The sequence below is a fragment of the Euphorbia lathyris genome, chromosome 6 (genome assembly GCF_963576675.1).
Source record: "Euphorbia lathyris chromosome 6, ddEupLath1.1, whole genome shotgun sequence".
Lineage (NCBI taxonomy): Eukaryota > Viridiplantae > Streptophyta > Magnoliopsida > Malpighiales > Euphorbiaceae > Euphorbia > Euphorbia lathyris.
The window spans coordinates 39,724,276-39,796,364 of NC_088915.1; the positions used below are offsets into that span (position 1 = coordinate 39,724,276).

At 35.5% G+C, this 72,089-nt stretch overlaps 1 protein-coding gene, 1 long non-coding RNA gene and 1 other non-coding gene across 11 annotated transcripts; 2 read left to right on the forward strand and 1 right to left on the reverse strand.

The window, feature by feature from the left end:
* Positions 1-9,536: 9,536 nt before the first annotated feature.
* On the reverse strand, positions 9,537-13,385 carry LOC136232044 (uncharacterized). Of its 8 annotated transcripts, none has more exons than XR_010690259.1 (6): positions 12,954-13,385; positions 12,425-12,506; positions 11,476-11,646; positions 11,255-11,346; positions 11,045-11,141; positions 9,537-9,959 (listed from the first exon to the last, which is right to left on the reverse strand). It is a non-coding gene; the product is annotated as an uncharacterized lncRNA (long non-coding RNA). The 8 variants fall into 8 exon arrangements; XR_010690258.1 differs by having other exon boundaries at positions 11,476-11,667; XR_010690257.1 differs by having other exon boundaries at positions 12,425-12,606.
* Positions 13,386-40,803: 27,418 nt separating this feature from the next.
* On the forward strand, positions 40,804-40,910 carry LOC136234283 (small nucleolar RNA R71). Its single transcript, XR_010691174.1, has one exon. It is a non-coding gene; the product is annotated as a small nucleolar RNA R71 (small nucleolar RNA).
* Positions 40,911-59,008: 18,098 nt separating this feature from the next.
* Positions 59,009-66,271, forward strand: LOC136233953 (heat shock factor protein HSF8). 2 transcript variants are annotated; one of them, XM_066023692.1, is made up of 3 exons: positions 59,009-59,625; positions 64,117-64,176; positions 65,023-66,271. In XM_066023692.1, the coding sequence occupies exons 1-3, from the start codon at positions 59,323-59,325 to the stop codon at positions 66,139-66,141; spliced, it is 1,482 nt and encodes a 493-aa protein (XP_065879764.1). In that variant the 5' UTR covers positions 59,009-59,322; the 3' UTR covers positions 66,142-66,271. The 2 variants fall into 2 exon arrangements, with proteins under 2 accessions (XP_065879764.1, XP_065879765.1); XM_066023693.1 differs by lacking the exon at positions 64,117-64,176 and having other exon boundaries at positions 59,011-59,625.
* Positions 66,272-72,089: the final 5,818 nt, after the last annotated feature.

Below are 72,089 nucleotides of genomic sequence, written 5' to 3' on the forward strand. Positions count from 1 at the left end.
TTATAAATTTAATATCTCATTGTTGTGATTTTATTAAAACATCTAATCATTTTCTCTTATTTCTTTTTTCACTTTCGGACAAATGCTTTTAAAAAACATCTTATGATTTAAGAACAAGAACAATTCAAATAAAATATAAAAAGAAAGATAACACTTTGATAATCAGACGACCACGCCTCAGACTCTTCTAAAACTTGATAATCAGGAATGACCTCACCTCAGCTCTTCAAAGTTTTTAATAAATAGAAACACTATCAGTAACATATAAAATTATCAAAAGATAAAATCAAATCAAATTACTATATCATTCCTCAAACTAGAAACAAAAACATAATTAAGCAAAGCATTCATTGCTACATTAGAAAATACATACATCTTTCCAACTATATATCAGCAAAACATCCCAAAAAATATGAGAAAATAATCAATTCATATTATGTAACAAAATACGAAGTAATCTGTATACATAATATTGGGTATACAAAAAAGAAAAAAAAAATCAATTTTTATTTTTTGATCTACGAATTAGGTATATAAAAAAGGGAAAAGTACGAAAAAAGTGTTTGTGGTTTGCCCATTTTGCAAAAGGTCTGTGATATGTTTTATTTACAAAACAAAATATTACAATTACACAGTTAAGTTTTGATTACAACTAAAGACATTTTTATCTTAAAAAAATTATTCTTACATATCAGCAAAACATAACAAAAAAAAACTTCTTAAATCGAAACAATAAATAATATGGTGAAATTTTACATTTTTTACTAATTTGTCAGTTTATGAACTAAATTGATATTTAAATTCATTTTACACCGTTTCAATTTGATTTTGGAATCTGTGTTTTGTCAATATATAAATATAATTGAAAAAAAATTAAAAATGCTCTTATTGTCATCAATTACTTAAAAGTTTAATTTTAAATACTTTGTTTTGTAAAAAAAAAGCATACCACATACCTCTATTTGTAAACTTTTAAATCACGGACCTCTATTTACAAATAAGGTAAACCACGAACATTTTTTCGTACTTTACCCTATAAAAAAAGGAACAAAAAAAATCAATATTCATCAAGATCATATCATAAAAGCATCAAAATCATATCATATAAAAATAAGGCCTCAAAATCAACAATCCTAATAATTATGAATTCACCACAACTCACCATAGAGACGCAAAGAAATGCAGTAAACTGAAGAGACGGCGGAACGCAGCGGCAAAATGGAACGGAAAGCAGACGCAGAAAGTAGGAGCAACAGCAAACCAGAAGGAAGAAAACGCAAACAGCAAACTGAAGAAAAATGATTAAAGGAAGAAAGAAGCATAAAACGAAAGAAGAGGCTTGATAAATCGCAACAGCAGCGGCGCAACACAGGTAGGTTATAAGTTTATTTTTTTTAAATATATATTGTATTAAAAAAAAATTTAGGGCCCATTAAATATATGGGCCCTGGGCCTACGCCCCAAAAATCAAGGCCCAGGGCCGGCCCTGCACATCGCGTCGTGTGAAGCCCACCTACACAAACTGTTAGCTAGAGCGTAACATAAGCTCATCATTACGCCGGAAAAAGTTTGTGCTCCCAATGATGCAGAGGACTTCTTAATCGAGAATACCTCCATGTGGGTGATAGGCTTCAGGAACGTGCCTTTGGGGTCTTAGTGGATTCCCAGCTAGATTATGCTACTTGAACATGCTTATTTTGGGGATTCGCTTTTGCCTTTTGTAATTGTTCTTTGAGAGCGACCATCTCCTGCTCGTGGGTCGCCTTAGCATCGTCCATCTCTTTCTGCATGGCCACCAAATTATAGTTAAACCTCTGGTATACCTCTTCCGCCAAAAGCTGACATTGGGGATCCAGTTGGGGTTGCGGATCCGCCTGTTGATTAACCTCCTACTCATTATTTCGATGAATCTTTGATTGAACTTCACTAGACGTAGCCATCATCGAATGATCCGAATTATCATGGAGAATTTTGATCCATGTTCACCGCACCAATGATAACTCGTTACTGATAGCTCCCATTTATATAGTGTTTTTAGGATCGTTTTAGTTCATTTTTGCTTTATTTCCATTCAATTTCAGTATCGTTTTGTTATCTTTTAGTTAAAATTAGTAATTTCCGTTATTTATGGCATTTTCTGTGTTTTTAGGTGTTTTAGGACTATTTTAGCATTTCCAAACCAGACCCGAGCCTTTTGGAGCATTTCCGGACAATTCAGGGACCGTTGGAGTACTTTTGGGATTCATCAGGGACCATTAGAGAAAATTTCGGAAGCCCAGGGACCAAAATGAAGAAAAATCGGACTTTCTGCCCCAATTAGGTGCCTATTGAAGGAAAATAGGCTAACGTTTGGCAGCGGAAATATAAAAATTTTAACCTTTTTCCATTAACCAAGATCCGTTAATCGTTATTTCATAAAGAGGGATAGAAGGAAATACCTTTTGAAGATCTATCTACCGTTGCAATCGTAGTGCCCACAACTCTTACTCCGAGTTCCCGAGCACAAGACAAAAACACAATTCAAAATATGATTAGAACTCAACCGTATAAAAGCAACCAAATTAGATTGCCTCTAATAAATCAACACAAGATCAAGGATAAGAGAAAGAGATTAATAATCAATTGAAACGGGAGGAAGCGGTGGATTATTTCGTCCTCAACCGGGGGTGTCGAAATTCTCTCTCTTCGGTTAGCTACGGTTGGCCGAAATTCTCATGTAAGTATATATACTCTCTTGTATCTAAGCTCTAGTTAGATAGAATTAGGTTACTGAATAAGAATTTAATTCGGAATAAAATTCTTATTAGTTATTATCTATAATTATATCTAAATATAAAGATAATAATAATAACTTGACAGGATAATAATAGAAGCAATTTAATCTCATTAAACCTCCTAACTTATTTATCCTTTAATTAATTTAATTCACAATCATAATCTAATTAGAATTGTTAAAAATCAAATTAATTATTTATGTATTTTATATACATAAAATCGCCCCCCCCCCCCCTATGTACTGGGCCTTAGTGGACTCAGTTGGGCTTCCATCAATTAATTAACATTTGTTTCTCTTTTGGGCTCCAAGACTTATGTGTGACCCATTAGGTTCTTATTGCTTCTAGCCGTATGCAACCATTAAATTAATTTTCTCAGAATTATATTTAATCTTTGCATAACGGAATGAGTACGCGAAATGTGATTGGCAGATCCGAAACATTCCCCCAGAGCTATAAGAAGACAGGTTGATTCTGTCGTTGACCTTTCCATATTAGTTACAGTATAATTCGATCATTTATCAACTACATCCTTGAACAGAATCTTATGACTATGGATAATGTCAAGTCACATATAGCGAGACGTTCGTTTTACTTGTACAGGCCGAGTTAACTCCAATTAGATAGGTTAAGTGAAATCTGCATTTCAAGTCTTAAGCTATGACCTTGCAAGGATTTAGAGTCAAGTCTTCCACAAGCGATCCTTGGACGTATCTCCCATTTATCAAGAGTGACAAATGCTCAATCCAATGTATAACTATCCTGCAATTACTTCTTGTGATACCCAACGTCTGCCGTTCACACCCCAGAGTCATCTCTGTTATGGATCGTGTTACAATAGGATCAAAGCATCACATTCCATAATCCAGAATCACTAATTAACATTCCTTTGAGTCTTAGGATTACTTATACCTATTAATACCAATGACATGAACAGGTGACAAGGATAAATCTACCCATCCTGTTATCTCAAGTCGGGTCCCCAATCCTAATGAACTCCCTTTCATCGGATCCATATAACTGTCCAGATATCTGCATATCTAAAGCTTGTGAGATCAGCTCTCTGTCTCGACAGAAGACATTGTTACATGCAAGTCTCAGCAGTGATATGTCAATCCTATTTCTAAACATATTACTTGACTTGGGGTGGTTTTAAATTTATTAGTTTATTATAAAGTTTCATCTCACTTCATGCTTGTATGAACACTTTATAATCACTTTAAACAAACTTAGGAATTTCCTTTTATTAGACTTATTTAGTTCTTAAAATAGGTTGCCTTTATATAGTTATGAAACCATATCTTATTAAAACAAATGATATAAAGAACATTTCATTTACATTAGGTTTATATCCTAGAACAATTGTCTATAGGACACTAAACTGCAACATACTCCCACTTGGACTAAAGCCAATTGTTTCTACAACTTATCCCAGTAGAACTTAGATGACGATCATGTACTTTCTGGGCTAAGGGCTTTGTCAACGGATCTGCAACGTTGTCCTCAGTAGGTACTCTTTCTATTCTCACATCTCCTCTTGCAACAATCTCTCTTACAAGGTGGTATCGCTTTAGGTAATGCTTGGATACATTATGAGACCGTGGTTCCTTTGCTTGTGCAATGGCTCTATTGTTATCACAGTACAGAGTAATGGGATTTACAATGTCAGGCACCACACCAAGTTCTGTAATGAACTTCTTAATCCAAACCGCTTCCTTTGCTGCTTCCGCAGCAGCGATGTACTCTGACTCAGTCGTAGAGAAAGCTACACTTCCCTACTTGGAACTCTTCCAACTGACCACGCCCCCATTCAAGATAAACAGGTATCCTAATTGGGATCTAAAATCGTTCTCATCTGTGAGATGACTAACATTTGAAAATCCTTCTATTTTCAGATCCCTTTCTCCGTACACTAGGAACATGTCTTTAGTCCTTCTCAAGTACTTAAGAATGTTCTTGACGACATTCCAATGCTCGTCTCCCGGATTACCTTGATAACGACTCGTTATGCTTAACGCGAATGCTACGTCAGGTCTAGTGCAAAGCATATCATACATAATCGAATCGATTGCGCTGGCGTACGGGATTACAACCATGCGTTTCTTATCATCTTCGGTTTTAGGACATTGATGATTGCTTAACTTTACTCCATGTACCATGGGTAAGTTACCTCGTTTCGATTCAAGCATGCTAAACCGCTTTAGCACCTTTTCAATGTATGTAGCCTGTGAAAGACCAAATAGTCTTCTTGATCTATCTCTGTATATCTTTGTATCAAGTATATAAGCTGCTTCACCAAGGTCTTTCATGGAGAAGTTACATGATAACCATACTTTCACTAACTGTAGTAGAGCTATATCATTTCCCATTAGTAATATATCGTCCACATATAATATGAGAAATGCAACTGAGCTCCCACTTGCTTTCTTGTAAATGCAAGCTTCTTCGCAATTTTGTTCGAAATCAAACTGTTTTATGGTTTCGTCAAAACGCTTATTCCAGCTTCTCAATGCTTGCTTGAGTCCATAAATGGATCTTTATAGTTTGCAAACCTTGTTTGCATCCTTTGATGTGAAACCTTCAGGCTGCATCATATATACATCCTCAAGCAGGTTTCCGTTTAGGAAAGCTGTTTTCACATCCATTTGCCAAATCTCGTAATCGTAGTGAGCGGCAATAGCGAGCATTATTCTGATTGATTTGGACATAGCCACAAGAGAGAAAGTTTCGTCATAATCAATTCCTTGTTTTTGACGATATTCTTTCGCTACTAACCTAGCTTTGTAGGTGTTAACCTTTCCATCCATGTCAGTCTTCTTCTTGAAGATCCACCTGCACCCAATGGGTTTTATCCCTTCGGGTGGATCAACCAAAGTCCACACTTGGTTGGTGTACATGGAATCCATGGCCTCGAGCCATGCTTTAGAATCTGGACTTGTTAGAGCCTCTTCGTAGTTTTCGGGTTCTTCGTCTAACACGGGAACCTCATCATCATCTCCCACTAGAAAACCATATCTAACTGGGAGTTCACGAACTCTTTGTGATCTACGGGTAGGTGGCACTTGAGTCTCATCCAATGGGACTGCTTCGGGTTCCTCAGTCGCCTCTGTTGTTTCAGTCGGTGTTTCTTCTTCTTGAACTTCATCAAGTTCAATCATGCTTCCCTTTTCTGTTTCTTCGAGAAACTCTTTCTCCAAGAAGGTTGCGTGCTTGGATACTATTACTTTCTGATCATTTGAATGATAGAAGTAATACCCCATAGTTTCCTTAGGGTATCCAATGAAGAAACATTTATCAGATTTAGAATCTAGTTTGTCTGACGCTACGCGTTTGACAAATGCTGAACAACCCCATACTCTCATGAATGAAAATGTGGGTTTCCTACCAACGAACAATTCATATGGTGTGGAACTGGCGTATTTAGTTGGTACTCGATTTAGGGTGAAGAGGGCAGTTTCTAAGGCATAGCCCTAGAATGTCTTTGGAAGTAATGTTATGCTCATCATATATCGTACCATATCTAGTAACGTACGGTTCCTCCTCTCAGATACACCATTGTGTTGTGGTGTATAAGGAGGTGTCCATTATGAGCATATCCCACATTCAGTTAGATAATTCAGGAAATCATCTGAAAGATATTCACCACCTCGATCGGATCGAAGTATCTTTATTTTCTTTCCTAATTGATTTTCTACGTCATTCTTGGAGCATTTGAATTTCTCAAAAGCTTTGGACTTGTGCTTCATCAAGTAAACATAACCATATCTGGTATGGTCGTCTATGAAGCTTATAAAGTATCTGAATCCTCCTCTTGCTTGGACTAATATAGGACCGCATACATCTGAATGTATTAATCCTAGAGTGTCTGATACACGCTCACCTTTATTGCTAAAGGGTGTCTTTGTCATTTTACCTTTTAAACAGGCTTTACATGTTTCCAATGATTCAGAATCAATTGAATCTATAAGCCCATCTTGATGTAGCTTAAGCATGCGTCTTTTGTTTATATGGCCTAAACGACAATGCCACAAGTAAGTCGAATTATCTAGCTTATGTCTTTTGGTATCAATCGCGAATACAGAAATTTTGTCATCTAGCACATAAATCCCATTTTGTGATATTCCTGAAAAATAGAAAATTCCATCTCTATAAAACTCGCAATGTTTGTTCTTTATTGAAATATGAAAGCCGTCATCAACAAGACAGCTAATAGAAATAATGTTTCTAGACATTTCTGGAACATACAAACAGTTCTTTAATTCTATTACAAGCCCAGAAGGCAAACTCAAAGCATAATCTCCAACAGCGAGGGCGACAACTCTTGCTCCATTTCCTACTCACAAGTTTATGCTTCCTTTCTTCAATTCCTTAGTCCGTCTGAGTCCCTGAATATTCATACAAATATGAGATCCACATCCGGTATCTAATACCCAAGATTCAGATTGTGAAATTGTATTTATTTCAATATAGAACATACCTGATGTTGAAGTCCCGGCTTTTCCCTTCTTGAGGGTAGCTAGGTACACCAAACAGTTTCTTTTCCAATGCCCGTCTTCACCACAAAAGTGGCACTCTCCTTTGGGCTTCTTCAATTCCATCCCCTTTGTTTCGGTGAGCATGGCCCCCTTGCCCTTCTTAGGATAGTTAGGATTGGGAGGGTTCCCTTTCCTCTTCTTTGATCCTTCAATATCAAGGGTCGGTATTCCCTCGTTTTCTTTCATATTGGGCTCGACTGTCTCGAGCATATTTGCAAGCTCTTCAAGAGAGGTTTGCAAGCCATTCACCTGGTAGTTCATGATGAACTATGAATAACTCTCGGGGAGGGATTGAAGAAGTAAGTCTACACTTAGTTCATGATCCATCGCATCTCCAATACTAGAAAACTTGGTAATAAGGCCAATCATCTTGACACAATGTGTCATGACAGATGTGCCCTCCTACATCTTGCATCTATATAACTGCTTCGTTATCTCGTAGCGTTCGCACCGAGTTTGATTCCCAAACAACTCTTTCAGGTGCGCGACCATGGAATAGGCATCCATCTGCTCATGTTGCCTTTTCAATTCCGGTGTCATCGATGCAGGTATGATGCATCTCGCGTGATCGTCATCAGCCTTATGCTTCCGGTAAGCATTGATCTCTTCGATGGGAGCATCACAAGCCGGGGTAGGGGGTATCGATGTATCAAGTACATACCCTATCTTATCGAACTTCAAAACGATTTTGAGGTTACGATACCAGTCGATGAAGTTTGAACCGTTCAACTTGTTATCGGTAAGTATATTTTGCAGATTGGTTTTAGTCATGATTTTAGGAGTGTTTTAATTTTAACCTGAGAGTGAGAAAGAGTAAACGTATGTTATTCATTTGCTTTAAAGTACATCAATCTAAAATTATAGGTCTTTTAATTTATTTTAAATTGCTCCCACTATTTTGCCAAATTAATAGCCCTCCATATTAATTCGAAGAATTTCACAAATCCTTTAGTGAGCTAGGATCCTAACTCCTGAGATTTCACCTTGAGTTTACTCAACAAGCTAGTCTCATTTGTTAGGTAGATTCATGCAATCAATCACATCAATAATGTGATTCCTAGGTTATTGGGTTACTAACCACATTAGTAACTAATATTTTATTCATATTAATCCCAACCATATTGCCCATTAGTTTACAATAACATGAGTTTACCCATCCAATTATCATAATCTAATTTAAGTATTACCCCATATTCATGAAAAACGATTTTTTTTCGATAACTCAGGTGTTACCATAAGACCCCGAGCTTGAGTTTACTCAACAACCCAAAGGCCCCCAGTACTGCCGGCTGAATTATAATATTAGGGAGGGGCAACCGATTTTGATAACTTGCTTATTTACTTAACTTTTAATTAGTGAGGGATTTTTATTTTAAGTCTCATAATCTAACCTAGTCTTGATTTGCTTTAGCATACATCAGACACATACATTGGTTTATCTAAATTATTCCGTTGAGCCAGAAACGGAATAAAAGGCCAAACCTAGGGAAATACTAACTATTACATATTTCTCTTTAGGTCCTCCGTCTTCTCCATGGCGCCTTGAAATTACATATTAATTTCTATACTACTAAAGAAAACTTCAATTATCTTGAAGGGAATTAGATGCACTACACCATAGAATGCCTATCGCAACGATACGGATTCGTTATGTTTGGCACCCAAAACTGTTGCATTATGGCCAAAAATGAGCAAAGGCAATGATTTCTATCAATATATTTTCATTGGTTAATTCACGGTTGCCTTTCCTCTGAAAGGCAACGAAAATGTTCTCTAATGCAATGACGAAGATATCGTTGCTTATGTTTTCAGCTAACGCAACAGTTGAAGGATACAATATAAGGCAACAGCCCAAAGCAACGATTTTACATTTATTAATCGTTGCCTTCGTAAGTGATGGCAACACTATTTTAAGCGGAAGGCAACGGTTTTATCTCTTAAGCAACAATATTTCGGATCAATAAGAAACAATATTTGTAGTAAATTCAACGATTTTTAACTTTTAGCAACAATTTTTGTTAGACAAATGCAACAACTTGTAACATAAAGACAACGATTTTAGTTTACAAATGCAACGATGTTTAGAGTAGAAAACAACAGTATTTTAGTTTACAAATGCAACAATGTTTAAAATAGAAGCCAAAGATAGGCAATGATATTTATAGGCCAACACAACGATGATATTATAATCCAAACAACGATGCTTGTTTAAGTAAACATCCAAAAGTAGCAAAACCCAAAAGTATCTAAAAATTAACATCCAAAATCCAAAAGTACCATCACAAGCATAAAGAAATAAATAAGTCTTCACGTGCATCTGAATAGACTGAATTGATATCAATAGCAACACCATCCAAATTTAGATTGAGCGATGGATTCATAAGTCTCAACTTTTGTATAAAAAATCAAAGATGAGATGATAGTTCTCCTCTAAGCCCATTCTTCACTTGCTCTCTGATTTCCATTTTGAATTGCTCTATTGCATCTTTAAAGATGGGATTCTCACACGTAACATCTGAACTCCTATCAACTTTTGTTTTCTTAATGTGGCCTATCATAGCAACTAGCCATCCACGACCATGCGTTGATGTTTCTTCAATTATTTCATCAATCCACTCAATGTTTTCCTCCATATGACAACTCTTCAATCCTTGCTTGTAGAATAAAACATGAAAACATAAGATCATTAATCGCAAAAAATAAAGATGCAAAATGCAAACTGACTCCATAGAATTTTTGCTTTTTGGGATCCCATAAAAGTTTAACTAGTTGGTTCAGAATTTGAAATCTTACCTCACATTCTCTCAAATTGAAGAGAAATTTTCTAATAAGAGATGTATTCAAGTGGTTAACATAATTTAAAAGAGCATCTAATTGAAAATGCACAATCACTCTGTAAAAAAACAAAGGAAGCTGAAAAATGACCTAAGATGAATCACTAAAGTAGAAAAACTAAGAAAATCATCAGTTCTTCTAGAATCATAACAACTGAATAAATTAATGAGTTTATGTCTCAGTAGAGAAACACTCATATTAAAATTCATATGAATGGTTATGTCCATTAAGTGGTCGAAGAAGGATTCACAAGGCATATTTATCATCAAACCATTAACAAAAAAAAAAAAAAAAAACCCATTAAAAGTTACTGCTTAAGTTTAAGGAATATGTGTTCCTTGACATATTAGAAGTAGGATTAGGAGTATTTGACATAAACTAAATAATTTCACCAATTTGAGACGTGTATTTTTTTTAAGGGATAAAGTGCAAAAATACTCCTAATATCTAAAATGGTGCAATGTTACCTAACGTTGACAGCTTAGCAATTTTACCCTTAACATTCACAAGTTAGGTCAATTTGAAAAATAATTCATCAAACTATTTTCTCGGTCATAAATCTTGTCATCTACACTTCTCACGTGCGTCATTTTATCACTCATTAGTAACGGATCACAAACATATGATTAAACATGATTTTTTTTAAATGATTAAAAAAATATACTGAATTTTGTACAAGTTGGATAAAAAAAATTCAAAAATTTCACCGGATTTAAAAATATGAAAATCTTTTTTTTAGAATCAAGGGAGATGCAATTGGTGTAGAATAAGGAACAAAATATTTACATTTTATAATGTCTTGAATTGATCTAACTTGCAAACATTATGGGTAAAATTGTACCATTTTAGATGTTAAAGCTAAAATTGCTCCTAATGTAAACGTTAGGGGTATTTTTGTACCTTATCCCTTTTTGCACCATGAGCTTTCTGTGTGGGTCGAACATGTCGCCAAGCAACTAATTGATGGCATGCCTCAAATGGCCACTCCTGAAGAAAGCTTCCAACCATAGCCAACAATGGCGATTATCTCTCACAATCAACAACAATATTATTATCTCTCACAATCACAACAATATTATTAATAGATGAGAATGGGTTGAACTTGATTACCTTACTTTTAGAATGTGCAGAGTCAAGAATTCCACAGCCTAGTTCAGCAACAACCCCTGCTTCTATTAATTTCTTATCATATTCCACCTGACCTATTACAACAAGAAATTAGAATAAACCATAACCATAGCATACATTTGATTACATGAAGCCAAACAAAAAAAATTTGAAAGGAACTCTTCAAAAGCAACTGCAAACTCTTGATTCTAAGATGCACTTACATCAGAAAGCGAGGAATTTTTAGGAAGCTCCGCAAATAAGAAGAATGCACCTTGAGGCTCAATGGTGGTCAATCCAATGCAATTTCAGTAACATTTACCTAGCCGGTGATAGCATCGGCGGTAATATAGCATACAACATCCTCAAAATGCTCGGATCTAACAACCAATTAGCTGCAAGATTATATCCTTTAACTGTAAACAGTGGCGTATTGATCCAGCCATTTTTTGGAGGAGGAGAAAGAAGCAATTCAGAGAAGTATTTAGTACAGTCGTAGAAGTCAGCACTTAGCTTAGAAACATCAGATATTGGAGGCTAAGTTTGCCATATTGGAGGCAATTATTAAAATAAGAAAGGAAGCAAAAGAAAAGGTTGCAGCTCAGAGAAAAGCTGAAAAATAGAATTGTTCAAGAGGACAAGACGTGTCAGTCTGTTACAAAGTTATGAGTATCTTGTCCTTCGAGCATATGAAGAAGATATTGGTGCTCGTGAGTTGTACACAAAAGCTGGTTACAAGGTTGTCTCAAGTGATCCTTGGATCGGAAGAAAACGGCGTGCTCTTATGACCAAACAATCTAATTTTCATAGTTTAAAACTTTAAACTTCTAGTTCTTCAATTATATTTGTAATTCTAGCATGCAAATGCAGTGCTGCATTATACTAGTGCTCTCATTAGCAGAGAATGTAAAGTAATTTAGCACAAATATACTAATTAATATTGTAATCCGAAGTGAGTGCATATCTTAATGATATAATGGTATTAAAACTGCAATTTCAAATAAAAATGCATGACCATGAGTAATCATTTGTTTGTTTTAGGTAACCAGGAAACAAAGATCCATCTATATTAACAAACAAGATGTTTCGAACTAGATCAAGCAAGAGGATATGAAGTTGTCAAATATGAAAAATGGACAAGAGTTAAATCATATCAAAGAGATTTGTGATTACCTGGGCAGTTATCAGATGGAGATAAATAGCTTGATTATGTGCTTCAATAATAGAATTTGCACCTCACTCTAACCATGTTATGCTATAATTCCACAAATAGAAGTTCATAAGCTGACGCATTGTCTTATCTCATCTAATCTAAATATGACGCATCATATGATTTTGGGCTCCAACAAATGAAACTGTTCATACACATATTTAAAAAGAAAAATCAAAATGCTAGTTTCAGCTTGCACAGACAGCTCCACTAAAAAAAATCACATCTGAACTTTCACCCATATGCCAAAAGCTTAGAGATGCTAATGACATCAACCATTTCAAATTAGAGATAATGGCATCAACCATTTCAAATCTGAACAATATATAAGCATCTCAAGATAGAAGAATCAGCCCTCAAACAAAATTTTCAAAGTAAGTTTAAACTACATTACAACCTCTGAACTTTGACAGAAACAGCAATCAAAATACACACATATGGTTACCCATTCATAAATTAAAAACAAATAAGTTACAGAAGAACAGATGTTACCTAAAGGAAAGAGCCTTGTCGATTCAGGTGAGCCTGTTAGGTTAGAAGACCTAAAAACCTTTGACCCAGCGAATAAAAATCATTCTCTAATCCCGTGAGCTTGATGAGAAACCTAGAAGTTCCTAATTGGTTTGATGTGAAGAGGGTTACGGTGCAAAAACACAGATAGTGAAATAAAGGGGAAAGCGCAAGAGAAATGGGTTACAGTCCGTGAGAGTAAAATTGAGATCGCGAGTGAAAGAAGGACGGGTGAAACTGAAAGTGAGAAAGGGAGAAAGAGCGAACCAGTGAGAAAGGGAGAAACCTTTAGGTTACCATTAAAATGAAAAAGAGCAGACCATGAGAAATTCCCCAAGGAAAAGCGAATGAGCGGAAATGGAAAAGATAAGTGAATGAGTGGGAAATGAAAATTGGTTCAAATTACTTGGGGAAGTGGAAATAGTGTGTTAGTGAAAATTGGAGGGAAATGAAAATTGAGGGTAAAAATTGATGGTGGGGAATTGAAATATTAATTTGGAATGATATTTTTTCGTGGGATAAGGTGTAAAAATACCCTAATGTTTGTAGGCAAAAGAAATTTTACCCATAACGTCTAAAATTGTGTAATTTTATCTTTAATGTTGGCAGTCAAGAGCAATTTTACCCCTAACGTTGTCAAGTTGGGTCAATTATAGAAATAATTCATCAAATCGCGTTCTCGGTAATGAATCTTGTCATCTACACTTGATATGTGAGTAATTTTATCACTCATTAGTAACAGATCATAAACATATGACTAAAAGTGAAAAAAAATAAAAAAATATATTGTCTTTTGTACGAGTTGGACAAAAAAATTCAAAATTTTTAACCGAATTTATAAATATTAATCTACAATTCTATTATTAAATTATAAAAAATATGAAATCTTTCTTTTTAACAAACTGGTATTCAATTGGTGCATAATAAGAAATAAAATATTTGTGTTTTTTAATAATGTCTGAAATTGACCCAATTTGCTATTGGTTGTCGATTTTAGGGGTAAAATTGCACCGTTTTAAACGTAAGGGGTAAAATTGATCCGGACTGTAAACGTTTAGGGTATTTTTGCACCTTCTTCCTTTTTTATATATAGAAAATTTGGTAGGATTTTTTAGTGGGTATTATTTCTCAACTAATTCTTAATTAATGAGAACAAATTATTAATAAAAAAATTATTATACTATTTTTAGTTAATAAATTCAATTATTTACAAACTATATATATATATATATATTCCTTAATTAACAAGTGTTGACGTATAATGATTGTATTTTTATTAAAGGCAACATTGGAATGATACTTTTTCATAGCACACCGTTGCTTTATCTCATTATCAAGTTAAGAAAGGCAACGACATATCGTAAATGTCATATTATTGTTGCCTTAGTCCAAATAGAGCAATTAAAAATCAATCAAAGGCAACAATTTATATATAGTCGTTACATTTGACTTACATAAACATGAGCAAAACAAAATAGTTAGATAATGCAAGAAAATGCAACGATTAACTGCAATGATTTTTTAAAATTGGTTGTTATAGGCAATCTATGGTGCAGTGATGAGAGGAGAAATTACAATAGATAGTAGATAGGCAGGACACGCAGACCTATTTCAAAAATACCAAAAGACTAAATAGAGGATCCAAATATGTCCATAACTCCAAACATACATAGACTCAATTAAATAAATTTAATTGGTTGATTACATAAAATATTTAGGTTAATCACATTAACTTATCAAATTAACTTTCATCCAATTTTAATTCTATCAGTTTCGTATCTTCTATATTTAATCTAATTAAATGTAGCAATTACATATTAGATTAATACAACTATACAAAACCTTATATATGCATATCCCGATTATTTTGATTTTAATTCATTTAATACTTTTGATTTACAAATAGGTAAAACAAACTTTTAAATAAATTCTTTTATCTGATAATCAAAAACAGAAAACTATTAATTTCTGAAACATATATGTATATAAATATATATTTAAAAACTATTTTAAAACGATTTAAAAATATGTAGGTTTCGGGCCGGGCCCGAACACGTGGCTGCTGCCGTTTGGCAGCAGCCATTGCGTCTGGTCCGCCGCTGCCTTGCGGCAGTGGCGGCCAGCCGCTGTGCGGTTGCTGCCGCGAGGCAGCAACCGCATGACAGCAGTCGGGTTGCGCCGTGAGGCGCAACCCGAGCTGCTGTCCAAATTTTTTTTTTAATAATAAATATATATATATCAGTTTTAAAACGATTTTCAGAAAATAAGAAAAAACATATTAAAGATTTTCCGTTTTATCTTTAGAATAATAAAACTAACTTTTATAAATCTAACTATAAAACTAATAGATTTTGTTATAATGATTATCAACCAAAATAATTAGGAATATATGCATAATCTATTTTAATTAACAATTAATTAAAACCTATTTATCTTTAGAATTAATTAATCAAAACAGTTTCGTTAATTAACCTAACTATAAATATTCATTCAATCTGATTGAAAAACTTCTTAATTTTCATATATGAAATAACGGATTTAACGCAGGTTCTGATACCATTGAAGGAAAATAGGCTAACGTTTAGCAGCGGAAATATAAAAATTTTAACCTTTTTTCATTAACCAAGATCCGTTAATCGTTATTTCATATAAAGAGGGATAGAAGGAAATACCTTTTGAAGATCTATCTACCGTTGCAATTGTAGTGCCCACAACTCTTACTCCGAGTTCCCGAGCACAAGATAAAAACACAATTCAAAATATGATTAGAACTCAACCATATAAAAGCAACCAAAGTAGATTGCCTCTAATAAATCAACACAAGATCAAGGATAAGAGAAAGAGATTAATAATCAATTGAAACGGGAGGAAGCAGTGGATTATTTCATCCTCAACTGGAGGTGTCGAAATTCTCTCTCTTCGGTTAGCTAGGGTTGGCCGAAATTCTCATGTAAGGGGGTATATATACTCTCTTGTATCTAAGCCCTAGTTAGATAGAATTAGGTTACTGAATAAGAATTTAATTCAGAATAAAATTCTTATTAGTTATTATCTATAATTATATCTAAATATAAAGATAATAATAATAACTTGACAGGATAATAATAGAAGCAATTTAATCTCATTAAACCTCCTAACTTATTTATCCTTTAATTAATTTAATTCACAATCATAATCTAATTAGAATTGTTAAAAATCAAATTAATTATTTATGTATTTTATATACATAAAATCGCCCCCCTATGTACTGGGCCTTAGTGGACTCAGTTGGGCTTCCATCAATTAATTAACATCTGTTTCTCTTTTGGGCTCCAAGTCTTATGTGTGACCCATTAGGTTCTTATTGTTTCTAGTCGTATGCAACCATTAAATTAATTTTCTCAGAATTATATTTAATCTTTGCATGACGGAATGAGTACGCGAAATGTGATTGGCAGATCCGAAACATTCCCCTAGAGCTATAAGAAGATAGGTTGATTCTGTCGTTGACCTTTCCGTATTAGTTACAGTATAATTCGATCCTTTATCAACTACATCCTTGAACAGAATCTTATAACTATGGATAATGTCAAGTCACATATAGCGAGACGTTCATTTTACTTGTACAGGCCGAGTTAACTCCAATTCGATAGGTTAAGTGAAATCTGCATTTCAAGTCTTAAGCTATCACCTTGCAAGGATTTAGAGTCCAGTCTTCCACAAGCGATCCTTGGACGTATCTCCCATTTATCAGGAGTGACAAATGCTCAATCCAATGTATAAATATACTGCAATTACTTCCTGTGATACCCAATGTCTGCCGTTCACACCCTAGAGTCATCTCTGTTATGGATCGTGTTACAACAGGATCAAAGCATCACATTCCATAATCCAGAATCACTAATTAACATTCCTTTGAGTCTTAGGATTACTTATACCTATTAATACCAATGAGATGAACAGGTGACAAGGATAAATCTACCCATCCTGTTATCTCAAGTCGGGTCCCCAATCCTAATGAACTCCCTTTCATTGGATCCATGTAACTGTCCAGATATCTGCATATCTGAAGCTTGTGAGATCAGCTCTCTGTCTTGACAGAAGACATTGTTACATGCAAGTCTCAGCAGTGATATGTCAATCCTATTTCTAAACATATTACTTGACTTGGGGTGGTTTTAAGTTTATTAGTTTATTATAAAGTTTCGTCTCACTTCATGCTTGTATGAACACTTTATAATCACTTTAAACAAACATAGGGATTTCCTTTTATTAGACTTATTTAGTTCTTAAAAGAGGTTGCCTTTATATAATTATGAAACCATATCTTATTAAAACAAATGATATAAAGAACATTTCATTTACATTAAGTTTATATCCTAGAACAATTGTCTATAGGACACTAAACCCCAACACCTATCTCATCGAGAGAGGCACTGTCTCGTCGAGACACAAAGCTGTCTCGACGAGACAAGGCGGGAGAGGCACAAAAACGCCTTTCCCCTGCTGGAATCTCGAATTACTAATCCCAAAACCCTGTTTAAACGTGGAAAATGACCTATGTACCCCCAAAGACCTAGGTTTTCTCGCTACGTCTATAAATATCGAGCTAAACTCAGTTCTTTGGGAGATTAGACAGCTTTTATTCCTAGCTACTTTAAATACATTTCAACTTTTAGTTTTCAATTCAGTTCTTGTAGTGTAGCTTTTATTCTTTGAAGAACAGCTCAAAGGGTGGAGGATCGACCTACATTGCTTATATTGTAATCAGACAACGGGTTTTAGAATTTCTTTCTCCTTCCCTTTATCTTTATTTACAATTAATCAATTATGCCTTTGTTTATTCCCAATTGCATGATTATTATGATTAGTTTGTCTATGAGCTAATCCCCATCCAATCTAGGATGGGGATGAAATTGGTTGAATGATTATGTATGTTTAGGGTTTAGGGTTTATTGAATTCGCTTTTGATTTGATCAGATTATACATGCTTAATGCCTAGCTAATGTCAGGAATAGGATTAATGCTAGAATGAGAATCGATGATGACCAACTAGCCTGTTTAATGTAAATAATGTGCTTAATGCCTATGAACCTGACTTAGATAAGATTATAGATAGATGAGAACCTGACCACATAATCGTCTATATGGAATCTGTGTAAATCTGACTTCGCTAGAGACCACTAGGAATGAGGCTTTGTGACTAGGCTACGGCTTTAGTCTTAATTGTCAAAAGGCCTAATGCTTTGCATGACCTAGGGTATATGCCTAATCAAGCCGTCACCCGAATGCATGTGAATAGGATAGACGAATATTGATCACATTTGTCTTTCACATTAGGACAATTACCTTCAATTATTAGTAGAACTTAAACCTGAAGCCCTTTAAACCCATACTTAGGAATTAACCAATGAATTTCCCATTCTAGGTTGTAACTACCATAAATCACAATCCACCATGCGGCTTGTTCTGTTTACTGCTTTCCTTAGCTAGTAGTTTAATTTATTAGTTTATAACCAAATTGCTTATCAACCTTGCTAAATAGATAGATTTACCGATTGAATAAACTAATTAGGATAATAGTCTTTGTGGTTCGATCTTGTGCTTAAGCACTAGATTACTTGTTGCGATAGGAGACACTTGTCCTATTAACTGCTATATATTTTACGAGCATCAGTTACCTGATTTTGTTTACGTGTCCAAGTCGCCTTTATGATCCGACGTTGTTGATAACATACAAAATAATAACGTAGGTCCGACGGGGCCGGAGTCCGGTGAACCCGCTCTGATGCCTAAGTCGGTTTTTTTTGTTAGGACCGAATTGAATGGTATGAACTAGTTTGAGATGATAGTTAACGTACCATATCTTGTGTCAATACCTGTTTATTTATAGGGTTTTTTTAGGTTTAAGGTTATCACCTTTTTAGGAATCCTTGTGAGCTTAGGATTTCGTATCCTTCAAGGAATCTGAGTCCTATGATGAATCCTTTATCTCATTGGATTTTAGAAGATTCCTTTTAAGGATGACGGAGCTCCGATCGCAGCTTTTATATAAGCTCCTCCTCATGTGCTCGTTAGTCTTCGAATGGAGCTGACGTCATACATGTGATGTTTTTTTACATGATATCACAATGTTAAACTATTTAAAACAAGGCTTAATACATCATTTGCTCCCTGAACTTGTCTAAAAAGCTTGATTGGCCCCCTAAATTTTTAAAGTGTCCCGATAGCCCCCTCAACTTGCATAAAATGTTCAGTTAGCTCCTTAAACTTGCATAAAATGTACTCAATTGATCACTCGGTTGTAAAAAAGTAAGTTAAATACGAAACATATATTCCACAAATCTTAGAATGTTATTACATAATTTAAAAACTGATTAAAAAGGAAGTTATTACTTGCTAAACTATAAAACTTATCTTCTCTAATATTAGAACCGCATACTCCAATCTTGGTCGTTTTACTCTTTTTAAGATGTGTGCAATACATCTTCCGCATTTAACTTAGTTTTTTGCTACCGAGTGATCAATTGATTACATTTTGTGTAAGTTTAGGGGGCTAGCTGAATATTTTATGCAAGTTGAGGGGCTATTAGGGCACTTTGAAAGTTCAGAGGACCAATCAAGCTTTTTGAACAAGTTCAGGGGGTAAATGATGTATTAAGCCTTAAAACAATCATATTAAGAAACAAGAATGAAAACGTGCATCTTAAGTAATTTTAAGAAAAATGACACAAGCCATTAGAAAAAACATAATAGTAATAAAGTTGGGTTAATTTAATTGTTTCTTTTTCTTATGAAAAAATTAATTAGTGAATCTAACAATAGTTTAAACATTATTAAAAATTGAAGAAAGTAATCGTCTGATTAAGAAAGAAGGGATCTGTTCCGCCTCTCACTAATACAAGACAGGGATAAGCCGGACATGATCCCTGACTCAATTGTCATCTTCTATAGTGGGAATTCTGATCCTGAATAACTCAGCCAGTGAGGATGTCCATGCTCAGTAGCTTCTCTATCAGCTTCTTAACCGCGTAAGGCTTTTAGAGAAGCAAGTAAACCATTTCGATCTCTTTCCTCAGGTATTAAGGTGTCGAGGCGGTCGAAAAAGGCCATAAGTAGAAGCAACTGATGCTTTGGTCATTCAGTTGACTCCTTGCTCACACTGCCAGTCCGTGCTTGCTGTCATGCTGGAAAAAGTAGGGGTTTCAGCTGGTTTTACCTACTATTGGATTTGAACCAATGTCTCTCGCCGTATGAAAGTGATACTCTAACCGCTGAGTCAAGTAGGTCAAGCTGAGTCAAGCCATAGCGAAGAAAATAGACCCCTATAAGAGAAAGCAGCACAACTAGAGTTCCCCAACCTATATAAGGGGGGCGGAGCGCTAAGAAAGAGAAATTGTTATCACTATATGAAATAAAACAGCAGCTAGCACGCTAAGATCAACCATTTGGAGAACGTGGAGCCTTCCTTTCTCGGTCGTCTATCTTAATATATATAAGTGGATTCTGATTCATTCGGTCGTTCTCTACTGCATTGGTCTTTTCACTCCACCATAACAAAATGTTTCCACTATATCTCTTAGGAGTGGTCAAAGGCGGGTCTGAGTAAGAAAAAATTCACAAAGAACTAGGGCATACAACAATGGATCAATTTATTCAACAAGATCCGTTCGGATCGGACAAAGATGAATGGGATTGGTCTGACCTCTCGCTCAGATGTAAGACTCTCGCCGCCGACAGATGTTTCATACCACCTTTTATGACTGCATACATCCTACTTCCTTGGGATGACTGCACGTTACATCATAGCAGCACTACCAAATAAATAAAGGCGGAAACTCGTTTGGGCGTTCCTGCGCACCCGGCATCCTTCAAGAAAAGGCCCCTTACTATACTATAGAACAAGCAAGGGATTAAGCTGCGCGAAAGCCGCGTTGCTTGTTAGTGCTTTAGTTTGATTTACAGGGCGTTTCGTTTAGGCTTTACTAATAAAATAAAAAAGAAATAAGATAGAAATTGCTTTTTAAGCTTACTCTGCTATAGCGGACCCTGTTAAGGGTGCTGCAGTTTGCGGGATTGAAGGACTTAGCACCAAAGTGGTATCAGAGCCAAAGGTTAGGCCAAGTCATGGCTAGTGGGAAGAACCCGTAGGCTAGTGCTGTCAAAGAGGCTCGACGGAGATGATTTGAATCAAGCGAAATCAAAGGCATTCGTTGGCACCCGAGATGCTAAGGATCGAAGACTTTTTAGATATGGAGCGGCTTATTGGGTTACGTTCGAGGGGATGTCGGTGAATACGGCTGCCATCTATCTTGATGTTCAGCCAAGTTCTGGGTGGCGAACCAAAAGACGTAAATAAGGTGGAGCATGAAGTGCAATTAGATTCATTTTGAAGACGAGCTTCAGGCAGAATGGAGGGTTCCTGCCCGGATGTGGTCCGACATGTCGATGAGCCTGAAGCAAACAAGCCCCATGCCGATCTTCGCTTGGGCCGGCTCCGAGGCTCTACCCTGGCTTTTCATTAGTTCCTCCCTAGGGATGTACTAAGACTATCTCTTTCATAGGGTCCCCTCAAGTCAGGAGCTAGCTTTCAATCTCCCACTTCTACTGCTACTACTCTTGATACAATCTTTTTTGGCTTACTAGAAACAGAACTGGAAAGCCCATCTCCTCTTAGCTACGCTACCCTTCCTCGCCCATTACCTTCCTCCAATTCCATATAAGATATGCCTTTACTTTCACTCCCTACTGAACCGACTCTTCCTCTCCATTTGAAGCTAAAGCTCCCTTTACCCACTAGAGATGTTGCCAGCTGGACGACTTGGAAGTTACTCCCCTCCGAAGTCTGTATCCCGGATCAAAGACTATTGCGCTAAGCCAATTTCAACAACAACTCTCCTAATTTATGGGAACTTGCCCCACCATGGGGGGGGCACCTCGATGACAACTCTGAGATATCGATCCTACCGTTAACACGGAGCATCGACCAGGGTTGACCTGTCCATATCGCTTTCCCAACCGGCAAGACCTTACTATAACCAACCTCACAGATCCCACTCAATCTTTTACATCGATGTATCGTACTCCCTCGACCAGGTCATCATAAGGAAATACTTAAAAATATTAAAGAAGTGAGAGAATGAGGGAAGGCGCGCTACAACTAACATAATATCCAGCTAGCGCGTAATGGCTTTTTCTGAGAGGGGCTACCTTCTTCAAGCTCCGCCCAACCTATACAAGGCGCTACTCGCTTTTTGTCAGCCACAAGTGGTTTAAGTAGTGGTCGACATTCCTACGTGCTCCTCTTTGCTGCCTCCCTACTTAAGAATTAAAAAAAAAGTAACCTTTGGATGTTGTCGTGACGCTTTGTTTACGAAGGTTACGGGGGTCTGGGTTTATGGATGAATTCAGTCAGCGAAAGTCCCTCAACAAACATAAAATTACAATACTACCATATATATATATATATATATATAAATGGTAGTATTATAATTTTATATTAATTGAGTGTATGGTGAGTCCCAATGTTTAGTTCAAAATGTTTAAACTCACGTTACCCGGTCACTAACCGATCAAATGAACTAAATTTTTCAATCACCTTTACTTTTATGCTTTTAGGATAAAATAAAATTCAGGTACCAAAGTGTGAATTATGATAAAGTTCAGGTACCATTGATGTAATTAACTCATGAAACTCGCGTTGATCGGTCACTAACTGGTAAAATATACTAAACTGTCTGATCATCGTTATTTCATGTATATTTGTGGGACAAAATGCAATTTAGGTATCAAAGTGTGAATTATGTAAATTTCATGTGCCATTGGTGTAATTTACCCTAATATCTATATTCAATCAGTCTCACCTACAATTTTTGGAACCTTATGGCCTTAGAGCCCTATCCAAATAAGTTTTTTGCATACTTTTATTTACGGCTATGCCCATTGATTCAGATCCTATAATTTTGAGTAATTCCCATTTGTTGTCACCCCTATTGAGGGATGATAAGTTTTAATATGAAAACACAATTTACAGAGATAATCAGACTCATAGATTGACATGTGCAAGGTGATCACTTGCACACAGGGACGGGTCCACAGTGGGGGCAATGGAGGCACTTGCCCCCACTGAGATCTATAAAAAAAAATAAAATCGCAGGGAAGGAGATGGAACAGGCAGGGGTATATTTGAGATTTTTATTTTGTCTTTCTTTTAGACAAAACCACGTCGTTCCACTTAAGTGGAACGACGTCGTTTTTAACAGAAGAAAGATAAAATAGAAATCTCAATTATATCCCTGCCTTCATCTTTCCAATACCTAATAGAGATAGATTTACATCGTAAAACTTAAAACTCCCCTAAAACTCAGAACTCCATATTCATCTAACCTAAAATTCAAAACTCAACAAAGCTTAACCTCTCTCATCTCTTCCTCTAAATTTCGAATTCATTAGATCTGTTATTCTTTTTGTCTCTTCTTCGTCGACTGGTTCGCCGTCCGTCCTTTGATTCAAGAATGACGACTTCTTCTCTCTCTTACAACCAAAAAGAACGGAAAAGGTTGATTGAAAAATTTAAAGTGTTATTCGTTCTTCTTAAACTTGTTTGATATTAATTCATAATCTAATTCTTAATTGTTTATTAATTGCAATTTATTTGTTCTGTTCAGGGACAGATTGGATTGGATAGATGCAAAGAACTCTGTTATAAATTCTATCTGTTATTTTCTTTCTTTTCTTGTTCTGATATTATTTAAATTACATTCACATATGCTTGAATTGTGATTTTGTTTGATTGGTATAAATTGTAATGACATGTAATTTAGCCTTCCAATGGTTTGATGCTGTTGATGTTTTAATTGTAAATTATAATTAATTTGATTCATTAGCATTTGGGTTGTTCAAGCCTTTAGCATTTGTTAGCATAGAAAAACTATTCCAAACATTGTTTCAAATGCACAAAAAGTTACTCGCAGAAAGGACTCCATTCAAACCAACAAAGGCCATAGGATTGAGAGGGAGTTAATTGTTGATGTCTTAATAGATTAAGGGTTTAATCGATGATTTTAGTAGTTTGGGGATCTAATTGATTTTAAGTTTATAGTTTGGTTTGGGGGCTCAAATGGTCTTTATGCCATTTTAAAAGCTAATTTGTGGACCTAATTGATTTTGGATCTATAGTTTAAGGGCTCAAATGATCTATTAATGTATACTTTTTTAACTTATTTTTCTATCATGTATATATAACATTTACTAATTTATTTTTCTAAATAGTATGTTACTCTAACTTATTTTTCATAACTAAATTATATATATGCTACTTTAAATAAATTCTATGTTCAATTATATATGTTACTCTGGCTTATTTTTCATAACTAGATTCATAAACTTACTATATGTTTAACGAAATTATATATGTTAATATTACTCTAACTTTTTGCAGATTAATTGTAAACTTCAGTTATGAAAAGATACTTTGCTAGAAAGGAGTTAATCACTGAATAAACAATTGACAAAAATGTTAATGTAAGAGAAGAGATATGTCCTTCAAAACAACCTCGGATAGAGATTGATTTGAATGATCTTCCTTTTGATCATGGGCTAAGGAAATTAATTACAGATTATCATCCAAATGATTGAGATCAAGTTCGAAGAGCTTATCTACAAGGTCCATGTCAACCTCATGAACATGATTTTCCACAAAGAAGAATGGGACAAATATTAAGGCGATTTGTTCCTACTTGGTTTAAGGAGTATAGCACTTGGTTGGAATATAGCATTTCTAAAGATGCAGCTTTTTGTTTGTGTTGTTATTTTTATAGATCAGATATTGGAGAGCAAGCGAACAATGATAGTTTTATCGTTGAAGGATTTACAAATTGGAAAAAGAAGGAAATGTTTCAAACTCATGTTGGTGTCCACAATAGTGCTCATAACCATTCTTGGAAGAAATGTGAAGACTTGATGGATCAGAAACAACACATTGAAGTATCTTTTGACACTCATTCAGTTCAAACTCGAAAGGAATATAGAATACGTCTAACAACAACTATTGATTGTATTTGATTTCTTTTACATCAAGGACTGGTATTTTGAGGAAATGACGAGTCTGATGATTCAAGTAATCAAGGGAATTTTCTAGAACTTTTGAAGTTTCTTGGATATCATAATGAAGACATCAAAAAAGTCACTCTAGACAATGCTCCAGGTAACTCCAAACTTATTTCTCCTGATATTCAAAAAGATGTTGTGCGTGTTGCTTCTATTGAAACCACTAAAGTTATCATCAATGATCTCAATGATGAACTCTTTGCTATTTTAATTGATGAGTCTCGAGATATATCAGTGAAAGAGCAATTGGCAATTGTATTGCGTTATGTGAACCCAAAAGGATGTGTGATTGAGCGTTTTCTTGGTATTGTACATGTTAGTGATACAACTGCTTTATCACTTAAGTTAGCGATGGAAGGATTATTTTCCAATCATGGTTTAAGTATATCAAGTTTACGTGGACAAGGTTATGATGGAGCTAGCAATATGAACGGTGAGTTTAATGACCTAAAGACATTGATTTTGAAAGAAAATCCTTCTGCATATTATGTCCACTGTTTTGTGTTGGAGTTTAGTATCCTAAAGACAATTGTTTAGGATATTAATATTAATGAATAAATTGTTTATTTGATCATTTGTTTAATTAGATATATAGCATTAAAATGTGACTATATATAAAGGCACAAATCTTTCATAAAGAAAGTAACCCTAAGTTTATTTAAGTAGTTATAAAGTGTTCATACAAGCATGAAGTGAGACTGTACTTTATAATAGAACCAATAGACTTAAAGTAAACCCAAGTCAAGTAATATGTTATAGGGGTTGGCATATTACTGTTGAGACTTGCATGTAACAGTGTTTTCTGTCGAGACAGAAAGCTGATCTCACAAGCTTTAGATATTCAGATATCTAGACAGTTACATGGATCCGGTGAAGGAGTTCATTGGGATTGGGACCCGTCTTGAGATAACAGAATGGATTGATTTATCTAATGTGTCAACTGTTCATCTCATTGGTATTAGTAGGTATAACTAATCCTCAGACTCAAACTCGTTAATTAGTGATTCTGGATTATGGAGTCTGATACTTTGATTCTGTGCGAGCATGATCCAATAGGTGAGAGCCTAGGGTGTGTGAGAGCAGGGTTGGGTATCACACAAAGTAATTGCAGAATAGTTAATGTGAGATTGAGCATTCGTCACTCCTGATAAGTGGGAGATATATCCAAATGGCCGCTTGTGGTGAATTGACTGAAATCCTTGCAAGGTGATACAGTTAATAGTAGAAATGAACATTTCACTTAACTTATCTTTTCAGAGTGAATTCAACCTGTACAAGTAAAACCGGACTCTTCGTTATATGTAACCTTGACACATTCCATGGTTATAAGGAATTGACCGACAGGATATAGTTGATGAAGGATCATATTATACTGTACCTAATACAAAAAGGTTAACGTCAGTTATCAACCTGACTTCTTAATTGCTCTAGGGGAATATCATAGGTTCTGCTAGTAACAGCTCACGACGGTATTCCATTATATATATGTTGGAATTAATCGTGATGAATAATTTCAAAGGATATATACGGCTAGTGGCAATAAAGAACCTAATGGGTCGCATATGGGACTTGGAATCGGAGGACGAAAATGAAAATTAGTGAGACATAGTGCATGGGCCGAAATTTATATATTAAATAGGGATATTAATTTGATTTAATAATTATAATTAGATTATGGTTATAAATTAAATTAAAGGATTATCTGATAATATTAACTAGAAGTTTTTATGTGATTGAAACTCTAATTAATTATCCCTAATAATAATTAAATTATTAATTTGATTAATAATAATTATCTAGATATAATTAATTATTGTTTAGATAATATTAAAGTGTTTATTTAATTATCTAATTAGTAATCTTATTCCGAATAAGATTTTGATTATTTAATTACCTAACACAACTGGGATTAGGGTATAGAGAAGTCTATAAATAGACTCCCTAACCCATGAATTTCGACCAACACATAAGAAGGAGAAGAGGAACAGTTCCGTCTTTCGTCTCGGCTAATTTACTTTATTTCTTACTCCCTCTTTGATCTCGTATCGATTTCTGTTAGAGGCAATCATTGCGATTGCTATTTATTAAAGGTTGATCACTGATTAGTTCTATTTTGTGTTGAATCAAACGTTCGTGGTTCACAAGTTGATAATAACAAGTTGTGGGCACTTCGTTTGCAACGGTAGATAGTTCTTCAATAAAGGTATTACTTTCTATCCATCTTTATATGAAATAACAATTAACAGATCTTGGAAAAGGGAAATAGATAAAATTTTATTATTCCGATATGCCTAGGCTTGTCTATTTTCCTACATTGGTATCAGAGCCTATGTTAATCTGTTATTTCATATATGTAAATAAATGGATTATTCAATCAGATTGAATAAATTTATTGTTAGGACAAATTAATTAATCGGTTAGTTCAATTAATCTAACGATAAATAAGTTTTGATTACTTGTTAATTAAAACTGATTATGCATAGTTCCTGATTATTTCGGTTGATAATCGTTTAAACAAAACATTAAAGGTTTTATGGTTGGATAATTAAAACGTTTTGTTTTATTAAATCTCAAAGATAAAAACTGATATTCTGAAAATTGTTTTGAAATCGTTTTGAAACAAATATATGTATATATATAATTTAAAAAATATATATAGAAATAGTAGCGTCGGGGTCGCTGCCGCGAGGCAGCCACCCCGCGCCACTGTCGGCAGCAACCAGCGGCAGTGCGATGCTGCTGCCGTTAAGGCGGCAGCGCCGCGGTGCCGGCTGTTGCCCTAGGGCAACAGCCTTAACATTCGGGTCGGGACGATTAAATCGGCCCGGTCCAATCGCTGATACGGGTTTTTAAAATTGTTTTAAAACAGGCACAGGTTTTATATATATATATATATATATATATATATATATATATATATATATATGTATATGTATATATTTCAGAATATAATAATTTGTTTTGATTATCAAAACCAATTTATTTAAAAGTTTGTTTTACATAAATATTTGATATAAGTAATTCAAATCATTAAATGAATTGTACGAATTAATTAGGGTATGCATAATTAAAATTGGATGTAAATTAATTTAAGTTGTTAATTTGATTAACTCAAATATTACATAAATAGTTTATGTAATCAACCAATTAAATTTAGTTTAATTGAGTCTATGCATGTTTGGCGTTATGGACATATTAGACCCTCTATAATCGTTATTTAGTCTTTTGATATTTTAAATAGGACCTGCGTGTCCTGCCTTCTCTTACTCTCTATTGTATTTCTCTTCTCATTCAAATCCCTTCAAGTAAATTGAAGTTTCTTAGAAATTGAATATTGTTGTAATTCAAGGCGCCAAGGAGAAGACGGAGGACCCAAAGAGAAATACGTAATAGTTAGTATTTCCCTAGGGTGACCCTTTATTCCGTTTCTGGCTCAATGGAATAAACTTAGAGATATGTCCATAATTGTCAATGTTGAATGTATGAATGTTTGATTGTGCTAAAGCAAATCAAGACTAGGTTAGATTATGAGACTTAAATAAAATCTCTCACTAATCAAAAGTTAAGTAAATAAGCAAGTTATTAAAATCGGTTGCCCCTCCCTAATATTATAATTCAGCCGGCAGTACTGGGGGCCTTTGGGTTGTTGAGTAAACTCAAACTCGGGGTCTTATGGTAACACCTGAATTATCGAAAAATTGTTTTTCACGAATATAGGGTAATGCTTAAATTAGGATAGAATAATTGGATGAGTAAACTCATGTTGTTCTAACCTAATGGGCAATATGGTTGGGATTGATAGACGACACATATCAGTTACTAATGTGGTTAGTAACCCAACAACCTAGAAATCACATGTTTTGATGTGATTGATTACATGAATCTACCTAATGAATGAAACTGGCTTGTTGAGTAAACTCAAGGTGAAATTTCAGGAGTTAGGATTCTAGCTCACTAAATGAATTGTGAATATCCTTCGAATTAATGTAGAGGGTTATTAATTTGGTAAAATAGTGGGAGCAATTCAAAAACATAAAAGTCCAACGTATTTAAATTGTAAGTGAATTAAACAAATGAATAACATCCTTCACTTTTCTCACTCTCAGGTTAATCTTATCAAATCGTACTCTAAAAACAATCATGTCGAAAACCGATCTAAGAAATATCCTTACCAATAACAAGTTGAATGGTTCAAACTTCGCTGACTAGTTTCGTAACCTCAAAATTGTTTTGAAGTTCGAAAAGATAGGGTATGTATTGGATACATCGATACCCGTTCTTCTGGCCGATGATGCACCCATTGAAGAGATTGATGCCTATCAGAAGCATAAATCCGATGATGAACACGTCGGATGCATGTTGAGCGATTTCCGCAAGTGCACGGTATACGCTTGTAGTAATAAAAGATATCGATCCTACAGGGAACGTTTTTTTTAACAAAACTTATTTATAGTCGGTTGAATTTTACTTTTAAAGGTTTATAATATGGAAATCGTTGAATTGGATTTTGGTTATGAAATTGCTAGAATGAGAATTAGATTAGAATATGGAAATGTTAGAAAATATTTTGATTTAAGAATGAATTTGCAAAACAGGAATGTTTAGTACTTTTTAGAAAAGTAAACTAATGTATTCGTTTGCATTAAGCAAAGAAACAACTTTAAACTTTGTACGAATTATAAAGATGAAATAAATGACGGAACCTCTAATTAATTGGCTTTGAACGCGACAAAACCCTTAACCGGGATAAATTGCCCTTAACCAAATTAAAACTCTACCGAGATGGTAATTTGCTTAAGTGTTCAACAAAGTTTCCTTGTAAAGATTTGAATTAAATATGTTTTAATGAAAACACCAGCAGTCACTTTAGTGGATTGGTTACCATAAGTGCTGCATAACGATCTATCGAATAGAACAGACTTTATTAGATGAAATGTAAATTGATACAAGTTTACAGAGAACATGGAGCATTGAATTCTTCGACGGCGTGCAAGTGAATGGGTTGATCAATCCTTTCCTTGGGTTTCGTTAGAGTTTGTCAGGCTCAGGGGCGAATCCTCTCCTCAATCTTCTCGTTGTAACTTCGTAATAGGGATATGATCGGCCTCTACCAAAATGAAAACTAAACTGGAACAATGTCTAAACGTTACTGAATTTGTTATTATTGAATAAACAATGTGTGTACAGCATATTGCTTTGAACAGAAATGAACTTCTAATCTCTGAATCACTTGATTCGGAATTTCTGCATAAATTCTACACTAATTCTTTCTTCTATACATATCACATATATTTCAACTCTCCATCAACTCTTTATTTATAGATGTTGAAGAGTCTTGATTGAAGTGTCGTGTCCGCTGTGGAAGAACGTCTTTATCCACTCGAACAGTCGTGTTTTGTTGAAAATGAAAGTGTGCAAAATGGCTTCCAAATCTCCTGCTCGTACCGAGATTTATCAAATTCACTACCGTGAATGGGGGAGCATCAAGTTGAGCTTTGGACGAAGGGAAGAAGTTGCTGAAGGACGCGTGTCGCGATCGTGAAAGAGGGGGGCCGCGGTCGCGGCACGGAGCTTTTTCTGAATTTCTGCTCTCGTTCGTATCCTCGACTTGGCGTTATTAATTTTCGTCGTCTTCGACTCCTTTTGTAGGGCTTTTCTTCTGTTTTTGAGCTCTTTTCGTTCCTATTTGGATTTTACCAAATATTTATGTACCTTGTATGAAAGAAACATATTCGAGAGTAAAAGCTTTCTAAACAGTTATAAATAGTATAAATTTGTAGCAATATTGATGTAATTATTGATGATATATTAGATATATTTTGGGCTTAACAAATCTCCACACTTAATCTTTTGCTAGTCCCGAGCAAAATTTCACTGAATTTATTCTCTAACTAATCTCTTTATGAAAATAAAACATATATCTCTGTATTACCTTTTAAATTAGTTAAGCCGAAAAGACTAACTTCGCATGGAAAATGTATACGCAAAACATTAAACTAACTGAGTATAATATACGATATATCATTCGTCTTGTATGTGCAATTTTAAATTGAAGTATTCGGGACAATGTATAAGCACGCATGTTATTGAGTCTTTCATCTCAAGGTATTTCAAAGCACAAAATTTCCTTTCCCAAACTTAAAGATATATTAAAATGAATAAGTACTTGTTTTTATTTGCTTGGTTACGCCCGAAATAAGGGTGGTTTCAACCGTAACCTTATACGTATTTTATTATTACTTTTTTTCTTTTTGTGTTTGCTTAAGAGGTACCGACCATGCCATGGGTGGACGCAATCGTTACTTTAAACTTATACACGCTTGTTTTTATTATTTAAACGTTCCTTCCATACCTCGATTGTGATAAGGGTGGTCGCAACCGTGGCCAAATGTAAACGGTACTTAAATATCCTTCCCTTTCATACCTCGATTGTGATAAGGTTGGTCTCAATCGTGGCCAAAAGTTAAGAATTCAACTAATTGATTAATTAATATGAAATATAATATTATAAATTGGGAAAAAAGAAAGATAGCACATTCATCCTATATTGACTTAAAATTCAACATGTATTATGGCTAAAGTTTCCTTAAAAACTTCAATTGGATTTAATGTAAGATGAAATCAAACCGAGCTAAAATTATTAGTTCAATTTAGTGCCTATAAACCTAATTGAAAATTTAAAATAAGATTTATTGTATCATGAATTGCATGATATACAATAGAGATTGAATAAAGAATCTTTACTTAAAATATATTTACTCGAGACAATTTTACTTAAAATCGTATCAGAGATTTGTGAAAAATTTTGAAAAATATTACCCATATAGAAATATTATTTCTATTGATAATGATAACCTAAACAAATAATTATATTAACTTATGAAAATGTTAAGTTATTGTGAAAAATGTTTTGCAATATGTATATGTGTTGCATTTGCATGAATATCATTCGTTGCATTTGTTCGTATTTGTGTAGAAATTGATATATGAATGTCTCCCCCCACACTTAAAGTGGACCATGTCCTCAATGGTGCAAAAATAATGGAGAAAACATGAAATACGAAATAAGGCATACGGAACAAAGAGTTAAATTAAGCAAATGAAACATTCAACAGAAAAGTAAAAATTGTACCAAACAGAAGAAAATGAAAAGTGTACCAAATTATAACAAAATAAAAATAAAATGAAAGGAAAACAACCTAAGCGTGAGGTGGTGAATCCGGAGGTGTTGGCGACGTCTCCACATTGCGGCGTCGGAAAAAGGAAAGCATCTGATGCCGAGTCGATCGATGTTCACGCCTCAAAAGGTTGAGGTTGTCATTCATCACCATATTGTTCTCAACCAAATCATCAATCCTTAAGTTCATTTGACGGTTGTTGGAATTGATTTGGTCCAAAATCCTCTGTAAATCTACCGGATTATCCTCCGCTTGAGGTGCTTGGGGTTGTGCTTGAGCCGGTGGTGCATCCTCCTCTCCTTCCTCATCTCCACCGCCTTCGGTACCTGAAAATTGGGAACTTGAAGCGCCACCACCCATAGTGCCACGAAGGTGGGCTATGCGGGAGGCATACGAAATAAAGACGGGGGGACCTTGCGGAAGCAATAAGTGAGCCCGCTCAAGAGCCGAAATGTCCAAAAGCGGAACATACCCACGGTAGGTGGACATGTCATAGTCGGCCAATTCACCCCGTGCTCCCAACACAAGACCGGTGATAAAATTACAAAGAGGGATTTGAATTGTAGTAGCCCTCGAAGCACGGAACAAATTGTCAAACATGATACCAATACTATCAATCCTCAAACCTTTAAGCAAACTATCCAAAACATACAAATCTCGAACTTGGACCTTTGAACTCTCAACACGACCAAACAGGAGAAATTCAAAAATTTGTGAAAATAGAACACACAATTGTCCTTAATCAACTTGCTTGAAGTGTTTTTTGAATTAAAATAATCTTGATCCGAGAGAGTTTGGCAAACTGCATCATTATCAAAATCCTTAGGCTTATCGTAAAAATCCGAAGTAGGGAAGCCAAACATGTTTCCCATTGCTTCATAATCAATGGTGTAAGGGATACCATTATTCCTAAAAGAAATTGAAGTTTTCTTCTTGTTTATGGATAGAGTGACCAAAAATTCCACAACATACTCATTAATACGCGGGAAACGCATACTAACGAACTCTTGCCAACCCAAAGCTTCAATAAAGGCATCAATTCGAGTAGAGAAATTTAATACTCTTACCGAATGGAAGTCTAAGAAGTGCATATCCACAAATTGGCGGTCGGCTTGTGAAAAATGTTTGAAACGAGAGGCTTCTTCCTCTGAATAGATGTCAAAATAAGCTCCGCATTGAACCCGAAGGTGATTAGCTTCCGTAACGGCGGGTTTGTTACCAACACGCTTTGTCCTAACCATGGTGATGGTGTTTAGGGTTTTTAGGGTTGGAGAAGAAGAAGAAAAAGATGAAGTGGAGAGAAAGACCAAAGCTTTAAGATGAGGTGGGGGTTTGTAAAATGAAGTGATTGAAAATAGGAAATATGATAGAAATTGGAGTGAATAAATTAGGAAGAGAGAAAAGTAGATTGTTGGGGAAGAGGTAGAGTAAGGGATTGGGTAAAAATAGAGGTGATGTGAGGTTTGTGTAAGAGGTAGGTTTATATAGGGATGTAGAGGTAGGTGAATATGTAGAGTAGGAATAGGAATAGGCAAAAATAGGTAGCAAAATCGAAATGGATAGGGCAAGTTTAGCGCGTGTCGCGGCCGCGAATGGCAAAGCCGCGGCCGCAGCACGCGCTTTTCAGGCGATTCCGCCCTGAAATTATGCCAAAAACTCTACTCATACCGAGAATTAATAAATTCTCAGTAGAGAATGGGTAAATATGCCTATTAAGGTGCCTTTTGTCATGGTTTGTGCATTTATTTGTTGTGGAATGGTTCCTGAATTTAAAATGAAATGTTCCTGCACTTTAAAAACTTAAATAAATGTCATTAATGCCAAGGAAAACCAAAAGGTGTAACCTTAATAAATAAAATTAAAGAGTAATAAAGTGGTTTATAAGGAATTAATGAAACTTAAATGGTTATTTTATGCATATAAGTTAAAAGAACCAAATTAAATGCATTATAAGTGCATATTAATACATATTTAATACATGAATTGATTTGATTAAATCATAACTTAATTCATTGAAAATAAATTGAGTTATAAATAAAATTAAATCTAGATAAACGTGTGGAATCATAATAAAAATAAACGTATTAGTTCATGTGAATGTTGTGTAATCTTAATTTTGAGTAAGAATATATAGAGATGACCCATATAAAATATGTTAAGTATAGATAAGGTTAATAAAATTAAGAATTGAACTAAATAAGATTTTTATTATATAAACATATGTACAAATAATGAAAAACAAACCAATAGTCAAAAACAAAACAAAATATATATACAAAAACAACAATGAAAAACGTAAACTATTCTACATATTCATCCCTATCTATTGGGATATCTCTGGCCTTAATACGATCTATTTGAAACTGCACGAAAGTTTCACGTTCCGGTGCAGACAAAAATGTAGGCCCTGCCCGAAAGACACGTTTCACAAGTCCTTCGTGCTCGAAAAATTCATAGTCAATTGTCGGGAAGAATTCCTCATCACTCCAGGGAACATCAATTGTACCATTTGAACCGAGAATTATCCCACAGATTATATTGCCGAACCCAATCTTCTTATCTTTGGATCGAGAAGCGGCGACAAGACCTTCCATCAGAATTTTGGAAGAATCCACTGCATTGCCCTGGAATATATCTCCAAGAACATACAAATCTGTGTCACGGACCACACTACTGAATATGCGCCCGAACAAACTGTGGCACAGAAATTTGTGTAGATACAGCATGGAGTTGGAGCGAAATGAGAGATTATAGGTGAGTTTTGAATTGAATCGCCAGAAGCCTGTGAGCATTCTCCAAATGTCTGAGGATGTCATGTCTCGTCCAGGATGACGTTTGATTGTATCCCTCGGGGGAAAACCAAACCAAGCATGCAACTCAGGATAGCCGAAAGTGAAGATTTCGTCGTCTCGACGTAAACTGAGACGTACTCGTCGTTTATTAGTGAAACGAACGGTACAGAAAAATTCTATAATCCAATCACCTATGATTGGAAAACGCATTTTGGTAAATTTGGTCCACCCTAGGCGTTCCATGTAGCGATGCATGTCATCACTGATTCCAAGTTGGTTGTTAAGGAATTCATCCATATACAACATTCCGGTGAAGAATGTGTAACGGAGATTCCAATAACGCCTACCTTCATCATGGTTGAAGATAGGAAAAAGCGCCCCATATCGCTTGGATAGGTCAGGGCGTTTGTTGATTAAGGCAGCATGGCGCCTTTTTGGGTTGTTTTTAGTAGGCATGGTGCAAAGTGTATGTTACTTTTAGCGAAGTACGATGTTTGTGAAGAAAAATCAGAGTTCTGACAAGGATGAAAATGAAATGTAATAGAACCTGCATCCTCGATGATTAATTTATAAGAGTTTAGGATGAAAAGAGGTGTTGTTTGAACTATGAAAATGCATAAATTGCACCTTTCGGGAGTGAAGAAACTTAATGTTTCGTTCGTCAAGAGGTTCGTTGAAAGGATTGTACCATTTCAGACCTGATAGCGCAAGAAATACGCGTGTCGCGACCGCGAATGGCAAAGCCGCGGCCGCGACACGCTGATTTTCTTGCGAAAATCAGGTATCAAAGCTCATCTCCTGATTCACGGCAGAGAATTTAAAATTCTCGGTATGAACAGAGAAACCTGAGTCAAAAATAGACAAGTCTAAAAAAGGCATTCTCGGCAGAGAATTTCAAATTCTCGATAGAGAATTGCTTAAAACTACAATTTCAGCCTAATTACCTAAAAATTAATTCTAAAACCATAAAATAAAAATATTGACATGCCTAAATCATAATATAAAGTAATCTAATCATAAAAAGCATAAAAAGCATGTATTTTGGAAAAATAAAATAAAATAAATAAAATAAATAAAATAAACAAAAACATAAAAACAATAAAACAAAATAAACTGAGTAAAATAAACTGAGTATTTTAAACGTCAGATAATCTTGTTACGAACTCAATTCCTAGTTGGGAAATATTTTCGTAATAGATTTTACATCGATTACCATTAACTTTGAATCGAACTCCGGTAGGACCTTCTAGTTCAAAGGAACCATAATCGAAAGTTTTGACGACTAAATACGGTCCTATCCATCTGGACTTAAGTTTTCCTGGAAATAAACGAAGTCGTGAATGAAATAAAAGCACTTTATCCCCAACATTAAAGTGTTTGACTTTAATTTTGGCATCGTGCCATTTCTTCACTTTTTCTTTATAAATCTTTGCATTTTCATAAGATAGATGACGTAACTCATCTAACTCATTCAAATTGAGCAAACGTTTCTTACCTGCTTGATGTAAATCGAAATTAAGTGCTCTAATAGCCCAATAGGCTTTATGTTCTAATTCAACTGGCAAATGACATGTCTTACCAAGAAATGACATGTCTTACTATTGGTGTTTTAAATGCAGTACGGTATGCCCATAACGCATTATTGAGTTTAGAAGACCAATCTTTTCTTGTGGATGAAACTGTTTTTTCGAGAATCCATTTGAGTTCTCTATTTGATATCTCCGCCTGACCATTTGACTGAGGATGGTATGGCGTTGATACGCGGTGGCGTACTCCATATTTTTTCATAAGAGTTTCAAAACTCTTGTTTATAAAATGAGTACCTCCATCACTAACGATAATTCTTGGACAACCAAATCTACAAAATATATCGTCAAGAAAATTAATGACAACTTTAGAATCATTCGTCGGGGTTGCAATTGCTTCAACCCACTTTGAAACATAATCAACGGCAACTAATATGTAAGTTTTACCATTAGAAGGGGGAAAGGGTCCCATGAAATCTATTCCCCACATATCGAAGATTTCAACTTCTAATATGGTTGTGAGGGGCATCTCATCTTTCCTTCCTAGATTTCCTGTTCTTTGGCACTTATCACAACGAGTGATAAACGAACGAATGTCCTTAAACATCGTAGGCCAAAAGAAACCGCATTCAAATATTCTAGCAGTTGTTTTGTTAACTCCATTATGTCCTCCATAAGAGCTAGAATGGCATTCTGACATTATGGATTCGTACTCGTTTTCACCAACGCATCTCCTAATTATCCCATCACCACAAGTCTTGAACAGAAAAGGATCTTCCCAAAAATATTGTTTAATATCGAAGAAGAATTTCTTCTTTTGTTGGAAATCTAATCCTTCCGGGACAATATTGGCTGCAAGATAATTAGCAATATCTGCATACCAAGGTGACATGGCACTTTTTATTTGATAGAGATGTTCATCAGGGAAATCATCTCTTATACCGACAGTTTCACCTATGGGACCGTTCTCATATTCAAGTCTCGATAGATGATCGGCGACAAGGTTTTCTACTCCTTTTTTGTCTTTGATTTCTATATCAAATTCTTGCAATAATAAAACCCATCTAATTAGACGTGGTTTTGCATCTTTTTTTAGCAAATAAATATCTTAATGATGTATGATCGGTATAAATAATAACTTTTGAACCTAATAAATATGACCTAAACTTGTCACATGCAAAAACTACGGCTAACATTTCTTTTTCTGTTGTGGTGTAGTTTAATTGTGCACCAGACAGTGTGTGACTTGCATAATAAATGACATGAAGTTTCTTATCTTTCCTTTGACCTAAAACACATCCGACAGCTAAATCACTTGCGTCACACATAATTTCAAATGGTAAATCCCAATCGGATTTAGCAATAATAGGTGCACTGACTAAAGCAGTTTTCAATGTTTCGAAAGCTTTAACGAATTCTTCATTAAAATCAAAGGTTGAATCTTTCATGAGTAAATTAGTAAGTGGTTTGGAAATTACAGAGAAATTCTTAATAAATCTTCTGTAAAAACCAGCATGTCCTAAGAATGATCTTACTCCCTTAACAGTAGTTGGAGGGGGTAATTTCTCTATTACTGAAGTTTTTGCTCTATCTACTTCTAATCCTTTTTCAGATATTTTGTGACCTAAAACAATTCCTTCGTCAACCATGAAGTGACATTTTTCCCAGTTTAATACCAAATTTGTTTCTTCACACCTAGACAAAACTTTATCCAAGTTTTCTAGGTAAGAATCAAAAGAATCTCCATAAACTGAAAAATCGTCCATAAAAACTTCCATGATATCTTCAATGAAATCATTAAAGATCGCAGTCATACAACGTTGGAATGTTGCAGGTGCGTTACATAAACCAAAGGGCATTCTTCTATATGTAAATGTTCCGTAAGGACATGTGAAGGTTGTTTTATCTTGGTCATCCGGGTAAATGTATATTTGAAAGAATCCGGAGTAACCATCTAGAAAGCAGTAGAAAGCATGACCAGCTACCCTTTCGATCATTTGATCAATGAAAGGAAGAGGAAAATGATCTTTCCTAGTTGCTTTATTTAGATTTCTATAATCTATACAAACCCTCCAACCAGTAGTGGTTCGTGTGGGTATTAATTCACCTTCTTCATTCCTTACAACTGTTATGCCTCCCTTTTTAGGTACACAATGGATTGGACTAACCCATTCACTATCCGAGATAGGGTAGATGATTCCATTGTCCAGAAGTTTAGTAATCTCATTTTTTACTACTTCTTTCATGTTTGGATTTAGGCGTCTTTGCCTATCCGCTTTAGGCGGCTTATCTTCTTCTAAGTGAATTCTATGCATTACAATACTTGGATTAATACCTTTTAAGTCTGAAATTTGCCAACCCATACTTCCTATCCTATTTCTAACAACTTCTTTCAACTTATCTTCTTGAACTTGTGTCAACTTGTTAGAGATAATTATAGGTAGAGAATCGCCTTCGCCTAAGAAAGCGTACCTCAAATGTCCTGGTAATTCCTTAAGTTCTAATTCAGGTGGAACTACAATCGAAGGCGGAACTGGTCCATCTTCTCGAATCAAAGGTTCTGGGTCCTTATCTTCTGGTTCCTCACTCATTATAGGTTCTATTATTTCTTCTTTCTGAACAATGTCATTTACACATTCTTCAATTAAATCGAGTTTCATACAAGCGAAATCTTCCATAGGATATTTCATCGTTTGGTTCATATCAAACTCAATTTTATCGTCTCCTATTCGTAAAACTACTTTTCCTTCCGATACATCAACTAGAGCACGTCCCATGTTCATGAACGGTCTACCAAAGATTAGCGGACAATTTACATCATAAGCTAAATCTAAAATAACGAAATCGGTAGGAAAAATAAATTTGTCAACTTTAACTAAAACATCCTCAATTATACCGTATGGTCTTTTAGTGGTTTGATCTGCTAATTGCAAAACCATATTGGTACGTTTGATGTCTTCTTTTAAGCCTAATTTATTAAAAATAGATAATGGCATCAAGTTAATGCTTGCTCCTAAATCACAGAGACAACTGGGAAATTCAATATCTCCCAATTTACCCGGAATGGTAAAACATCCGGGATCCTTGAGTTTTGTGGGCAAATTACTTGACACAATTGAACTGCAATCTTCAGTTAGTGAAATGGATGAAATTCATTCCCAACTGATTTTCTTCGAAATTAAATCTTTGAGGAATTTACCATAATTGGGAATTTGTGTAATCGCATCCATAAATGTTAAATTAATATGCAAATTCTTAAGTTTGTCTAAAAATGTTAAAAGTTGTTTGTCATAATCCTTGTTGCGGATTTTGTGTGGAAAAGGTGGTTTGGGTACAAAAGTTTTTGTACTAGAGTCAATCGGTGCATCTTTTTGTTTTAATGTATCTTCTTTGGGTTTTGGTAAATCAGTTCCAGGTAAAGTCGAATTTCTGGGCATTTCCGGACCTGAGTAATTTTTCCCTGAACGAAGAGTGATAGCCTTAACATGCTCTTTCGGATTTTCTTCCGTATGGCTTGGAAGACTTCCCTCTTTGCGGGATGGAATTGATTTAGCGAGTTGTCCAATTTGAATCTCCAAATTATGGATGCTAGATGATTGGTTTTTAATAAGTTGATCGAATTTATTCTCGATCCGTTTAAAACCATCGTCGTGATTACTTATTTTTCCGCTCATAGCATCAATGAATTTGTCGATTTTAGAAGATAAAGTGCTAATCGAATCTCTTGATTGATTTTGATAATTAGTAGTACGATTTTGATTAGCATTAACATTATTGTTGTTGTTATCTCTCCAGTTAAAGTTAGGATGATTTCTCCATCCAGGATTATATGTATTGGAATAAGGATTATTAGTTTGGTTTTGCCCTTGGACAAAATTTACTTGTTCAATTTCACTCATACCTTCGTAATCCACATCTGTTCGGATTGGTTGACCATTAGGATCACACGGTGCCATAAACCTATCAATTTTGTGCGACAAGGCAGAAAATTGGGCTTGCAACATCGCTACCGGATCAAGATTCACTATACCTTTAACTGATGATGTTGTTGAGGATGATGGTTTCGCTGATGGTAGGTGTCCACGTTCCGCGGGCCACATACTGCTGTTGATTGCCATTTCCTCCAAAAGTTCTCTTGCTTGGGCAGATGTTTTCTTCATGAATAACCCTCCAGACATAGCGTCCAATGAACCTCTAGTTGTAGGATTTAGTCCATTATAAAATGTTTGCATTAAAAGTTCAGCGGGGCAATTGGTGGTGTGGGCATAAACGTTGAAGTTCTTTAAAACGTTCCCAAGCCTCATAAAGAGTTTCACTATCATTTTGAGAAAAAGACGTTAACTCTTTAATGACTCTTGCGGTTTTGCTAAGGGGAAAAATTTTGATAAAAATGCTTGGGCTAATTGCTCCCAAGTCTCAATTGATGCGGCTGGCATAGAAGTTAACCATTCTTTGGCTCGATCCTTCAAAGTAAAAGGAAAAAGGCGAAGATTGATTGCTTCCGCAGTCACATTTGGTATTTTAAAAGTGTCACAAATTTCTAAGAAATTTGTCAAATGGGTATTAGGATTTTCGTTAGGTAACCCGTAAAATGTTACATTATTTCGCAACATATTAAGCAACGCAGGCTTAATTTCAAATTGATTTGCATTAATCTAGGGTCTAACTATACTATTTGTTACACCGGCCACTCCTGGCCTAACGTAATCCATAAGTGTCGCCATTACTTCTGGCTCGGTAATTTTAGTTTTTATTGGGGTTTTGTTTTTCTTTTTCTTTTCTCTCTTGTTCTTTTTAAGGGTCTTTTCAATTTCTGGATCAAAAGAGTCTGGTGACGTGCCCGAACTTCGAGAACTGCGCATGAACTTGAAATTTCGCACGAACAGAAACTACCTATAAAACAGAATTTTGAAAAATAAATATGTTAGTAATTAAAAATAAATAAAATGTAAAAGTTTGAATAAGTATGAATAAACCTAGATTCGTAATAAAACACGAAAAATTTAAAATTTTGTCAAAAATTTTGGCGTTCCCCGGCAACGGTGCCAAAAACTTGTTGAGCGATTTCCACAAGTGCACGGTATACGCTTGTAGTAATAAAAGATATCGATCCTACAGGGAACGTTTTTTTTAACAAAACTTATTTATAGTCGGTTGAATTTTACTTTTAAAGGTTTATAATATGGAAATCGTTGAATTGGATTTTGGTTATGAAATTGCTAGAATGAGAATTAGATTAGAATATGGAAATGTTAGAAAATATTCTGATTTAAGAATGAATTTGCAAAATAGGAATGTTTAGTACTTTTTAGAAAAGTAAACTAATGTATTCGTTTGCATTAAGCAAAGAAACAACTTTAAACTTTGTACGAATTATAAAGATGAAATAAATGACGGAACCTCTAATTAATTGGCTTTGAACGCGACAAAACCCTTAGCCGGGATAAATTGCCCTTAACCAAATTAAAACTCTACTGAGATGGTAATTTGCTTAAGTGTTCAACAAAGTTTCCTTGTAAAGATTTGAATTAAATACGTTTTAATGAAAACACCAGCAGTCACTTTAGTGGATTGGTTACCATAAGTGTTGCATAACGATCTATCGAATAGAACAGACTTTATTAGATGAAATGTAAATTGATACAAGTTTACAGAGAACATGGAGCATTGAATTCTTCGACGGCGTGCAAGTGAATGGGTTGATCAATCCTTTCCTTGGGTTTCGTTAGAGTTTGTCAGGCTCAGGGGCGAATCCTCTCCTCAATCTTCTTGCTGTAACTTCGTAATAGGGATACAGTCGGCCTCTACCAAAATGAAAACTAAACTGGAACAATGTCTAAACGTTACTGAATTTGTTATTATTGAATAAACAATGTGTGTACAGCATATTGCTTTGAACAGAAATGAACTTCTAATCTCTGAATCACTTGATTCGGAATTTCTGCATAAATTCTACACTAATTCTTTCTTCTATACATATCACATATATTTCAACTCTCCATCAACTCTTTATTTATAGATGTTGAAGAGTCTTGATTGAAGTGTCGTGTCCGTTGTGAAGGATCGTGTCCGCTGTGGAAGAACATCTTTATCCACTCGAACAGTCGTGTTTTGTTGAAAATGAAAGTGTGCAAAATGGCTTCCAAATCTCCTGCTCGTACCGAGATTTATCAAATTCACTACCGTGAATAGGGGAGCATCAAGTTGAGCTTTGGACGAAGGGAAGAAGTTGCTGAAGGACGCGTGTCGCGACCGTGAAAGAGGGGGGCCGCGGTCGCGGCACGGAGCTTTTTCTGAATTTCTGCTCTCGTTCGTATCCTCGACCTGGCGTTATTAATTTTCGTCGTCTTCGACTCCTTTTGTAGGGCTTTTCTTCTGTTTTTGAGCTCTTTTCGTTCCTATTTGGATTTTACCAAATATTTATGTACCTTGTATGAAAGAAACATATTCGAGAGTAAAAGCTTTCTAAACAGTTATAAATAGTATAAATTTGTAGCAATATTGATGTAATTATTGATGATATATTAGATATATTTTGGGCTTAACAATGCATCATACTTGCATCGATGACACTAGATCTGCAAAGGCAACATGAGGAGATGGATGCCTATTCTATTGTCATGCACTTGAAAGAGCTGTTCGGGAAACAGACTCGTTGTGAATGTTTTGAGATATCAAAACTATTGTTTCGATGCAGGATGCAAGAGGGCACATCTGTTATGACACATTGTGTCAAGATGATTGGCTATATCACCAAACTTTCTAGTATTGGCTTTGCGATGGATCATGAACTAAGTGTCGACTTACTTCTTACATCCCTCCTAGAAAGTTATTCACAGTTCACCATGAACTACCAAATGAATGACTTACATACCTCTCTTGAAGAGCTTGCCAATATGCTCAAGACTATTGAGCCCAACCTGAAGAAAGATAAGGTGGTACCTACTCTTGTGATTGAGGGATCAAAGAAGAGGAAGGGGAATTTTCCCAATCCGAAATATCCCAAGAAGAACAAGGGAGGCAAGCCAGCCCAGGCCAAAGGAAAGCAAGTCAAGAAGCCCAAAGGGGAATGCCACTTCTGTGGTAAAGATGGGCATTGGAGGAGAAATTGCAAGGAGTACCTAGCTTCTCTCAAGAAGGGAAAGGACGGTGCTTCAACTTCTGGCATGTTCTATATTGAAATTAACTCAATTTCGCAGTCTGAATCCTGGGTATTAGATACCGGGTGTGGATCTCATATTTGTATGAATATGCAGGAACTAAAGCAGACTAGGGAATTAAAGAAAGGAGACATAAACTTGCGAGTAGGAAATAGAGCAAAAGTTGCCGCCCTCGCAATTGGAGATTATGTTTTGAGTTTGCCCTCTGGGCTTGTAATAGAATTAAGGAACTGTTTGTATGTTCCAGAGATGTCTCGTAACATTATTTCTATTAGTTGTCTAGTTGATGATGGCTTTCATGTTTCAATTAAGAACAATGGTTGTGAATTTTATAGAAATAACATTTTCTATTTTTCAGGAATATCATTAAATGGGATTCATATTTTGAATGATAAAGTTTCTGCTTTCACAATTGATACCAAAAGACTTAGATTAGATAATTCAACTTACTTGTGGCATTGTCGTTTAGGCCATATAAACCAGAGACGCATGCTTAAGCTACATCAAGATGGGCTTGTAGACTCAATTGATTTTGAATCAATGGGAACATGTGAGTCATGTTTAAAAGGAAAAATGACAAAGACACCCTTTAGCAATAAAGGTCAGCGTGTATTAGACACTCTAGGATTAATACATTCAGATGTATGTGGTCCTATGTCAGTCTAAGTAAGAGGAGGATTCAGATACTTCATTAGCTTCATAGATGATCATACCAGATATGGTTATATCTATTTGATGAAGCACAAGTCAGAAGCTTTTGAGAAATTCAAATGCTTTAAGAATGAAGTTGAGAATCAAACAGGAAAGACTATCAAGATACTTCGATCTGATCGAGGTGGAGAATATCTTTCTGAAGAATTTATGAGTTATCTAAATGAATGTGGAATATGCTCACAATGGACACCTCCTTATACACCACAACACAATGGTGTATCGGAAAGGAGAAATCGCACCTTACTAGATATGGTACGATCAATGATGAGCACCAATTCTCTTCCAAAATCATTCTGGGGCTATGCTTCAGAAACTGCCATATTTACCTTAAACCGAGTTCCAACCAAATCCGCCAGTTCCACACCATTCGAACTGTTCGTTGGTAGAAAACCCATCTTCTCTTTCATGAGAATATGGGGATGTTCATCGTACGTCAAACGTATTGTGTCAGATAAATTAGATCCCAAATCTGACAAGTGTTTCTTTATTGGATACCCAAAGGAAACTATGGGATATTACTTTTATAATCCAGATGACCAAAAGGTAATAGTATCCAAACACGCGGTGTTTCTAGAGAAAGAGTTTCTGGAAGAAACACAGAAGGGAAGCGTGATTGAACTTGAGTAAGTTCAAGAGGAATCACATGTTGAAAACGCGGAAGAAGTTGAACCCGAACCCGTTTCACTAGATGAAACACAAGTGTCATATCCCACTCGTAGGTCTCAAAGAATTCGTGAACTCCCAGTTAGATATGGTTTTCTAGTGGGAGATGACGAACTGGTTCCCGTGTTAGACGATGAACCCGAAACCTACGAAGAAGCTCTTACTAGTCCAGAATCTAAAGCATGGCTTGAAGCCATGAATTCTGAAATGGACTCCATGTATACTAACCAAGTTTGGTTGATCCACCCGAAGGGATAAAACCCATTGGGTGCAGGTGGATCTTCAAGAAGAAGACAGACATGGATGGAAAGGTTAGTACCTACAAAGCTAGGTTAGTAGCGAAAGGATATCGTCAAAGGCAAGGTGTTGACTATGACGAGACTTTCTCTCCAGTAGCCATGTTCAAATCCATCAGAATATTGCTTACAATTGCCGCTCATTTTGATTATGAGATTTGGCAAATGGATGTGAAAACAGCTTTCCTAAATGGAAACCTACTTGAGGATGTATACATGATGCAACTTGAAGGTTTCACGTCGAAAAATGCAACCAAGGTTTGCAAACTTCAAAGGTCCATTTATGGACTCAAGCAAGCATCTAGAAGCTGGAACAAACATTTTGATGAAACCATAAAACAATTTGGTTTCGAACAAAACTCAGAGGACTGCTCGGACTATCCCAGTCTACATATATTGACAAAGTCCTAAAGCGTTTTGACATGCATGAATCGAAAAGAGGTAACTTACCAATGGTCCATAGTGTCAAGTTATCAAATGGCCAATGTCCTAAAACGGACAGTGACAAGAATCGCATGGCTGTAATTCCTTACTCCAGCGCGGTTGGTTCGATCATGTATGTTATGCTTTGCACTAGACCTGATGTGGCGTTCGCATTGAGTATGACGAGCCGATATCAAAGGAATCCGGGATTTGATCACTAGATTGCTGTCAAGAACATTCTTAAGTATCTTAGAAGAACTAAAGACATGTTCCTCGTATATGGACAAGGAGAATTAAAAATTGAAGGATATTCAGATGCTAGTCATCTGACTGATGAAAATGATTATAGATCCCAATCAGGATACCAGTTTATCCTGAATGGAGGTTCAGTTAGTTGGAAGAGTTCCAAGCAAGGAAGTGTTGCTTTCTCGTCAACTGAATCAGAGTACACCATAGCTGCAGAAGCAGCAAAGGAGGCTGTTTGGATTAGGAAGTTCATAATAGAACTAGGAGTGGTACCTGACATTGTGAATCCCATTACTCTGTATTGTGATAACAATGGAGCCATTGCACAAGCAAAGGAACCACGGTCTCATAATGCATCCAAACATTATCTCAAGCGATATCATCTCATTAGGGAGATCATAGCAAGGGGAGATGTGAGAATAGAAAAGGTGCCCACAGAGGACAACGTTGTAGATCCGTTGACCAAGCCATTACCACAAAGAGCTCACGATAGACATCTTAGTTCTTTTGGTATTAGTTTCAGGAACAATTGGCTTTAGTCCAAGTGGGAGAATGTTGGAGTTTAGTGTCCTAAAGACAATTGTTTTAGGATATTAATATTAATGAATAAATTGTTTATTTGATCATTTGTTTAATCAGATATATAGCATAAAAATGTAACTATATATAAAGGCACAAATCTTTCATAAAGAAAGTAACCCTAAGTTTATTTAAGTAGTTATAAAGTGTTCATACAAGCATGAAGTGAGACTGTACTTTATAATAGAACCAATAGACTTAAAGTAAACCCAAGTCAAGTAATATGTTATAGGGATTGGCATATTACTGTTGAGACTTGCATGTAACAGTGTTTTCTGTCGAGACAAAAAGCTGATCTCACAAGCTTTAGATATTCAGATATCTAGACAGTTACATGGATCCGGTGAAGGAGTTCATTAGGATTGGGACCCGTCTTGAGATAACAGAATGGATTGATTTATCTAATGTGTCAATTGTTCATCTCATTGGTATTAGTAGGTATAACTAATCCTCAGACTCAAACATTCGTTAATTAGTGATTCTGGATTATGGAGTCTGATACTTTGATTCTGTGCGAGAACGATCCAATAGGTGAGAGCCTAGGGTGTGTGAGAGCAGGGTTGGGTATCACACAAAGTAATTGCAGAATAGTTAATGTCAGATTGAGCATTCGTCACTCCCGATAAGTGGGAGATATATCCAAATGGCCGCTTGTGGTGAATTGACTGAAATCCTTGCAAGGTGATACAGTTAATAGTGGAAATGAACATTTCACTTAACTTATCTTTTCAGAGTGAATTCAACCTGTACAAGTAAAAACGGACTCTTCGTTATATGTAACCTTGACACATTCCATGGTTATAAGGAATTGACCGATAGGATATAGTTGATGAAGGATCATATTATACTGTACCTAATACAGAAAGGTTAACGTCAGTTATCAACCTGACTTCTTAATTGCTCTGGGAGAATATCATAGGTTCTGCTAGTAACAGCTCGCGACGGTATTCCGTTATATATATGTTGGAATTAATCGTGATGAATAATTTCAAAGGATATATACGGCTAGTGGCAATAAAGAACCTAATGGGTCGTATATGGGACTTGGAATCGGAGGACGAAAATGTAAATTAGTGAGATATAGTGCATGGGTCGAAATTTATATATTAAATAGGGATATTAATTTGATTTAATAATTATAATTAGATTATGGTTATAAATTAAATTAAAGGATTATCTGATAATATTAATTAGAAGTTTTTATGTGATTGAAACTCTAATTATTTATCCCTAACAATAATTAAATTATTAATTTGATTAATAATAATTATCTAGATATAATTAATTATTATTTAGATAATATTAAAGTGTTTATTTAATTATCTAATTAGTAATCCTATTCCGAATAAGATTCTGATTATTTAATTACCTAACACAACTGGGATTAGGGTTTAGAGAAGTCTATAAATAGACTCCCTAACCTATGAATTTCGACCAACACATAAGAAGGAGAAGATGAACCGTTCCGTCTTTCGTCTCGGCTAATTTACTTTATTTCTTACCCCCTCTTTGATCTCGTATCGATTTCTGTTAGAGGCAATCATTGCGATTGCTATTTATTAAAGGTTGATCACTGATTAGTTCTTTTTTGTGTTGAATCAAACGTTCGTGGTTCACGAGTTGATAATAACAAGTTGTGGGCACTTTGTTTGCAACGGTAGATAGTTCTTCAATAAAGGTATTACTTTCTATCCCTCTTTGTATGAAATAACAATTAACAGATATTGGAAAAGGGAAATAGATAAAATAGATAAAATTTTATTATTCCGCTATGCCTAGGCTTGTCTATTTTCCTACATTTTGCACATCGATTGCAGCTAGCTCTAGTTGCTGTGGCGAAAAAGCATGTTCGTGTTGCTTTGTTGTTTAATGTTGTTTCTAACTTATCAAATATTGTGGGAGCTTCATGCAAGAGAAGAGATCTTCTTCGTGAGAAGCAATATGGTAAAGTTATTGAAGCACTACAAAATGGAGATATACAAAGTGGTACAGGTTTACATCAAGAAACTTCTCTTCAACGAGCTGGTGATACACGATGGAGTTCGCATTATGTTTCATTGGGAAGCCTAATCACCATGTTTCCCTCTGTGATTGATGTTCTTGATGTGATTCAAGGGGATGGGACAAATTCAGAGCAAAAAGGTCAAGCTTGTGCCTTACTTTCTTTGACACAATCATTTGAGTTTGTTTTCAACTTGCATTTGATGAAAAAGATATTGGGATTTACAAATGATTTATCTCAAGCTTTACAAAGAAAAGATCAAGATATCATCAATGTAATAAGCTTAGTTAACATTTCCAAACAACTGCTCCAACAAATGAGAGATGATGGATGGGCTTCTTTACTTATTGAAGTGGCTTCTTTTTGTGAAAAGAATAGCATCATTGTTCCAAATATGGATGATATGTTTGTGGATCAATGAAGGTCACGAAGAAATACTCATAAAATTACAAACTTGCGTCATTATCAAACTGGTATATTTTACACTGTCATTGATATGCAACTTTTAGAGCTCAATGAGCGCTTCACGGAGAAAAACTCAGAATTACTTTTATGTGTCGCGTGCTTAAATCCTATTGATTCTTTTTCAGCATTTGATAAGCAAAAGCTGACTAGACTTGCCTACTTGTACCCATCTGATTTTTCTACAGTGCAGATTGTTATACTTAAAGATCAGTTGGAAATTTATATTTTTGATGTGAGATCTGACATACGGTTTTCTGAGCTTAAAGGGATTGGGGATCTTGCTAAGATCTTAGACAAGGAAGAATGTTTTGTATCCTCTTGTTTACTTGCTTGTAAAATTAGCTTTAAGTTTACCGATTGCAACTGCTTTAGTGGAAAGAGTATTTTCGGCTATGAACTTGGTGAAAACTCCACTACGAAACCGTTTAGGGGATGAATTTTTAAATGATTGTTTAGTTACATATATTGAGAGAGAAATATTTGATAGCATTGACAATGAAAAATTTATCCAAGGTTTTCAACATATGAAGAAACGTATAGGACAATTATGACTTATGTAATTTATTTTTGATATATTGTAATTGAAATTATTATTTATGTCATTGATTTTTTGTGCGATTTTTTTTACACCACAAATATATTTGCCCCCCTGTCTAGAAATCCTGGATCCATCCTTGCTTGCACATGCCCCTAAATTAGGAGGAGCCAATTTTCCTTTTTAATTCTTTAAAATTGTCCGTGATTGAATGTTATTGTATTTGATATTTGTTTATATTTTAGTATTTTTTATATTATTTGGTTACATTTAGTTTTTAACTTTAGCTTAATACATCAGTTGCCCCCGCACTGTCAACAAAATCTGATTGGTCCCTGAACTTATATAGTATCTCGTTGACTTTCTGAACTTGCTTAAAGTGACATAATTAATCCTCTAAATCTATAAAAAAAAGCCTTAAAGGTCTAAGAAAATAAAAAGTTAACTTGTTTTAAAGATTTAGAATCTAGAATTACATATTTATTTTTTAGGATTTTTTTTATAGATTTAGACAAATTAAAATGTATATCACTTTTAAACAAGTTCAAGAGACTAATAGATCATTATAAGCAAGTTCATGAGAGCCAATAGACCATTTTAAATAAATCAAAGTAGCTAATGTATTACTTTAAGCAAGTTGAGCAAGCTAACTAGTCGTTTTGTAAGTTTAAGGGGTTTGATCAGATTTTTGGGACTTCAGAAACTCTTGGGCCCTGTTTGGGAATTAGCTGTTAGATGTTAGCTATTAGCTGATTACATTAGCTGATTTGACTAGCTGTTTGTGTAGACCTGTTTGGTAAAAATTAGCTGATTGGTAATAGCGGTTTGTGCAAAAAGACGAATAAGTGCATTAATTTTGGCGCATGAGAAGAGGGAGTCTATCTATTAGGGTTAAAGAAGTCCATTAATTTTAATATTGCAAAACGCTAATTGAAAAAGCTCATTTTAAGAGCTTTTTCTAAATTAGCGTTTTCATCCCAAAACTCTCTCCACCAAACACTCCAATTAGCGATTTCAGTGGTCAAACCTCTAAAGTTGGTCAAAACCGCTCTTTTTATCCCAAAACGCTCTTTACCAAACATGGCCTTGATGTATTAAACCCTTTAACTTTTGATATTTTAGATTATTTTCCTTTTTTTCAAAATGTTCATCTTCTATATTTTTAATAAAGCCCAAACTATGAGAGCCTATTTTTTTAAGGTAAATAATTTAATAGTCACCACCTTTTTATCGTAACACATTGTTTAGTCTTTTTATTTTGAAAAACACGTTATAAAGTCCATATCTTTTGTCAATATTATCCCTTTGACCCATTTGTCTATTTTTTCACATTTTTAATCGAACATATCTTAGCTTTCAGGAATAGTATGATGCAAAATGACCCTATTACTTTATTATTTTCTGTCTATCTATTTATACCAAATATAACGGTAAAAAATCTAAAAAATAGACAAAATGATCAAATGGTTAATAGTGTCAAAGGATAGAAAACTTATAATATGTTTTTCAAAATAGGGAGACCAAAACGTGTTAGGTAAAAAAGAATGGACTAATAAATTATTTACCATTTTTTATTATAGATATCGAGCTGGACAAAAGAAAATATTATATATATCGTAAAAAATAAAATAAAAAATTGTACAATAACTTTATTATTTGACCATATTAAAGTTGCGTATATTTAAAAAAATATTAAGGCGTTTGAAATCTGACTGACACGACATGATCGACACAAATCATATTTTTAATATTTATCGATGTTGTTAGAACCGAACCTGACATCAAACTAGATTTATAGTAAGATCACGGATCACTTGGTTCAACCAAATGACTCAGATTGGTGAGACCGAATGACGTAATAAATATATAATTTAAAATTATAAACTATATATATATATGAAAATTTGAATTTTTTTTAATTGGAACCTAATAAGCTCTATGGACTCACTACCACCATATTTTAATTTAATTTGTTTACAACAATTTTTATATTAAACTATTAGAGAGAGTTTCTACTATTTTCACTTTTTTTGTTGTTTCTTTCTTAACGGGAGATACAAAAGTGTTTCGTTAAAAATAAAAAGGAACTCTTGTTTACTGTTGTTGTAGGATGAAAAATCTACCTTTTATAAAAGCAACAAAATATTATTGGTCACTCCAAATGGCTGTTGTTTTTGTTATTTGACCCTTTCAAATTCGGCCTTAAACAATAATTCATTCTAGGTATTTTTTATCAACTAGGGTATTAACCTATTTTTGCTCTGATTTAGAATAGGTGTCATTTTCTCACTATTATGCTTTTTGTTATGAAGCTTGAATTAATTTGTGTTAAAATTTCAACTTTGTGTTTTGTTTATTATAATGGAATTAAAGTCTTATTTAGTCCATACGGTATATTTATCTAAATTTTTTCACTTGTCCTGTGTGGTATAACCATGGCCGTTCCTGACTTTTTATAGGTCCGGGGCGAGATGATAATTTGGGCCCCCATATGTACGTTCTACTTTTTTTTAATTTGTAGGTCATATGATTTTTTTTATTATTACAAAGATAAAGTACAAATTTAGTCATATGGTTATTAGGAGAGAGCAATCATCATTCATGCATAAAATAGTGCAATTTTAAACCTAACGTTTATCAATTGGTACAGTTTCGAACTTAATTGACAAAAATGAGGTTTTTTATATGTAATTTCTTGTTCTATCCTCGCTCCAACCTCCACTGTTCTAGTCACTCAATATGGTTTGAAGTTGCACATTTCATGTTAATGAAAAGAACTTATTTTTAATCAACTAAACTTGAAATTACACCAACTCGTAAAGGTTATTTAAAATTGTAATATTTTCTACATAAAAGCTAAATTAGTAGTGTAGTAGTAGTGAGTATACTAACTAGAATTATTTATGTACTAAAATAACAAGTATATATGTCATGTAAAATTGAAAGAAGTAAATAAATATTGGCAGAAAGCATAATTAAGCCTCTGAACTTTCCCTGTTTTAAGGATCAAACTGCTGATCGATTATTTTTTTACATTGAATCCTTTATCATTGATTTTGTTATGGATTTGGTCATTATTTAACTTTTTCGTCGAGTTTAGTAGATGAGAAGATCGATTTGGCGATTCTAAAGTTAAATAGGGCCTAATCCATAATAGAATCAATGATCAAGAATTCAATGTGGAAAAATAAATGATTAGAGACTTAATCCTTAAAACATCCAAAGTTCAGAGTTTAATTATGCTTTTTGCTGTAAATATATTATTTTTCATATTGAATATATTCAATATATTGACAAATTAATTTAAGAAAAAAAATTGAAATGAGATAATAAATTTTTTTTAGAAAAAGATTAAATGGTTATTTTTTTTATTGGATACATAAATAAATTGATAATTTTGATTTAACACAAAAAAAATAATAGTGATAAAATGGGGTGGGAAGGGAAAAAATATTTGATAATAGTAAAAATGAGGAGGAGGAGGTTCGAACCTCCGACCACAAGCTTTATTAAAAATACAACTCTCTTGCTTCTACCAACTGAACCAATTAATTTCCATGTTATTTATACATCTCGGTTTTATATATCTACAATAAAAAATATTTTTTGGGCCCCTTAATATTATGGGCCCTGGGCAGGCGCCTCTCATTTCATAGCCCAGGGCCGGCCCTGGGTATAACTTAGTAACATTTGCCTCTCAAATATTTCCATAGGTAAGATTTAACCCAATTTGAATGAAAAGTAACTAAATTGTTAAGTTTTATTATACACAATAATTTTTATGCGCGCCAATTTTTTTAATTTGTTTCAGATGGTTTATATCAGTCATTTTATATATTAACAACAACAGTTAATCATAATTTTATCAAACATTAATTATCAATTGTTTAATAATAAATAGCAAACAATAGCAATAAAAAGAAAAAGCTAATGATTAAGAGACTTAAAGATGTAAAGTTTTTTGAAAAATAAATGGTTTTACTTTTTTCCCTTTCTTTTAATAAAAAACCGGGGTTAATTTGGATTTCGATTAAACCGTCGGTTTTGAATTGATCCGATTCTTGGAGATTGTTGAAGGTTAACAAAAATTCAAATTGAAAACTTAGTCGGATCCGATCGGCGGATCAAACATTGATATTTATACATATCTATACTATATATATAATAGCGGAAGCAGTGAGAAATAATGAGAAGTATTTTAGAGGTATTTTTTAATTAATTAATAATAACATATTTATATTTATAATATAATAAATAATAACTAGCCCATTAATTAAATTAATAAAACACTTACAGGTGTTAGAGATAATATCTGTATTATCTCTACAGATAATTATCCTCGCACTAAATAGAATTGTAGTTTGTACACAAGTCTATTTAGTGTGCAGAGATAAGATTCCATTATATCTAGGATTAAGTCTTAGAGTTGTATCTCAACTATACAACTAATTAGGGTTCAGAAAACCTAATTAGTATACATTCATATGTCTGTCATATATATACATGTGATTAATATGAACCCTAATCAATGGAATTATTTTACTCATTCAATTTATCTCTCTCTCTCTACACAATTCGGCTCTCTCTCTCTCTAGAATATCGAATTGCTTCAACATGGTATCACGAGCAGGAAACGGTTCAAATCCGTCTGGCTCCGCTTCCGCATCAATCCCTCCCAATTCCCTCAATCAATCCGCGCCTCTGTCTCAAGAACAACAGATGTCGTCAATCTTCCTATCAGAATCAATGCCGATCGTGGCTCACAATCCGAATGCGTCTCCGTCTGCGATCATGTCGATTGCAGAAACAGGCGAAGCAACAAGCTTCGCGACTCCACCACCTGCTGTCGCGGCCGCTCGGTCGAACAGCGGAATCAGAAGCTTCAACACCGAATTCACCGTGGATACGGCGTCGGCCTCGTCGCTTCAGTCGTCGTCTGGCTGGAGATTCGAGTCTCCTTTCACGACGGCGCCAATGTCGTCGGTCACCTCCTCTTATTTGTTCGAACAACATGATGGAGGAATTTTTCCTTGATCGCGACAGCAAGAACAGCCGCAACAGACAGCGATTCAGCAGCAACACCCGCCGCTATTTCATCCTCTAGGTAATTTTTCGCAACCGCCTATCAGACTTGGCTTTGGACCTCCCCCGTCCTATCATAGTTCGCAATTACCTTCTACTTTTTACACAGAGTCCAATGACTCGTTGTATGCTAATCCACCTCAAGTTCATCCCTCCAATCAACATCATAACCACATTGGCTCGTCCAATTATCAAGCTTACTCCACACCTAGTAGTGAATCTGTTAATTAGCCTCGCTCTCATCCTACGCATACTCAGACTCATATTAAATTAACACCACACAATTATAAAGCATGGAGGATGGCCATTGTGTCTACCCTCAAATTTCATCACTACTTTGATCACATCACAAGCAATATACCACCACCACCCAAATTCTTATCTAGGGGAGGTTTTCTGTCCAACAATGATAATGTTATTCTTAACCCAGCCTACACTGTGTGGGATGAGTTAGAAAATGTTGTGATGTCCTTGCTATTACATTCGATTACAGAGGAAGTTTATGAAATTATCACTTGCTTTCACTATTCACATGATATTTGGGTTGCACTTGAAAACGCGTATGGTGTTATTACTGATGATAAACAGTTTCAACTAAGCATTCAGTTACATGAGTTTGAACAAAATGAGTTACCCATTGGTGAATATATGCAAAAACTCAAGGCTATTCTTGATGATCTGGCTGCATCTAGCAATCCATATCCCATGCACCTTCTACTGTCATTACTTTACAAGAATGTTGGGGATCCTTTCAAGTCATGCATTCAGAATTTAGTGACTCAGAAGGGTATTCATATTGATTATTATCAATTGTTGAGCAAGCTGAAAACTGTTGAAGGGATGATTCACTCCACAAAGAAATCTGCCTTCACACTTCCGGTACCACAATTGAGCTCTCATGAAGCAAATGTGTCCACAGTCTCTTCTTCTACAAATGCAAAATCCAAAACAAAAAAAGAGAAGAAGTTGTAAATGCTTTAACTGCGGTGATCTTGACCATTGGGCGGACAAATGCAAGAGGCCCAAGGGGTTTGCAACACAACAACCGCGACCTAGTGCACGAGAAAATGTCGCATGGCACACTCCTATGGATCCATTCAGTGGGCCGCCGCAACCCTGGTACCCGGACACGGGAGCCACAAATCACATGACGGCTAATTCGAACCAGTTACAACAAATGCATCCCTACCCTGGGAATGATACGGTCCACTTTGGCAATGGGCAAGGTTTGAAAATCTCTCATCTTGGTCAATCTCATATCAATAATCTTAAAATTTCTGATATCTTGCTAGTACCAAAACTTACAAAGTCATTATTGTCTGTTCATAAATTTACTCGTGATAATGCTTGTTTCTTTGAATTTTGGCCTAACCATTTTCTTGTGAAGGATCAAACTACTGGGGAAATCATGTTACGCGGTCCGAGTAAGGATGGGCTCTTTGTGCTTCCACCCAACTTGAAAGAGGCGTTAGTTGGAGAGAAGGTTTTCTTTGAGCGGTGGCATGCACGACTTGGTCACTGTCAGAATCAGACAGTTAGTAGAATTTTAAAAGACAATAATTTATCATCATCCGCACCTGCTAGTACTTGTTCCTTTTGTCCCTTAGGGAAATTATCTCAGTCTTCTTTACCTTCAATTGTTCGTTCTAGTACTTTTCGCTTTGAAAATTTGCATTTGGATGTTTGGGGTCCTGCCCCTACTCTTTCTTTTAATGGACATCGTTATTTTTTTTATTATCATTGATGAATTCACTCGCTTTAGCTGGTTATTTTGTCTCAAGAATAAAAGTGAAGTAGCTTTAACATTTCAAAATTTTTTTGCCATGATTAGAAATCAATATGATGCTAAAGTTAAAAACCTCTACAGCTAATTATCCTCACACTAAATAGAATTGTAGTTTGTACACAAGTCTATTTAGTGTGCAGAGATAAGATTCCATTATATCTAGGATTAAGTCTTAGAGTTGTATCTCAACTATACAACTAATTAGGGTTCAGAAAACCTAATTAGTATACATTCATATGTCTGTCATATATATACCTGTGATTAATATGAACCCTAATCAAGGGAATTATTTTACTCATTCAATTTATCTCTCTCTCTCTCTCTCTCTCTACACAATTCAGCTCTCTCTCTAGAATACCGAATTGCTTCAACAACAGGAAGATGAAAAAATACAAAGCAAAGGAAATTCAAAAGTCACAAATAAACTTATATATAAAGCATGATAGATAGTATTTCACCATTATATTCATTGGCAATCAAAAATCAAAGTCTTTCTCGACCTTTAATTTTGATTTTGTACATTCTCTCTTATTTTCGAAATAACAAAAACGAGAGAAAGATAATTCTCTCTTAATTGTCTTTTTCGTCCATTCATTTTTATTTTCTATTCCTTTGTTTCTTTCACGTTCTTGCTTACTTTTTTTTTGGTAGAAGCAGGAAAGAAAACAAATAACAAACGCCTAACCAGGGATCAGCCTAGGAAAGCTAACCCCAATTCTATCCTCTAAAAGAAGAGAAGAAAGAAAACTAGGAGGGATAGAAAGGGTAGAAACACCTAACATTCCCTCGTGCCCAGCCGCCGCCAAGCGATCCGCCACCCGGTTTTGCTCTCTGAAAATATGGCTGAACTTCAGGAACTCAAAGGAAGAGCCAAGCCTTTTGATGGCTTTGATAAGGTTACGACTATTAAGACAAATAGCATGCTCCTCAGAAATCATCTTGATGGCTTCCATGTTGTTAGACTCCACAGATAACCTCTTAATGCCCAGCCTCTTGGCAAGCTTAATACCAGAGAGAATACCCCAAAGTTCAGCAGAAAAGGAAGAGCCCATCCCTAGGTTCTGGGTGAAACCAGACAGCCAAGCTCCCCCCCGCATCTCTAATAACACCACCAGCGGCAATCTTTCCATTACTAAGGCATGAGCCATTCGTATTCAGCTTCACCACCCCATCACTTGGCCTACTCCAACCAACGAGGTGGACATCACTCTTCTGGGTAGATCTGGCAAGGGAATCTCCTTTGAAACTCTCAATGGTAACAGAGAGTTTATTGGAGAAGAACTCAACAAGGTTAGGAATGAAAACAGTCTTGCCCCAAAAATCTCCTCGTTCCTCCACTTCCAAATTTAGTGACAGATGATAGCAAAGAAAATGTCACCATGCTCCATGAAGTCCAGTAACTTCCCACTCACACCATCAGAGAACCAGTCGCCTTCAGAATGGGCAAGAAAGGAAGGGAGGACACGGGGAGGGAGAATTTTTTTCCAAACCTCAATGCTTTAGAGCAATCCCTAAGAGCATGGCATAATGTTTCGTCATGGCCTCTGCATCTACTGCAGGCTTTGGAATCTACCAAATGCCGTCGGTATCTATCCGAGTTAGTAAGTAACCTGTCCCTAACTCCCAGCCATAGGAAGCTCCTAATACGGTATGGGATCTTAAGGGCCCAAATGGCTTTCCAGGTATCCGAGAGAGGGACAGATCTGTCGAGAGAAAAAGCCTCGAAGGCCGATTTGCAGGAATAAGTGCCACTATTAGTTAGGGCCAAACAATGTCTATCCTTGTCTTCCTCTTGATTGCTGACCTTCACTCCCCTAATCCTAAGAAGAGTATCAAGGTTGAAGAAGGTCTCAAACTTAGACCAAATCCAGTTCCCCTCAGGGTCAACCACATCGGCGATTCTCCAATTGCCGATACTATACGGCGGGGGGAACTGCACACATGAAGTAAAGGTTTGTCACCAATCTAGGTGTCATTCCAGAAACTAATGGAATGAAATTAAAGAAAATATAAGTGATGTTTGTCACCAATCCTAAGTTTGTCACCTTCTTGTTTACTAAATTCAAGAAAATATAATTATTAAAAAATATTAATAAAATTAAAAAAGTGATATTTACAAGCATGCTGATATTCTATAAGTGAAAGAATGAAGAATAAATTAATTCAATCAGATGTTATAAAATCAGATGTTATAAGATCAAAATTGGAGAAATCATTATCTTAATCTAATTCCATTAAATATATTAGATTATTATAACTGAATGAATAATTAAACTAGAATATTGGGTGATCATGTCATCAAGCTAAATAACACACAAAATACGAAAATGCAGCCTTTCTTTCTTTCATTTTTTCTCGAAGCAACCAGGGTTAATTGGTTTAACATTGCGGTGTCCAATTGAAATCAATTTCGTAAGATGCCGTTAAAATATAAGGGTGGGGTCCACGCACCGCTTGAAGCCCATCCCTAGTTTAATGAGCCTTTCTGTGAAAAATTATTATAACCGGGATGGGAGGATGAGGCACAAGGGCAGTTGAGTAATTTTACATAACTAATAATCATCTTCTCCAAACAAGGGAGGAGGCAACCGGCGTCTACCGCCATTAATCCCATTTTCAACCCTTCCCTACCTGTGACCGTACAATTTGCCTTCTCTTTCTTTCTTTCTTCAGTCTCGCTTTCCCCTTTTTTTCTCTCTCGGAAATATCTCTCAGCGTCTTCAATCTCGGGTTTATGTCCTTATCAATGTCTTTTCTTACAAAACCCTAAATGTTTCTTTTCTTATTTTATTCTTTTATTCATAAATATAGACTCTCATGGATGTAAAAATCAGCAATGGAGGAGATGCTAGTGGAGATACCTCTACTAGTAGCAGTACCGGCGGTGGAACACAGGCGCCTTCGCCGGTGCCAATTTCATCGCCGGCAAATGCTCCGCCTCCTTTTCTAAGCAAGACTTATGACATGGTGGACGATTCTGCTACTGATGCGATCGTGTCTTGGAGTCCGACGAACAATAGCTTCGTGGTGTGGAATCCGCCGGAATTCGCACGCGACCTGTTACCTAAGTACTTCAAGCACAATAACTTCTCAAGCTTTGTTAGGCAGCTCAACACCTATGTATGAATATTTTTCTCTCTCTCTTTTTCATTATTTGTTTATTTCTTTCGTGCTTAGCATTCTTGATTGTCGGAAGTCTGAATCTCTACTTCTCAAGTTAACTAAATTTTGTATGATTAGTCGTCAAGGCCGATGAAGAGAGCCCTTGCTACTTATTGCTTTTTTGTGCTCAATAGTCGTTCGGGGAATATATCTTGACTATATACCACCACCTATTGCACTATAGTTGTTCCCTTAGTTGCCCCGGGTTTAGGGATCGTCCACCTCCCTGATCCCCTTCCCCGGGCTTAGGGCTAATACTGAAGGTTAAGATGGGGGGGGGGGGGTGCTTAGTCTTGTTCCCGTAGTTGCCCCGGGTTTAGGGATCGTCCACCTCCCTGATCCCCTTCCCCGGGTTTAGGGCTAATACTGAAGGTTAAGATTAAGAATATCACTGGAATGATCGAAGGCACTGGAAGAGGTTTTTCATGCTGCTTCATTGGAGTTATTTTCTTCTCTGTTTTGCTTATGTTTGAGATTGTTTAATTATGAACACTTTTTATACTGATATTAGGATAATAAAGTGGTTCGCTACCCCTGAAAACAAGATGTGGTGAAGGGTTAGGTCTGAGACTAATTGAGAGTTGTCCCTAAACGGAATTAGAAAAAGGAGATAAGAAGAGCTGGAACGGTTCTCTTCTCGTTGTTCAAGTTACTAGCTGAGAAGGTTGGCTAGGCTTCAACTACATTTGGAAATGATAAGTGGGAGCTGGAGCTAGGGAAGCTGTAGCTGTATTCTGTTTTTATCTGATTTTATAGATAGAAAGATTAGCCTCAATTGGATCCAGCATCAATGGAAAAAAATGAAGTAATTGGAACTTCTTCCATTGCACTGCTGACTGACTTCTATCTGTCTTTTTAGATATTAGAAGGTAGTTGCTGCTCTGACCCAAGTGGATCAAAGGGAAGGGCACAGCCTCACCTTGCAGTAGGTTTATAGGAATTAAGGATTTAATTTCAGTTATGCTTCTTCTGGATTGAGATTTTCTTTTTAGATATTATAAGATAATTGCTGATCTGGAAATTGCAGTCTGACTGCAGATAATTATTTTTTTCTGTGGATTTAGCTCAAATATTGTACGTTGGTAGATGAGAAGGTTAGAGAAGGAAAGAGCTAGGCTATGCTATTGTCATTTTAGATAAAAGGTTTAGGAGCACTACTAAGGAAAACAACCATATTTGCATATGGGTGACAATTCCTTACACTAGTATTTCAGGCTATATAATTGCTTGTTCAGTAAATTACTTTGCGTGAGAAACTCTTTTACTTTGTCATTGAGGATATTGGGCAGAATGAAACTATATTAGTTGTTTGAATCCCGTGTAGGGATTTTTGAATGAATGACTTTAGAGGAAGCTTTCATTGTTTTTGGTATTGTACTTTCATGTTCTCTCTTTTTAATAGTTTTCATCGTTTTGAAGCATATTATGTTCTGTTGAACATGGTTGATTTGCCTGACATGTCTTTTATACCTGAGGGTTCCAGGAATTCATTTAGCATTTCCTGTGTTCCTTGTAATGAACGGAGTAAGATAGTTTATATTTAGTTATAAACGTATAATTAGTTTTGTGAACATGGTTATCCAATTATGATTAGATTGTTAAATAGTCAGCTTTATTTGGTTAACAGGAAAATTGGGGAGCGAAAGAGGTGATTTCCTAGGATCTTGGCATGCTTCATTCAAGTTGGTCTATGTTATTTGGAGCTTCTATTTTACTGGAAAATGTCGTAGTTCTAGGAATTGTTGTTGATTGGTAAAATATGACTGATTTGTCTTTCACTGGTTATTGATGAGCTAGATTTGAACATTGAAATGTGATTTTTAGTTCTTGAAAGAACAAAAAAAAAGGTAGATTTCAATTTCAATTTATTTGTTAGATTGGAGAGCATAGGAATTGTCCAATTAAATTAACTTTGAGAAACATTGGGAATCAGTTATTGTGATTATACTGTGTTATACTTTCTGGAAACAAAAACAACATTCTGCAAAATTGCTGTAGAGTTTGCAAGGACTAATAATCAGTAAAAATTGAGGATATTTTTGGCCATTCCCCCCCTTGAAGGTTTATGAACATACAGCTTCTCTTGCCAATTCATATGAGACACTGATATTGTTTATTTTCCCTTAAAACAATGGACTTTATAAGTTTAAAGGTTTTGATATTTTTTTTCCTCTGCACTTTTATCAGCAATCAAGTGGAGCATAAATGGAAAAGAGGAAAAGAAACCATCCATATTTCAGGTTCATCATGACCTGATTACAAGTTCACTAATAATAATGGTTTCTGTATATGCTATCTCATACTATCTCAGCTCTCATCTAGAGGCGCTGAATAAAATAATCTATTAACTACGTATTAAGAGGCTAGGCTAGGCATCCCCATTACTTCAAACGTGTAGAAGAAACTCAACGAAAACCTACACTTTGGTATTTAGGATTTGGATATTTTTTTTTTCATCTTTTAGTACTATCGTTGCTTAGTTACTATTTCGAGATATGGATTTGATGAGTAAATATATGCCATGTCTAATTCATACGTGATTTTCTTTTCTGGGTTTTCTGAAATTTGCACCAAGTGACAGCCTTGTTTCTAAAGTTAATTTTTTCTAACTCAAACATCATTAGGTCCATTGGTGATCCCAAACAAGTTAGCTCTATGTCAGCCATCTACAGTTGTCAAAATTGTTTTTGTTCATACACGACAAAAGGGCAAGCAATCCTAAAACTTAGCAGAGTTTGGGTAAGGATTAGAACTAGCTTCTATTATTTTGATGGATGTGTAGAGGAAGATAACCATCATATGGTACAAGCTCAGTACTTAATAAATAGAAAGACTGATGAAGAAAAATGTCAATGATGACGATTGGAGACAGTATATTTTTCGTACATGTGTTTCTGAAGGTAAGATATGTGATTCGATCATGGATGAAGCATAGAGAAAATCATATGAAAAGTGATTTTGGACAAATTTAAGCAAATTTAAGCTTCCTTAAGTATCATTCTTGTTACAAGGTGGTAAACTGGTCATTTCTCAATATTTGGTGAAATTAATTATGGGAAGAAACTTGGAAAACAAAAATATTATGTGATATTTTATCAGTGAGTGGTGGCAATATTCTTGTTGGAAGACCAAAGCTGTTGATTTGGGATAGGTTATGGGATTATATCCAATATTTGTTCTTCCTAAGAAGACTACAAGATGTATATTTGTATTCTTTTCTTTCCGCTTCTTGAAGAATGAGGGGGCAATGACAACTTAATCAATCTTCTAAAAACATATAATTAAATCCAACAGCTTCCAGCTGCAAAAGCTGATGTTATTGAAGAAGTATGAGATGTCGAAGTGCTATCTAGGTGAGACATATATAAGCGATTCTTGGTGAAGTGGATTGATGGATCTGCAAATGAATGCACATAGATGGCGAAAGAGCTACTGAATGTGTTAATCTAGCAATCTAATAGGAGTATGTTTGGGTGTACTCATCAAAAGTGAATGTTTGCTTGACCTGATGAATTGTTATAAGCTTAATCCTATTTGAAGTACCAGTTATATTTATGGTTAGGGGCTTAATGCTATTTGAAATAGCACTTCTCTTTAACTCTGTTCTTTTTTTTTCTCCATCTTCATATTGAATGCTTGTTAATTAGTCATGTATGGGTTTGGGCTCTTTTTCAGTCAAGGATTAGGATTTATCCTAATAAGGGTACCTAGATAAAATTGATGTATATTATTCAGAATTTTAACTTATAAATTGTTTATGCGTCCCAATGACAATCACATTATTCTGACCCTAATTATTGGGTTTAATTGTTTTAAATCCTTATGCTATGTTTATTTTTTCTAAAATACTTGCATGCTAGAAATATTTTTTATAAGGAACATTTTATGGAGAAGTGAATTGACTTCTGCTATCAGATTGCATATTGTAATCAACTTGAAATTATGTTTTTACATTTCAATTACATGCAAAATATTGTTTGTTTTTTCTATGAATAAAATTAAGACAATATTTCATAGTAACATGATCCCTTCTTTTGCTTTCATGCTTACTATTGGAAGAGAAGGGGATTTTTTCAAAGTTCCCAATAAATTTCATGTTTGTCATTGCACCTTTCTGCATTCTCTATTAATTTCAATTCCGATGGCTGCAGTTTTGCTATCAAAATGTTTCTGAAAAACCTCCAGTATCCATCTCCTGAGGAACACTTAAATTGTGGTTTTCAAAACTTAATTTTGGTTTGTAGTTTTGTTCATCTGTATGTGAACCAAATGGTTGATTGGGTGTCATATGGGAAGTGGAGAAAGTTTGATTCTGAGTGTCAATCTCTTGATTCTTGCGTGGGAAATAGTATATATAATATCAAGGAACAGTATACTGATTTTATATATTAATGATATATGTTTGAATTACTAATTTTTATTTTTTTTCAAATCTAAACTCCTTTACAGGTTCTAGTGGAAGTATTACAAAGAGAAGGGGATTTTTTCAAAGTTCCCAATAAATTTCATGTTTGTCATTGCACCTTTCTGCATTCTCTATTAATTTCAATTCCGATGGCTGCAGTTTTGCTATCAAAATGTTTCTGAAAAACCTCCAGTATCCATCTCCTGAGGAACACTTAAATTGTGGTTTTCAAAACTTAATTTTGGTTTGTAGTTTTGTTCATCTGTATGTGAACCAAATGGTTGATTGGGTGTCATATGGGAAGTGGAGAAAGTTTGATTCTGAGTGTCAATCTCTTGATTCTTGCGTGGGAAATAGTATATATAATATCAAGGAACAGTATACTGATTTTATATATTAATGATATATGTTTGAATTACTAATTTTTATTTTTTTTCAAATCTAAACTCCTTTACAGGTTCTAGTGGAAGTATTACAAAGTGATTGAATTGCAAGATGACTTTGTCTTTGCTGCATTTTTTGGTTAATACGAGTATGAACTCAGGAATTCACTTGGGAGTTATGAAAAATAGTCAGGATTTTATTGTTGTTGGCATGCTGACGGTCTTAATTGTTAATTGTGGAAATTTTAAATACTTAATTGGATTTTTGTTAGTGAGCTAGAGAAAGAGGGTCGCAGTTTTCTTTTAATGTCGGTTAATTTGGCATGGACATTTGTTTATTATCAGTAATTCATAAAGCACTCTTGAGAGAGATATGACACTTAATACGAAATGTGGTGGAATGTTTTCAGCTTGACAAGCTGAGCATGTATGAAGAAATTGAAGTACAAAATGAAAGAACAAATTGTCTCTCTTATATGAGAAGTGCTTTTTCCATACACCCGATGGTGTGTTTAATTGTGGTCATATGTTGCTTTATTTTATTCAAATGTTTTGTCTGTCGAACAGGGTTTCCGGAAGGTTGATCCAGACCGCTGGGAGTTTGCCAATGAGGGATTCTTGAGGGGTCAAAAACACTTGCTTAAGAGTATAAGTCGGCGAAAACCTGCTCATGGACATGCTCAACACCAGACACAACCACCACAACAGAGTTCATCTGTGGGTGCCTGTGTTGAAGTTGGGAAATTTGGGTTGGAGGAAGAGGTTGAGAGACTCAAGAGGGACAAGAATGTGCTAATGCAAGAGCTTGTTAGGTTGAGGCAGCAGCAACAGACCACTGACGGCCAATTGCAAACTATGGTGCAGCGACTTCAAGGGATGGAGCAGCGGCAGCAACAGATGATGTCATTTCTAGCAAAGGCTATGCAGAGCCCTGGCTTCTTGGCTCAATTTGTACAACAACAAAACGATAGCAATAGACGCATAACAGAAGCTAACAAAAAACGGAGACTTAAGCCAGATGGTGTTTCTGAGAATGAAAGCTCTAGTGCTCCAGATGGCCAGATTGTAAAATACCAACCTGATCCAGCAAAAACTATGCTGAGGCAAATCATGAAAATGGAAGGCTCTTCAAGGATGGAATCTTATAAGGATGGTCTTGAGGGTTTCCTGAACAGAATGGAGAGTGCGGCGTCTTCAAGTCGAATATCTGGAGTAACTCTTCAAGAGGTTTCACCATCAGGGGTATCAAGGCATACTCCTGCACCTGAAGAGTTGACATCTTCATTTCCAGATATTTTAGGATCACACGATGCAAATGCCATCTCCATGCCTGAGTCAGATGTTGTCATGCAACCGATCCCTCAGATACCAGAACTGGTGCCTGAAACTATTGTTGGTGTTCCTGGTGAAGGTTTTATGCAACCTGAGAACATGGATTTGAGTTCATTAGGAATAGGTGATTTTTCCCCGGATGCTGATATGGATCTGATGTTTGACGGTTCTAGCTTTTGGGACGAATTGGTGAGAAGTCCGGTGGCTGAGGATATTGAATCAAGCTCCATGGATGTCAAAGAAATGGAAAGTGATGTGCAGGCAATGGAGAAGGTCTGGGATAAATCTCAGCATATGGATCAGCTTACAGAACAGATGGGACTTCTTTCACCAGATGTTGCCAAAACGCTGTGATCGATTTTTTTTTTTTTTATGAAATGTACATTTGTTGTGTACTGTTTATCTGGGTGCTAGACCCAACTGTTTAAGTTGACATGTTCCTCTTCTTTTGGCCATTGGAAAAACAGTTTATATCTTTTGCACCTGTTTTACCCATGGTTCTGCTCACCCATAATATATCCTTTATTTACTATCATATTCTTCATAATCAACAATATATTCCCCATCTCACAGAAGTTGCACACTAATAAATAATGTCTGGATGTCATTTAATTGATCATACTCATCTTGATTACCTTGCACCCACTTATGATCATTATTATCTACGATATGGAAAACTTGTTTAGTATGTGATGCCAAGACAAAAGGCTCATCACTATCAGTGCAATAAATGTGATGCCAAGACAAAAGGCTCATCACTATCAGTGCAATAAACTTAAGAGTAATGTTGTTGTCTTCCCATTTACATTGAAATAAAAGAATTGTGAAATAATGTAATCTCGCTCTCATATCTCTTGAATAACCTCACGGGGCGTTTGGTATTCTATTGGGATAGGGATAGAGATAAAGGTTGGGATAGGGATAAGGATAAATGGTTGAGATAAGGATAAAAATATGATAGTCGAGAATTATTATTCAATGTTTGGTACGTGGGATAGGGATGAGGATAAATACATTTTACTATTTTAACCTTATTTAAATTACATAACATTAATTTGAGGGATAAGATGGACTTTTCCATCCTATTAAAATCGCAGGAGCTTATCCCGCCTCTTTATAAGAAGCTTATCCCTCATCCGTCTCACTCTTCTATCTCCCAAACAAACACGGGATAACTTATCTCGTATTTTTTTTATCCCTATCCCACCTCCTATATCCCTTCTAACAAACACCCCGTCATAGTATGCATCAATCAATCTAACATCCTTGACGCTACGAGTTTTTTATTTTATATATAGAAGATGCAATAACCATAACATGGTTATTTTGATGTACACCTTTATCATCCTAACGACTAGTGTAAAAAGAATATTTATTGATGTGGTAGTCTTCACAAGTAGTGAAAAATAATTGAAAATACGATGATATCAGAAAAATTATTATTTAGTTGTCTCATTTAAAAGTTGAGTTGGTCTTTAAACTAGTGAACAAATGAATGAGTGTGCTCTTGTATAACTAGATATCTCTCAATTTTGGATTTTGGTGTTTCAATACATTCATATGCTTTTCTATGTACGGATGGTGCTTTCTGAAATCTACTTGAAGTCTGAGTTTTTGGAACTCCAACTTGTACATAAAAGTAGCAAGTTTTTTCTGGTACTGAAACAAGCAATTGTATGGCTTACATGTTTTGGCTGTGAATTCATACTAATCAAGGAAACTAGACATCTGATGTTCGGTAGGTACCTTGATCCCATACAAGCACTCACATAACAATATTATTTTCTCCTCTGAGGCATTGATGTCTTTGCATTATCATAATCATCCTCTTACCATAAATTTGACGTGTCTCTTAGCACATTGGCATTATCCTTTGTTTTTGTGCTATATTGAATATGAATGACAACAAATAAATGAATTGTTTTTCGAGCCTGTTGTCAATTATGGATTGGTTTGTCCTTGTCTGAGTGCTTGGAATATCGGGGAGCTAGCAGGTTGAGAAAGAGTAGAAGTCGAATTGGGATCTCTGTGCGTCTTGGCAGAAGAGAACCTCCTAATGGCAGAAAAAAAGGCAAGCCCGACTGGACTAGAGTTGTTAAATGAAAAAAAGTGAATATATATATATATATATATATATATATACCCTCCCTTAAGTGAGAACTCACCTTAGGTGAGAACCACCCAAAACTACGTAGTTTTGAGTAGGAAAATTAAAAAAAAAATGCTATTGCTTATTAGGGGGTTTGAACCTAGGACCTGTTCATCTACACTTTATATTATTTACCACTAAGCCAATTGCTCTTTTTGTATATTATTTCGCGCGCTGATTAATATATCATCTCCCTTTTAGCTTCTATTGTTTTTTTTGTTTAATATTTGACGCATGCACTTATTAATATCGATTAAATATGCATAATAATGAATTATTAATAGAAAAAAGGAAATGTGCATAATAATGAATTATTAATAAAAAAAAATCCAAGAACATGCTCTAATTTTTTATTTATTTAATTCCTTTATATTTTTGTAATTTATGTTACATAGGAAAATATATTTTTTAAAATATACGTTAGGACATATATTTTAACTTTTAAAACACGAACTATGAAGTTTAGAACGTACGACATATTTTTTAGAACATACGTTATGTTTTTTAGAACATGTGTTATGTTTTTTCGAACATGAGTTATAAATTATATTATAGAACAAATGAAAAAACGATCCAGATATCTACTGATTTTTTAGAACATTATACTTAATTTTTAGAACACAAACTATATATTTTTTAAAACATACGTTATAACATATTGTTAGCGATATTTTGCGAATATGCTAATTTCAACCTTGTCACGTGTGGTTAGGGTGCGGGCGTGCCAGAGAAATTATTTCTCAAAATATTAAAGACGGTTAAGTTTATGGAATTGCGCGCCAAAACTTGAAATCTTAAACGAAGCGATTGGCGAGGGACGCAAGGATTGAAAAAGTCCCTCTTGGGTCTCTAGCGCCGTTATAGAAACTTTGCTAGATAAATTGTTTTATTTAAGCTAATGCGGGTAAATTGAAGACGAGAAAATAAAGGAATGTAAAGTGCGAAATTGACACAAGATTTAGTGAAAAATTGGTATTTTATTGACTGCATAAGCGTTTGAAACATAAAATTGGAAATGAATTACAATTGAAGAACTTCTATACTAAACATATAGCTAATTCAATTGAAATGGAATAACAAATCAAATACGGGGAATTGAAATGCAATTAAATAAAACTTGGAATTCAACAACAAACTCGGAGCCACAATAGCTATCTCGGATTGATGTTGAATTTTGGCGTCGGCGTGAGGTCCTTGGAGAGCTGCAATCGGTCGGGCCCATACGGTATGTGCTTGGTGCAATGGCAAAACGTTGGTAGGCAAATGGGGCAGATTTAGACCTTAACTTCGGGAGCTTGGTTTGAGTGCTCAAGAATGCGGAATTGGGCTTGTAAGTAGTGTAAATTGAACTTCAGAATGTCAGGAACAACTTTGTATAAGGCCTCGAAAGCTAAAACGAATTGGAAATGGACGAAATTGAGAGTTGAAAATGACTGGACGAATCTGGAAAAATCTGAGCAGAGTAACTAAAAGAATTTGAGCTGGAAAGATCAGCGTGTAACTATAGTTTTTGGGCACGGAATTGGGAAATTAAAAACACTAGATTGAAATTCAAGACGTCAGGAACAACTTTGCCGAAGGGATCGAAGGCAAAAAATGATTTAAAATGGACGGAATCGGGCTTTGAAAACGATTGGACGAATCTGGAAAATTGATTTGGAAATGAAATTCTAATTTAAAATTGAGCAGAGTAACAGCTTAGGAATGCTAAATTGAATTGAGAAATTTGAAAGAAAAACTATTGGAACTTGAATTGGAGCTAAAAAGAGCTTAAAAGAGAATCGAAACTAAGAAAAACTGAAGAACAAAAGGAAAAACTTGAAGAACTTAAAGAACTTAGGAGCAAAGAACTTGAAACTAAGAACTAAAAAAGAGAGAGCATTGAAAGGGACCTTAGGAAGGGGATTGTGTTTGTGTTGAGTGTGAAAAATAAGGAAGGGGAGGGGGTCTATTTATAGTTTTTTAGAGTGGCATTTTGGTAAATAATCAGTGGTATTTTGGTAAATAGTCACCAACTAACTTAACCAAACCCAACTAACTCTAATTAACTAACTTAACCTCCTCAAACTGCCGTTAACTGCTTCTGGACGAGACGACACGCCCCGTGTATGCTCTACTACGCCCTGCGTGTTGGCGGACATTAGGCCTAGTGCGTTTCATTGATGGTTTTCACGCGTGGCGTCTCTGGTGCCGCGTCCTGCGTGAAGGATTACGCCCCGCGTCTTGTAGATACGCCCCGCGTCTTCAAGCCTCTGATCTTGGCATGCTCCGCGAATGCGTCTTACGCACGGCGTATTGGCAAATACGTCCCGCGTGAGAGAGTACGCCCCGCGTAAGGTGAAGGACGCGCTGCGTGTTTGCGTTTTGACGTTGATTTCTCTGGACGCCTTGTTTACGCGCTGCGTATTGAGGACACGCCCCGCGTCTTGCCGGATTTTCCCACGGGTTGAAGCTTAGCTTACACGTGTATTTTTCATTATTTTCTAGACAAAAATAGAAACTATATCCTAAATTAAACATAAGCTTTCTATATACATAAAAATAAAATTTATTTTATTTTGGGCCAACAATTGCCCCCCTCTTTTGTGTATAAATTGACTAGAATTGAAAATTTATACACAAAAGAATGTATTTAGGATTTTTTGAACCCTTTTTTTTTTTGGTGAAAAATCGTGTTATTTTGTTTTAATTTTGTTATACCAATTGCATCAATCTCCTGGAGGCTTCGACTCCGTTTGAATAGGTTTTGAATGGTTTCTCGTTTGCCCGGACAACTTCCACGTCCTCTCCTTTCCAAAATAGGAGGAGTTGGTGCAAAGATGATGGGATGCATGAGTTGGAGTGAATCCAATCCCTTCCCAGAAGCGCTTGATAGCTTGCAGTTGAATTTACTACGAAGAAAGCAACCGTAGTGGTGTGAGAGCCAATGGTGAGCTCCAAAGGTAGGACACCGTATGTCTTCGTGATTTCTCCCGTGAAGGCTGAAACTGATGCCTCTGATGAGATTATGTCTTCCTCCGATTTGCCTAGGGCCAAGACCGTCTTCATTGGCATGATGTTAACAGCTGATCCATTATCGATGAGCACTCTGGATATTGTTTTGGCATCTATATGAGCCTTAACGTATAAAGGTTTATTGAGGCGAGTCATCCTTGGAGTGGGCTTGTCAAAGTAAACCCTCCTCATGGCGTCTTCGACGGACGCCTTCGGTGTTGGATCTTCTCGCTCTTTGTGCTCGAGCTTAGGGGCTTCCTTCTTAGTGCCTTCACCTCTAAAATTTGAAGGTAGGGTCAAAGAGGTGGTTGCACAATCTGTCTGGATGATGAAATCCCCCACACGGATTTGGATGCTCTTTTCTTGGTTTTTCCCTTTTTCTTTCGCATTATTAGAGTTAATGCTGAATGATTCCCTTTGACTATTTCTTTTCTTTGCCTCTCTTTTTCTTTCTTTTCTTTTCGCATTTTTTGAGAGAGGTCTTGGGAACTTCTTATGGTTGATTATCTGCCATTGGTCGATGGGTGATGTCTTTGGAGGCTTCACAAAACGTGGTAGCCGTTGCTGCGTATCTTTCTTCTTTGAGCCCTTCGAACTCTCCTTCGACTTAGATGTTGATGATATCGCCCTTGGTACCCAAACTCGCCGGGTCCTTGGGTTGGAACACTCTTTTCCCTTGCCCCCCACACTAGTGAAGTGGCATTGATCATGTTGGCTACCGGGAATGGATCATCATCGATCAACATGCTTTCCTTCTTTTCCGGGAATTGGAGTATCCCGCGGTTTATCCTATCCTGCACGACATTTCTAAAACTAAACAAGTTTGAGTATTATGGCTCCAGTTGTCGTGATACTTGCAATAGGACTCGTCCACGTATTTCTTCTTTAGCTGGAATCACATGTCTAGGTGGTAGTGTGATGAACTTTTCCTTCAACAAATAATCGAAGATTTCTTCCGTGTTTGAGACGACGAAAGTGTACTGAGCGGTTGGACTCCTTTTGACTACGTCTGGTGTCTTAGGGTTCTTTAACAAACTGGGGCACGTCCGAGATCCGGTGTTTGCTAAATCGGCAATAGCTACCTCATGTGTTTGCATATTTTCTTGATAGCTCCCCATAGTGCTCTTTTTCCGCCAATGATCCTCCTTCATCAACTCTT

Coding starts and splice junctions, on each gene's coding strand:
- LOC136233953 (XM_066023692.1), top strand. CDS start 59,323: ATGGATGTAAAAATCAGCAATGGAGGAGATGCTAGTGGAGATACCTCT. Junction 59,626..64,116: donor TTAGGCAGCTCAACACCTAT/GTATGAATATTT, acceptor ACTCCTTTACAG/GTTCTAGTGGAAGTATTACA. Junction 64,177..65,022: donor AAGTTCCCAATAAATTTCAT/GTTTGTCATTGC, acceptor TCTGTCGAACAG/GGTTTCCGGAAGGTTGATCC.